This window comes from Sprattus sprattus (genome assembly GCF_963457725.1).
Source record: "Sprattus sprattus genome assembly, chromosome: 6".
In the NCBI taxonomy this organism is placed as follows: Eukaryota; Metazoa; Chordata; class Actinopteri; order Clupeiformes; family Clupeidae; genus Sprattus; species Sprattus sprattus.
In genome coordinates this window covers 2,631,709-2,703,797 of record NC_137925.1, presented here as the reverse complement: position 1 = coordinate 2,703,797, position 72,089 = coordinate 2,631,709, and the positions used below count along the sequence as shown (strand labels likewise).

Sequence of the window (72,089 nt, the reverse complement as noted above, 5' to 3'; positions counted from 1 at the left end):
AATAAGAAATCAATTCATTAGAGGGTGATGGATTAAAAGCCGATTCGCATAGGGTATAATTTGACTACGGTTGATGGAAACCTTATTTTTTTTTTTGCATACGTTTGCATTTGTTGCAATTTCCTCAGGTGCTGGCATTAAAGTTGCCCTGACAACCTTACATTTTGATCCCACAGCTGTTAATAATCCCCCCTTTTGATTAAGGGCGCAACAATTAATCACAGCAGATGGAAACGCATACAGACTTAAACCATCTTTAGATCTGCCCTCTTTAACCACGATACTATTTCATCCTGATGAAATGACAGCTTAGTTCATAATAAATCCCAAATATTCCGTGCAGACGTGTTAAACCTGCAGATCTACTCTGAAGGTCAATAGTAGGCAGTGTTATCCCCCCCTCATGATCTAAAGTAACAAGAGCTTTCTACAACTAGGCCTACATTGATCTGTGAAATATAAACGTGCTAGTCTTTCTGACTAACGTGTATGACTGTGTCCCAAATAGAAAGTGAGTCTCATGGTGTTTCTTCAGTTGTTTTACATCACCAAACTTGCCCTGGGGTGTTTGCTCATCGCTTTTATTTTGATACAGAATAAGATGATAACTTGGACAACAGGAGCCATCTCAGTTTTACAAAACTTATATTTTCAGTTGGGTGGAAAATACAATAGAGAAAAGGAGACTCATTTGAAAAATAAAAAAAAAAATCCTAATTTTGTATTCAATATGAGACTTGTACAGTACATGAATTGTGTATGAATGTTGATTCATGCTTTATGAATCATTGATATAGCTAAAAATATTCTCTTTTGTCTTATAGTCTTTTTTGTCCTTCACACAAATATATTTCAGAGCTAAAACAAACCGTATATAGTAACCTGGCAAATCGTTCTCATTAGTACCCAGTAACTTGGATGTGTTCTGGGTGCAGGGGGTAAAAATACTTTTCTCTGCCCAGCAGAGGTGCCAAACCCTCGGGCCGCGAGGAGAGAGAGGGGGGGGGGGAGCTGCGTGTAACTCAGCAGAACCACGGAAAGGCCCAGAGCAAACAATCTGTCGTGACAACTAGACAGTACCTTAATTATCAGCTGCACACACAGACACACACATATACACACACATTGACTCACACATTCATTCAGACACTCTCACACTCACACACCTTCTCACCAGCAAGACTGGTTGGCAGCTGAGGTGCCAAAACGGAATGGGCCGAGCCACCGCAATGCATCCTGGGAATGGGCACTCCTCCTGCTGGTCCTTCCTGCTGTCCCAGGTGCTGCTGATCACACAATCACACACACACACACACACACACACACACACACACACACACACACATACACATTTGAATCCACCAATCACATTTCACACATAAGGGATTCAAATTTTTACAGAGATAATATACGTACACCCACTTGAGGGTACAGAAAACATCACCTACACCTCACAGTAAAGCTTAAGGTCTTATGCAGGCCTGCCAATCGGAGGCCATTTACATTTAGTCATTTAGCAGACGCTTTTGTCCAAAGTGACGTACAAGGGAGTCAAGCTAAGAGCAATAAAACCTGGTGTAACAATAAATACTGTTTTTTTTTTTCAATAAATAGAAAACGCTATAGAAAGAAAAAGAAGTGCGGGACTGTCACTGCTTAAGTGCAAGTTAAGCTAAGGTGCCAGTTAGGAAAGGAGGTGCTCTCTGAAGAGTTGGGTCTTCAAGAGCTTCTTGAAGGTAGAGAGGGACGCCCCTGCTCTGGTAGTGCTAGGCAGTTCGTTCCACCAACTTGGAACTACAACTGAGAATAGTCTGGATTGCCGTGCTTGCCGTGCTTGCCGTGCTTGCCGTGCTTGCACAGGCGGTTATTGTCCATTTCTGAATATGCCTAACACTTCCAAATATCCGAATCCCAAACCTACATTTGGAGCTTAGCTTGTGTATATTGGCAACTGAGGGCTGGTTAGCGTGTCAGAGAAGTTTATGTCCATATAAAGGTCAAAGACGCAACCTCTCTTAGACTGTTACGATTTATTTACAATTTATACACACACAAACACACACACACACACACACACACACACAGTGTGAACTGAGTCAGCACCCCCCCAATCCCCCCCCCCCCCCCCCCCCCCACCCCCAGAAAGAAAAAGAAGCATTTTAGCCCACTGTCAGTCACAGTCTTGGCATCCCCACTCCTATTATTCACTGCAAATCCCTCTAGACAGGGTTCAGATCTGTCTGCATCTCCGGCCTAGTTTATTTACTCTTCAGCAACCATAGAAATCTCAGAAGGGAAAGAGTTTGTCTGTTATGGTTGGATAATGGTGGCGCCCTTCAGGTGTCAGCATTCCTCATTTCCTTCATTCAGTAGAGAGAGGGGGATTGAGAGAGAGAGAGAGAGAGAGAGTGAAGAGAGAGGGGGGGAGAGACAGAGAGAGAGTAAGTGATAGAGGAAGAGGGTGTTAGAGGTGAATGGACGACAGGACTGCCCTCAGGCTGTGCAGGTGTCCGTACGAGCGAGACACAGAGTGTTGGGGGAGCCCCTTACAGAAAAAAGGGAAAAGAGAAAACAAACATAATGCACTGAAAGACTGCCAGAATTAAGATGAGAGAGAGAGAGAGAGGGAGGGGGAGGGGGAGGGGGGGAGGACAGGAGGCGATAAGCCAGAGTAGACAGACACAGAGCAGCAGAAAACATTAGGAGGAATGGGGCGAAGAAAAAAGGATGGCAGGTGAGGACACCAAAATCAAGAGTGAAAACGTAGGAAAAGACGGTGAGTGGAGGTGACAGCAGGAGATAAAGAAAGGGGGGAAAGAGTCAGAGAGAGAAGGAGAGGGAGAAAGACAGAGGGAGGTAGATATATTTACAGCGGGAGAGAGAGGGAGAGAGAGAGAAAAAGAGAGGGGGAAAGATATTGAGAGAGAGAGGGAGAGAGAGACAGAAAGAGAGGGAGAGAGATAGTAAGGGAGATAGAGAGAAATATTGAGAGAGAGAGAAGGAGAGATATTGAGAGAGAGAGATAGAAAGAGAGGGATATAGATAGAAAGGGAGAGAGAGAGAAAGCGAGAAATAACAAGAGTGTTGGCAACTCTCCTCATCCACAGCCTGGCCCTTAGGTCCAAGCGTTGCTGATTTAGTGCCTTCAGTGTGAGCAGCAAATTGGAGGGGGGGGGGGGGGTGAGGCCTGCTGTGAGGTGATTGGCCGGGCCGACAGCCAGTGGTGAGACGTGTAAATCAGGAGGGATCCCCCCGGAGCAGGACTTCCTGTCTTCCAGGAGTGACTGACTAACATTGAGCCCCATTCTGCTGCTACTGCTGCTGAGCCCCAGCAACACCTCCAACCGCCAGCAGCTCAGCAGCTCAGCAAGCAGCTGCACCCTTCAACGAGAGAGAGAGGGGGGGGAGAGGGAGAGAGAGAGAGAGAGAGAGAGAGGGAGGAAGAGAGGTAGAGACAGACAGACAGAGAGAGAGAGGGAGGAAGAGAGGGAGAGAGAGAGAGAGAGAGGGGGGGGAGAGGGAGAGAGAGAGAGAGAGAGAGGGAGGGAGGAAGAGAGGGAGAGAGAGAGAGAGAGGGAGGAAGAGAGGAAGAGACAGACAGACAGAGAGAGAGAGGGAGGAAGAGAGGAAGAGACAGACAGACAGAGAGAGAGGTGTGTGGGTGGGTTGGGGCAGAAGGGGGAGTAGAAAGACAGAGTGAAGAAAGGAAGGAGGATGGAATAAGATAGATAGATAGATAGAGAGATAGATAGATAGATAGATAGAGAGATAGATAGATAGATAGATAGATAGAGAGATAGATAGAGAGATAGATAGAGAGATAGATAGATAGATAGAGAGATAGAGAGATAGATAGATAGATAGATAGATAGATAGATAGATAGATAGATAGATAGATAGATAGATAGATAGATAGATAGATAGATAGATAGATAGATAGATAGATAGAGAGATAGATAGATAGATAGATAGATAGAGGGATATCTGAAAAAGACATCCCTCAGAAACAGACAAGACCCCTTTTGGTTAACCCTGACAAGATATATGAAATTCTATAACTGTTATAAATTCCATCTGTTTTGTGCAAAACATTACCACACGTCTACTGTTGTCAGTGGGGAAGTCACATTAAGCAGATGAAATATGCCATATCACGGTCTAATGTCTATGTTGTCTGGGACATAACTTATCTTTACTGTACGGATGGTGTTAGAAGACACATGGTTATATTGAGACTAAGCTTCGTGTGTCATATGGAGTTGGCTTGTTCCTCGGTAAGGCTTTCTGTACCCGCACTGAGATGCTGACAACCTGTCATCAAGTCTCCAGTATTTTTTTACAGCACGAATCACTTTGAACTAATTAAATGCCGTAACATGCTACAAGATGAGCAAGGAACACTTTCGCAATATTTGACTACATGAACAATAAATTACCCTAAACAATACACTGATAAAAACACACACTGCTGTGACAAAGTCCCATAGTAATTATGTGTTGTCAAAACCCTGAGCATCAAACAGGGACGTACAGCCGACGGCAACAAAAATAAATACAAATAAACAATAAATTAAAAAAACACCAACACACAAACGATTATTTAAATACTCATCAGGTTGATGACAGACGGGAAAACATCTCATCTCACAACTGTGTTGTTTTTTTTTTCTCCATTGCTCAATTATGAGTCAAAGCCTGCAACGCTTGACTGAGCAACCTCACTCTCCTGTGCAAAGTACCCAATTAAGCAACTAACATCTTCACAAATGTCAAGTTTGTTAAAAATTAAAAAAAGGAAAATGGCGGCACAACAGTCAGTGCCATAAATAGCAGACCTGATCTGAGACATGCTACTCTGTGTCAGAGGGTTGAAATCCATGATGCGTTCACAACACCATGTCAGCTCTGTTCACCCTATCTGTTGACACTTTGTTTGGATTATTACCCTCAAGCACGATCAGTCTTAAGCACGGCCCGCTTTCCCATGTGCGCCAAACTAAAATAAAACTCAACAGGAGGACGCGCAACAACAACACAAAACATTTTATATTTCACCTCCTCTTCTTTAATAAAAGTGTAACAAAAGACAATGACACTCCGCTTGTATCATGATTGCCATTACACAAACAACAACAAAAAAAGACATGCACTGACATCCCCCCCCACCCCCCCCCCCCCCCCAGCCCACCCCCCCACCATTGGAAGAGTGGGACAATGATTGTGAGGGAAAAAGACTTGTCTTTGCATGCCATCTGTCCCTGATGCTGACGCTTGCTCTAATTACTGCTTCTCCCTTGGCTAATGCTCTCTCATTAGGCCTAGGGAGCATGTGCAATCGACACGAGCACCGAGAAATTTGCACCGAAAACGCTCGCTGGAGCCATAATGGGACTGGAAAATCTGTCTGGTGCGAAAGGCAATTCACACTCGCGGGCTAAACGCTCACTTTGCTCTTTCTACTTGTCTGAAATTTGTGCATCATACACCCCAGCACAACAACACTGTTCCGGTGTCAGAGTTTTGGCTCCAAGGAAGGAGAGTCACACATGGATGCCCCCCCCCCCCACACACACACACACACACACACCCCACCAGCACAACTCTTATTCTAGGTAAAAGGGGGGAAGAAAAACTACACTTAGAAATGTGAAAGAAAGAAAGAAAGAAAGAAAGACCTAGTTTTAAATCAGCATTGGCAGGCAAATTGCAAATGGAATTGTTTTAAAACAACTGTCAAATTAGGCTAATAAATCACTCTTTTGTTGCAGTCTACAGATACCAAATTTGTTATAACCAATAAAATAATACAAGACAGGAAATAAAGTAACATTTCTGGGAATCACATCATACAATGCCATGAGTGTTTCTCGGCAGTAGAGCTTTGAAGTGGTCAGTAATCTGTCATTAATTTGGTATTATGTGGTTATTTTACATACAGGGGGACTGATTACCTTCTCTCTCTCTCTCTCTCTCTCTCTCACGCACACACACACACACACACACACACACACACACACACACACACACACACAAAAACACACACACACACACACACACACACACACACACACACACACAAATCAAAAGCCATTAAACTTCACAAGGAGGCATTATGTAGGAGTACTGGAAATGATTGTCTTCAGCAAGTTGGTGCAAACATAGCCATGATTCACTGTTCAGAGACAATTAGCCACAATACACTTTGTTCTGTGCCTAAGGAAGGTACTGAGTATATGCTGGCATAACTGCCTTCTACTCTTCAGTTTATAAAAAGGTTCATATGAGGCACTGGCCATCAACCAAAACACAGAAAACTTAAAATACAGTCTGTTAGGTGACAAAGCACCTGTCTTTTGGTCGTTTGTTGCCAGGGTCAACAGTAGAACATGCAATGGCAGCGGTATTCTAAACCTCTTTGTGACATCACTAAATCATCTCTGAGAAGATGAAGCTTGACTGTCCTGCAGCCTAACTGGAATGGAGTGAGGTAGCCAGGTAGGAACAGTAAAAGATGAAATGTAACAGAGTCTCTGAGCAGGATGCAATATGTTATTGTTATTATAATGACTTTAATCGTCTGTATTTCTGAACCAATGAGAGCATGATTTTATTTGTCTTACATGTCAGATATCAAATCTGATATGAGATGAAGTATCAGTGATACATAAGATCATGTCACTGTAACGAATGTTGAATAGCTTGTATTAAAAAGTATGTTGCCTTCTGGCAGGGTTCAGTCAGCAAACTCATTGGGCTACAGAACCACCTTAGCATGCATGAGAAATGGCAATGAATTTAGCTAATCATTTGTGAGGACAAACCTAGCCTGATATTACTATTAAAACTCATAGTGAAATGCTACGTCATGATGTCTATGCCATCACATTGCAGGCGAGGTCTTACTTCAGTCCCCCACAGCATGTCAGCTACAGATGGAGGTGCGTGGCCTGCCTCCCACCTGACCGTCACCGTCCTGCAGGCGCGTCGCCTTCGGCCCAAGAACCGCCACGGCGGCAGCGACCCCTACGTGCAGGTGCAGCTGGGCAACCACAGCTTGACCACACAGCCTGCATGCAACACACTCTGCCCGGTATGGAACGACGCCATGATCTTCGCACTGCCCACCCCACTGGACGGTGCCGTGGCGGTGACCCTGACGGTCATGCACAGGCGTTTGCTCGCTGCTCTGCCGGATAAGTTTCTGGGTCGTGCCGAGATCCGCCTGGTCGACGTGTGCCGGGACCATCAGCCAGGCTACAGAAAGTGAGTTACTGACAGCTCTAGCTCAGAAACCATGCTAACAGCTATCATGGTTAAATATTTTGTACATAGACACGTAGATAAACATTGTATTGTGTGGCCACTCCATAACCAGCATTTCTTCAATGATGAGTGGCTGACAGCCCTATGTTCAGTTTCATCACTCTAAGGTTAAGAGTGAAAACAAAAACATATTATGCGGTCAGTCCTTAACTAGCATGCTAGCAGGTCTTCTGTAATGGAGGCAGCTCTGTTTATCTTCCTTTCCTCTCATTCCCCCTCTCACCTGTGCTGTCCTTAAGGCTGATTTAGGGTCGTTTTAGACGCAGAACCGTAAGCACGTAATTTACACAAGAGACTTGTTTTAGACAAGTTTTGATTTACGGTTCCTTAAGGCTCCCTAAGGATTGTGCGTGTTGCAAAGCAAATCGACGCCAGGATTTTGGGGCGACGCACTTAAGCACGTAAGGGGGGGGGGGTATTTTACTGCGCAAGGGGCTCTTGTGTGTCTTACGTGCTTACGCGTTGCGTCTAAAACTGAGCATATATCACCCTTTACTCATACGGGTCTGAAAGTGTTGAGGGTTTGAAGAGTTAAAGGCCTATATGTCTGTGAAGCACCTACTGCTATATAAACACTTCAAATACGTGTGTTTTTTTTCTACCAGAACTGTTGAACTGCCTTTGTAGAATTGGAAGCCGTGCTGATGCATGAAACAGTCTCACTTACCTTCACAACTGCCAAAGCTCACTTGCTCTTGTGTGTGTGTTTGGGTGTTGAGTCAAACTATCCTCATTAGCCTGTAAGCCACCACCACAACCCACACTCAGCCATGTTGCCTGTTGACTTAACTAATTATAACAGCACACAAACTCAGCCTGGCAGCTGATGGGTACCAAACTACTCCCACACATTCCAACATGAATATCAACAGCTGAAAATATACCCACAAGACAGATGTACATCTCCTCACTCTCACTCACTTTTCTCCCATGATCATGCCTCTGCTGTCTGATGTGTGTACAGGCCTGAGAGGTAGCTTCACTAATGCTTCTCTTAAATGTGGCCAAACTAGATCATCACCATGATGGATCATGTCATGAATCACACTGTCCAGACTGGCAAATGAGATGGTTCATACATTGCAGACATTTTTGGGGGGTTGACATTTAGATGTTGTCATTTTACAAGACTGACTTGTTTGTTTATTTTTTACTTGTGGTGAGGCAACGTGGGATCACCACACTTGTGGTCCTACCATTATACTATATAATATTATATAATATTATATAATATTATATAATATTATATTATATTATATTATATTATATTATATTATATTATATTATATTATATTATATTATATTATATTATATTATATTATATTATATTATATTATATTATATTATATTATATTATATTATATTATATAACTTTAACTCGCTTAAGTTGTGTCGTACATAAAAGAGGACAGTAATCTGTCATTGGAACAATTTGATTAAGGGGTAATGTAGACTATAAATTATGAAACTAAAATACATTCCACTGGCAATGCAAAATCGACTTACTCATATCTAGTGACATTAAAGTTTGTGGGCTGAGCTTTCATGCACATCCAAAGAGCTGAAAGCAACATCTCCGTAGGTGGCTGACTCTTGAATCCAAGCCCAAACAGAAAGTGAAGGACAGAGGGGAGATGGAAGTCTCATTCTGCCTGGGCAACCTCCACTCCTACACCAGAGCGCACACCCAGCTCCCCTCCATCTGTCCTGCCAGCGAGGGAGGCTGGGGGAGCTCAAGGCTCCATGGATCGTCTTCTGTTCAGGTCAGTCCCCCCTCCCCTCCCAAAAAGGAAAACTGAAAAAGAAAATGTCCCTTAGTTTTTACTTTTCAGAGATGTGTTTCTCTCTCAATTTACCAAATGTACATACTATTTAAATGCAAACTGAGTTTAAAATGTAATATAAGTAAATCATAGTGGAATTATTATATGGCACCGTTGATGTAGATTCAGCCTCTCCAGTTCCAAAAAAGAAACAGTTAGAGACAGTTGTCTCTCCTAACACAAGCCTGTGGCCAGTTGAATATCTAATCAACACAACAATTTCAACATGAAGGTGAAGCGACCTTTCAAACGAACACAGATGTAGCTAGACATTGAGCGTCATGGCCTGTTCAGCTGCCTAGTGACAGTGCTGTGCTGCTCCTTGGTTGCTCATGTGGTCTCTCTCTCTGGCCGTGCGTCTGTGTGCTGTGCAGACGGCGGAGAAATGCGAGCCAATCCAGCCATCTTGCGCTGCAGTTCCAGGACTGGAGCAGGCCCCACCATCTGTAGCGGTGCACACCCACGAGCCAGCAGCCAACCCGGAGTGCGTCAGCTGCAGCGTCTATGGTGGTACAGCATCTCAACTTCCTCTCTTCCACACTAACATTGCCTGTGAGCTGATGCACGCTGTTAGAAACGAAGCTGGTGTTTGTTTCAAGGCTCAAGATTACTTTGGGTTGATGCTTCGGGTTAACACAATCATTTTTGCTGTCCCCCTTTTTAGTTTTAGTGCTGTATTAATCATTTTGATTGATCTGAGAACCATCTTCGGTTCAGACTAGCCATTTTAGTTTTCAGTACTTACTGGGTTTACCCAGGGAATTCATTGTTAGTCTTGTCATTGTCAGTCCATGGCCAGTTACCCGCAGCCCAGCCCCGCGGCTAGCCCACACAATTAGCCTGGCAGTGTGAATATTAGCTCTGCCTTAAGGCTAAGATTTCTCTTGGATTCAGGATAATTAGCAAAGCCAGTTCATAACAAGCCTCATGTGTACTCCTGTTACAGAACACAAGCTACACTCATAGCGAAAAGGGTTCTTTTGTAGAACCTAGAACAGTGAAAGGTCTTACTCAGACAGTGCCTTTGGTCTTTTGCAACGCCATTGAATGTCTGTTAAAGGAGTCCTCTTTGAGAGATTTAGCGCATGAAAGGAAGAGCTTTTTGTGAGATGTAATATAAATATCTCCTTTTTTTTCCCCCAGAATCTCCTGAACACGCTGTGCTGGCTCTATCTGTCCACAGCAGCTTGAAGGAAACAACAGCAGCCAAGAACGAAACAACAGCAGCCAAAACCACTGATGGCCAAGCAGGAGATGGCACTCCTCCACAGCAGGTGAACGAAGATGGACACCCCGCAACCTGCTACTCCAGCTGTGGTACCCAGACTCCCCCTCCACCCTCTCCAACGAGCCCTAGCAAAAATGCTGGCAGGTCAACAGGCGATGATGCTGGCCAGTCCAACAAGCTTCAGCTCAGGCTGAGATACCTCCTAAGGCACCTGCAGTACCGGTGGGGGGGTGGGACCAACCGGGGAGAAACGCAGCCTCTGCATGTCCCTGATGCAGTCCCAGAGTCCTCAGTCAGGGCCGAGGGCACCTCTGAGTCTCCCAGAGGAACTGCACCAGGGCACACCCAACTCAAGTCAGAGAGGCTACAGGCACTGTGCCGGTGGGTGGACCAGTGCTTAGGAAGAATGTAAATTGGCATGAATGTGAATTAGGAACCTGTGAACAAATAACAATTAAGGATGTCACTGAGACTTGTTTTGAAGAGTGTAAACTTTCTTTCCACCCCACAATGAATTTGAGCAGTGTGTGGTTGTGTGTGTGTGTGTTTTGTTTGCATATTTTTGTTGTTTTTTGGCACTGTACAAAACACTTGTATTGTTCAGGTAATAAGGTAAGGCGGCATGCATTACACACTTGCACCTGCACGCACGCGCGCGCACACACACACACACACACACACACACACACACACACACACACACACACACACACACACACACACACACACACACACACACACACATACACACACACACACACACACACACACACACACACACACACACACACACACACACAGAGTGACATCTTCTCCACACCTGAGGTGACAGAGCTCTCACCTTCTGAGCAATGCCAGGTGTGAAAGCTTGAACAATAGGCTGGCTTTCTTCCACCTAAAACAGATCCATGTCTAAATGATGATCACAGCTTTCTGGAGTGAATACAGGCGACATTATTCCTTCAAGAAAGCCTCTTCTCCACGTCTATACTCAAGGAGCTATAGGATGAGTATATACAAATACATACTACAGTTTTTAAACCAAGTTCATAAAGCATATCAATGGATATGTGTATGCATATGCATGTATGCCTGTATATGTATAAGCACATGCAACAATAGTAAAATATACGTATTTTGCAATTCACCAAGCCTTAAGCATACTTTGTCTATTCAGCTTATACAGAACTTCTATCTACACCTCCAAACTACCTCTACATTCTATTTATATCAAAGTGACTATTGGTACAGAATTCCATAGCGATAAGATTAGCACCATTGCAAGTCAGTCAAGTCAAATTTATTTATAAAGCACATTTAAAAACAACTCACGCTGACCAAAGTGCTGTACATTCAATCAAGTCACAATAAATTGTCAAAACAAATAGTAAACAGAAACAAAAGAATTAGATCACAAAAAATATATACCGGTAAATAGAAAAACAGAACCAACACACTCAACTAAGCATCTATATACACAAAAAAGCAAATATACAAATTATAAACTTAAATCAGGGAGGACCCAAATGCTAAAGAATAAAAGTATATTTTGAGCCTGGACTCGGAGGAGTCAATAGAGGGGTCTGATCTTATAGAGTGGGGGATGCTGTTCCACAGTCTAGGGGCTGCAACAGCAAAAGTGCGGTCACCTCCGATTTCAGCTTAGATTGGGGGACTGCTAGGAGCCCTAAATTAGACAACCTGAGGGGCCTAGCGGTGGAATAAAGGGTTAGGGGCCTGGCGGTGGAATAAGGGGTTAGGGGTCTGGCGGTGGAGTAAGGGGTTAGGGTCTGGCGGTGGAGTAAGGGGTTAGGGGTCTGGCGGTGGAGTAAGGGGTTTGGGGCCTGGCGGTGGAATAAGGGGTTAGGGGCCTGGCCATTAAGGGCTTTAAAAACGAACAGGAGCACCTTAGAATCAACACTGAACCGCACTGGAAGCCAGTGGAGAGAGGCCGGGATAGGGCTAATATGTCAGTAGTTCATTTATAACCCACACCCCCTATTGTTCAAGTGTATTGTATGTATTGGTGGTGCAGTGGCTAGAGATGAAGCCTTAAACACAGATGACCTGCAGTTGATTCCTGGCCAAAGCAGGTTGACTTTGAATAGGTGCTTAATGCCCAAATTGTATTATGGTCAGTAACTTTAATCAATTTATGATGTCCCAAAGTTACTGACTAAACATATGGCCTACAATGACTAAGCTGCATCATGGAGGTGCGAGGGAAGGAGGCCATTGGGCCCTGTGTGGCATGAGCTAGCAACCGGAGGCGCTAGGATTCTCCACATTCAAACCATTCTTTTGGCCCTCTTCAAAAGCTACAGAATGGGAATAACTGTACTATTGGCACAAGATAACCATTCTAAACTTTTGTACACACTGTTTGGGTAATCTCTCTAGACAGGCGAATGACCATTACATTATGGTTATCCTCTGGCCGTCTGTGATGTGAATAAACCAACCCAAGGGCTCATCTGTTAGTAGGACACTGACTTCAGAGCCGTCTCTTTAAAAAGGTAACCAGGTATATACCAGGGGGAAAAAAACGTGCACCATTTGTATAGGTTATAGGTCGAAAATGTGTGTAGAGTCAACAGTACCTCTGTGCGTTTTCAGACGGTGTACTTTAAAAATGCTCTAGCACTGTGTTTTTTCTAACCCGACTTTGTTTCTCCTCCATGTATCCTGCGTCGGCATCTTTTAATGCTTTCGAACATTTCTCTTCATATCCACCACATAATGCAAATTTTTCAAGCTATGAAATAGTGTGGGATTCTAATTATTGTTTACAGACACCATACCTATTCATTTCCGGAGAATCACGCCACCGTTGGTTTTGGTAAATAAAGAGTCAACACAGGGACACATCTGTGACGGCTGTGCATGAGAAACGTCTCTTCGAGAGGGGAAATGAGCACTGCAGCACCAGTCCCCATCCCGGGAGAGTGCACCAGTTAAACGAAGGAGAGAATTAGGAGGAAAACGAGTGTGAGAAAGAGTGAGTGAGTGAGTGAAAGAGAGAGGGGGGAGGGAGAGAGAGAGAAATAAAGACAACAACAGAGAGAGAGAGAGAGAGGTAAGGATGGGAAGTGTGAGAGTGAGAGAAAGAGACACATGACTGCTCTGCTCAGGCTTCAGGGAATGTGCCTCTTCTCGCTGCAGACAGGCCCTGAAACATCCTAACAACAGCGGTGCTTCATGGGAACCGTAGGAACACAAGCTGGGACTGAGGGATGTTTACCTTTTCACACCTCCGCCGACGGAAGCGGAATCCAAATCATGCAGGGAGCGGAATAATTGATTTGGAAGGCTGCCATGTCAGGAACATCTGTTGGTCTGACGGTCACACCACCACACCTACTGATGACATAACATACAACGTGTAAATCAAGGGACAACCATGCACGCAAGCGGAGTGACACACACCACACAGACAAAACGGATAGAATGACACACACACACACACAAACACACACACACAACTGACGGCCACACCACTGCACCTTCTGATGACAAAACACGCAACGTGTAAATCAAGGGACAACCACTTTATCAAGAGGAGTGAAAATCATCACACAACATACACACGGACAATAAAACATTTAGCACGATTAAAGAACGGAAGTGTGCAAACTATGTGTAAAAAGTCAAAAACATGTTCTGAAGAGGTGCTATGTTGTCAAAATCAAATAAGATACAGTCAGCTCTCTTTAAGACAAAACAGGTAAACATGATGATTTCTCTATAAAATACATTCCATTTGACATCAAATGTACATGAAATCCATATCCCATAAATATTTTTTATTTAATGTGTTGATTCTTGATCATCTGCAGCTTGAACCTTTCCTTCAGCGTCATGCCTTTCTTTATTAAGCATAATACCAGCCTGAGCGTTAGTAACTGAACTGGCAGACGGACACCCTTCTCCCCCTCCTCCTCCTCCTCCTTCTCCTCTGCCACCATCCAGCTTCATGGCGCTCGCATTTAAAAAGTGAGAAATTATAATTATCAGAATTATGCCTTTAATGACGCGTTAATTAGACTCCTACAGTGAGATTAGCGAGTGCTTATGAATTATTAACGGCGAAGTCTTCCAGAATCTTTACAGGCAGGACCACTAAAATTTGCTTTTTTCATGGTGATTAGCGTTCTCTGAAATAACACAACAGACTGTGCTGCATATGCTTAGGATTACAACTTTTAGGTGCATTTCTTTAACTCTGTATTGGCTCTCGTGGTTTCTTTGCCAAGGTTTTTGCAATAGAAGCAATTAGAACAGATTGGCTCATGTAGTGTACATATTTGTCTCTAAATAGATTTTAAATTTTTTTATTTGAGCATTTTCACACACTTAGACCTTTCACACATTTCCGAACACTTTGGTGGAAACATTTAAAGGGTGAAGTCAGTAACTAATGATACTCCTGTTTGGAAAGTAGTTTTCTGAAACTCAGTCTTACTCATTGGGACTGAATCCTGTCCAAGTCAGTTCTTTTTAGTATTATTAGCCTGACCTCACTGCCGATAAACACTGTTGATGAAGTCATTGTCTCTGGCTTGGCAACAGGATTGGAAATTGTGTGTGTGTGTGGGATTATTTGTGTAATTAGTGGAGCTGTAATTATTCGATTTTTTTTGTGTGTGCATTTTTATACATGTCTGTGTTCCGTGTGTGTACAATCAGAGAACAAAACAAATAAACAAACAAACAAAAAACTTAATTTGGGCATCACTTCTGCAACACCAATGAAGACATGCTTCCGTTCTCATGTCATGACATGGTAAAAGAGTCTGAGTGGAAATGAATCACTGATGGTTGGTAAACCTACGAACAAGCTGGAACATATTACTCTGCCTGTCCCTTATATATCAATCACTGTTAACAACATGAAAAAAATGTCCCACTGGTGGGAAAGGGCCTCTATAGCATTAAAGGCATAGTCTAAGAATCTTAATATTTAAATTCAGCAGCCAATCAAGTTACACACCTCCCTCCCATGTTCCCAGAGCAAGGAGTTGATTGGCTGGAGTACTGTATGGCTAGGCCCAAGCCACTTTTTTTTAGTTTCCCACTTCCATAGCCAGGGGCTATCTGAGAGCACACATACTAGAACAGACAGCTAGAGGACCATGATGAGCAGATCACTGAATTTGATAAATAGTGTGGATTAGAATTATGGGCCTCGTTTCCCGATAACGACGTATCTTAACGGCCTACGTGAATTTTGGCGACATCATAGACTCATCATTGCCGTAAGTGCGGCGTCGGGAAACCGCTCTGCAATATCCCTCTTACGACCGATTTCTAGGCCTTTTTAGCGTTCGGGAAACTAGGCCATGGACTGTACCTTTAAAAGAGCACACAAAAGTGATTATGGTAATCTTCTGTCTCTCAACCCTGTGCCGTGTACCCTGGTTCCATAGACATAGCCCTATAGCAGCAAAATACCTCCTTGAGGTGGCCCCCTTATGCTCTGTCTTCTGCTGTTTGAGCTCTTGGCTGTAAATGGGCCTGCTAATTTGCAGGACGTGGGCCACTGCACCTGCTAACTCTGCTACGTGGCTGCAGACGAGAGCCCGGGGAGCTCTGTGAGAATGAGGCGTCCAAACTGGCACACAAACAACGCTAGTCGTCTCCCAGACCTATTCCTAGACAGCCATCTCATCAGCCTGGTCTAATGCATGACTTTTATGCTGAGTATCAGGATACTATAACGGGTAACGCGTAAAAGCTTGCATAGAGGGCGGTTACGTGGTGTCCTCATCGGCCATTGAAATGTTTATGGTGCACGGCGGCGCTTTGTTGACATAATACAACAAATTGTGGTGACAGCAATTTTAATTTTGCCTGTCCACAGCCTCCTTGTATACTGGGTGTTGACGACTTCACAACCGCTCTCCTAGTTGAAGCGTGGCGAATAAGGCTTCTCAATAATGTCATTTGTACTAACAAGTGCTAACAGGGGACACATGCTCAAGTGAGCATGTGATCATTTTATCTACCTGAATGAACCACCTCACGCTAACGGAAAAACAACACACTTGGAGAACAGAGGCCACCAGCAGCCCATTAAATGCTTTTATTGCATGTAGGCTGTCTTATGCTACCCGTATTTTTGCCTTGTCGGTACACAGTAACAGCAGTCACTTCTGTCCATTACCTCACTTGATATGAGGGAGTGTGGCATTAGTCGGACCTTGAATGGCTTAACTTGCACTGCTAGAATCAAAAGGACTGATCAGCCAACAAAGGTGACACGGACTGTGGCTCAGTGAAGTTAAACTCTCTCCCAGTTCTGTTCTACAGTGTAGGGCACTTACTCATTGCACTCCTGGAGTGTGCATTGGTCACACACACACACACACACACACACACACACACACACACACAAACACACACACACACACACACACACACACACACACACACACACACACACACACACACACACACACACACACACACACACACACACACACACACACACACATACACTCCTGGAGTTTGCATTGGTCTTTTCTAACAGATTTACATTTCGTTGTGTATGTTTATGCTGTTGGACTGCATGTCTTTCATGTCTCTTTGCAATCAAATGTTTTCTTTGTAAAAAAAAAAAAAAATGTCTGAAACTGACAGGAAATGAACTGAGTGAGTGCTATAAACCTACATCTTTTTCATGTCGAGAGGAATTTCTAAGAAAAACTAGATTAATAGACTTCCTCTGGTTTGTTCTATGTGTAGCTCACATGTTTCAAACTGTTTCAGTATTAAGAGCGCTATTGTACACTTAAAGATAGATCATTTAGAGGAATAATTACTGTAGGTTCCAATGATGTTTCATTTATAAGAGGATATAGAACAATTTTATCATCCTGTTCAGCTTCCTGATTGAAAAAATAATTGGCTTTTATCTGCTCAACTTTGATATCTCCTGCTGGATGGTTTGTCACCACAGAAGACACTTTAATTGTGTGAAAAAGACCTGTGGGCATACTCAAACACAAATATCTCTCTCCCTGTCGCTTTCTCATACCAACCCACCTACACAAACAAAGGGACCTCCAGCCGACCTACCTTGACACACTATGGTGCATCTCCTCTCCCTTGTGTTTTTTTTATTGTGTGTGTGTTTTTGTACAAGGTATGCAAATGAGTCCACATCAACTCCCCCTCTCCCTATAACATTAATTAACACAGTGTTACCTTATTCAATATTTGGTAACAGAGCCACATTCTGCGGATGTAAAAATTTACAGGTTTCCAATTTTAATGAGGCAGCTAAGCACAGGTGTGCTAATGAAGAATCTGCCTCATTTGAATAAAAATCGTACTGTTTAGGAGAAAATTAATTAGCGACGCTTAAGTAAACGAATGACACTATACCTCCACAGAAAGGGTGAAATGTGTGCTACAATGCAAACGTAGCACGATGGCTCAATGCCATGGCTCTCGGCGTATTGTTCTTTCGCTCAGTCTGTCATTTCTGTCCTCGTCCATCATTGATCAAGCATGAGGACATAAGTATGTTTTAAGAAGGTAAAAACACTTCATGGACTTATTACCGTGGTATTAAAATGGCAGCCTGTCAATGTCGTAAGATGTACCATTTCACAGAATTACTCCCTGCACTACATTTAAACTTCAAATGCTGCAGACTAATGGGTAATTTAGACAAGACCCGCCTTGACTACGCCAATTTAACTTCCAGGATCATGATGTTTAAACGCTCATTTTCCTCAGACGACACAAAGGTAACAGCACATCATTATAAAGCATGAGGTGGAATTTTACAAGGCAGCCGGGGTGGAGAAGATGAGAGGAGGGGAATGCCGAGGCGCTTTCTTTCCAAGCTGCGTGGAACGCAGTTTTAACCTGAGGCCCTATACCGTGAAGCAGCAATTAGTGCGCATTGTGAAACAAGTGTTAGATACTATAAAGTGTCTCACATGATATCTCTCAGATTATCACCTTGAATACCCACTTGAGGCAAATGCTTTTGCGAAAACTTTTTTTTTTTTGAACCATGCCTATCATATGTGCACTGTTGTTGCATTCACCTCAGCTCTGTGAAGATAAAAAAAAAAAAACACTACATATTTTAATCCTTTCATCCCAGACCAACACTTACCACCTATTAACAAGAAACTGATATATAGCTATCCATTCCTCAGTTTTGTATGGTGAATCCTTAGGGGAGATTAACAGTAAAGCACCTTTACAAACCTTTACTTACAATGGAACCAACTGCGGAAATGATGGCTTACTTTTGAAGTAAGACTAGAATTTTTGCCATTTACTCTCAGCCCACAGACACAAGAGTTAGTGTGTGTGTGAGAGAGACAGAGAGAGAGAGAGAGAGAGAGAGAGAGAGAGAGAGAGAGAGAGATCAATGACTTCTGACATGTATTAAAATAGCATTAGTTAACTTAATTGGGGATTGTGAGTTAGTCACGAAGTTCAGTATGCCGATCTACATTTTTTTTTTTAGAATACATCCCCAGAGGTCTGTTAGGATAAAATGCACAAACCAACCTCCAGTAACCCCGGACGGCATTTGGCCTGGCTCACTGAACGTCGAGCTAATTGCTACACAGATCGTTTAAGCACCCCTGTAGGTCACTCAAGACGAGCAGGGAACAAATTGGTTTCTCCTTTAAGAAGGCTAATGCTATAGAAAAAAACAAACACGGGGATGCGTTAATGCATTGAAGGAAACCTGCTGTCGAGTGTTGATTGTCGCCGTCTGGTAAGAGCCAGTGTGGACCCGAGTCAGCTCTACAGGCGAGCCTGGAGGAGAGGCGTTGGCAGGCATAGGAAGCCTCTCATCAATGTTTATTAATCGTCGGCGTGATATGATACTGTAATTGCGGTGGTAATTTTACACTCACCAGACATGTTCGAAGTGGCTTTTGGCTACAAGCATAGCTGACTTTAATTAGTCACAGGTCTCCGTTAGAGCGGCGCAAAAACTGTTGGTAAAACTGATGGTGGCATAAACAAAGAAGGGAGGATATCGGCCCATCAACTGTCAGTCCAAGTCGAGAGTGTGATGACTGCTCTGTTGCGTTGTAACCGCAAACCCTACTCTCCAAAATGCTGAATGGGCACATGGCTCATAACGTACCTATCCAGCTATACCTCGTGTCTACAAATATTGAGTAGCCTACGTCTTGCATGCTTGCATTTTCATATGAGGGGTACAAAACGTTGATTTCTGTGACAGGCTTGATGGTGCTGTTATAAATGGGATCATTTTTATGAAGCACATTTTCTGTAATTACTACCTACAAACACTCCTGTTCGTCTGTTTTTTAAACACCGGTGTTAGACTTCTCCATGAATGGGGCCACAATCCACACAGACAGGCGGAGTCAAACGAGATCGAAATGCCTGTCACCAAAGTCGTAAAATATCCACTCATCCCCATCCAGCCATCTCAACATTTCCATTACCAACGAAATAACCACCACCCCCTTGTATGAGCACAACCTGAGCATGCTTATGCAAATACTGAACGATTCAGACGCTTTGGTCCGTGAGCAAATTGTCACTGGCGTCAACACTCTTGATAGATATTAGATCATAGATGTTTTTATGGTGCATTAATCAGCGACCTTTTCTGATTCACTGGAACCAATCAATTACAACCCTAGACTTGACTGGCATAACCCTATAATTGAGTGGCTGCTTTCCTTTCCCCCAAGTGCCCTCCAACCAATCAGAAGACAGCAAACAGGTGTCAGCAGAGGAAACAAGCTTTTCCAGTCCATAAAACGGACTAACTAGCTCCTGAAACCTGCCAACCTGCAATTATCATATCACTTGTGTAGTAAATCACTCAGGTTTTGTCATGGTATCATCAGACTTGCAGGAATGTCATGCCACATATCCACCTTCAACATTCAACACCCTTAGAATGCAAAAAAGGACTGATGTAAAGTTTGTGGGGGAGAACATTTGTTTTGCAGAGTGTGGATATGAAGTGTATATTTTTTAACCCCCATGAAAACACAAAGCATGGTGGACCACACGGTGACCACATAACATTGTTGTTTGTGCCGAGTGACAAGTCTACATGTTTAACTGCCATTCTGGTTTGGATAAGAAGTGAAATTCTAAATAAATTAGATTTTATGTGGAGATGTAGTCCCATGTACAAAGCAGTCATCTCGCCACGTCAGAACCAGCTAGTCTGGACTTTCCCTCCCTGCAGTCCTCACACCCCCCAATTCCAGCTTTCCCTCCCACATACTCTCCTGTCAACAGCTTCCCTGGATTCTGCCATCAGCAATGTTATGCTTTCATTTAGAATGGAAAGTGTTTACTTACTCAGATACACTCAGTCCAGAGAGGTGACAGACTAGAAATAAATCTCTTGCTGCATTATGGTTGGTGAAATAAGAATTGAAAGTCTATTTGTTTGTTTGTTTGTTTGTTTGTTTGTTTGCAGGTTATATTTTCAGCTTTTGGTTCATGTCAAAAACATGTGATCTTAATTTGAAGGTGATTAACCAGGGCAATTATGTCAAATAAAATATGCAGTTACCATGTAAATGGCACACAAGTAGAGGATAATTACACGTTTTGAATGATTGCAAACTGTACAGACAGATAATTTATGGTGTTATTGGATGCCGGGCTAATGCAGGTTTGGAGCTGCTTCCTGGAACAGTTTTTTATTATTATTATTATTATTGTGTGTGTGTGTGTGTGTTTGGTGGGGGGGGCCTGAGTGTGCACAGTGTGTGGAGTGCGGTGGCAAAACTTTGTCTGTGTCCAAACTAATAGAAGCCGTGATTGAAATGGATCGCATCTGGACCAACATCGAGCCGGGTTTGCCCCAGATTCAGCTGTCTGGGTGGCTTGACATTTCTGAGCTCTGGGAGTCTGTAATCAGCCAAGCAGGCACAACTACAAGTAGCAGCAAGTATTGCCCTGTCTGATTGGGTGCAATTATTTAGCAAATTACATCAGTAATTATTTGGCAATGATTAGCACTTCAGTCATTCCTCATCACACTCATCCGCAGGAGTTAGTATGGTTTGATTTTTGTTGTATAAGCAACACTAATGAATCCTTAAATGGAGACAAAGACATGAATGGTAGCATAATTCATTCTTTTCCTTCTCACCAAACAATGGGATGACACAAGCCACAAGTGCCTCAAAATGTTTTGCAATGTTTTGACAATTAAATGTCTGACCATCAAAGGCTGTTTGGTACTCTGCAGAACACCTGTCAACATCAGCACAATCCCACAGAGGAAAAGATAAGGAGACAAAGTAATTGCTTGGCAGATTATGTCTATTTGGTCGTGGCAGTGTTGTAAACATGAATGTAAACGTCACTCGCCTGTCGACATATTTTTTTTGGGAAGCAAAACAAAGCAAGTAGCAAAACTTGGCGCACGCAGTTTTAAAAAGACGAGAAGCCGGGAATGCGTGGCACGAAGTAACACTACTGAGACCACCGCTTTAATTGAGATATGATAGATACAAAGCAAAACGTCACTGACACCTCCATGCGTCCAACCATCTGCTCTTTTGTTTACACCTCTATGTTTCCATGGCAACGTATGGGAAGCAGGTAGTGAGCAGGGTTTTGTTTGGGTGTGTGTGTGTGTGTGTGCGTGTGTGTGTGTGTGTTGGGGGTGGATGCATGTGTGTGTGTTATCACTGTTATAGAAATACAGCGCTGGTCACTCAGTTGTGACGTATGAAAAGGATCAATGACTTGGCAACACATGCAGATCCTGTCAAAAACAAACCTAACGTGTTAAACAGGTGATCTTATGAAATTGCCCACAAAATGTATAGATGTATGTATATATGAGACACCACAATCACAATATAGAAACCTGTGATCCATTTTGAAATGATCACTTGGCTTCATGTTTGAAGGGGGATCTGAACCTTCAGTGGTATTTGTCATTTGGTATCCTTTCTCTACTATAGCACCCCTGGTGGTCAGTGTCTGATCCCACAGCTCCAATGCCGCAACAAGAGGAGTTCACTTTTCAAATATTACATTACTGAACAAGATCATGAGGGTCTTGTTCTTTTTTTTTTTTTTTTATCATTGGCGTTACTTTATGTGTCTGGAAACCATGGAACTGTTTCTAGTCAATGGAGGACACTAGTTTACATTTGAGTTCTCTTGGGTTTTTCTTTGTATTGCTGCTTGTTGCTATATTATGTTATGTTTGAGCTCATATATTCCTAATGTGCATTGATACTGAATAAGTAGTGGTAACAATACATGTTATTTCACAGTTTATATGCATATGGGTTAATAATGAGGCTGACTATTGAGGTAAAGGTGTAGGAAAGGATGCATGTTTAACACGCCTCTGCAGCTCAAGGCTCAAATAATTAACAGGTGCAAATCACAAAGCATGAAAGTGGCATGTATTAATTTACCAGTCGTATAATCACAGCCACGGTCCCTGCACTCGCTCCCAGAAGTGGTGTTTTATTAATCTAAAGCACACAAATACATCCAGAGGTGACAACGGCTTCGCACGAGGTGATAATCACAACAGTAGGGTAGAGAGTTCACTGGCACGACCATTCTGTCTTAGAGCATCAGAGATTTTGCTTATTGATGGGATGGATGGGATTTCAGGCATGGTAATCTTTCAGAAATAACACACATCTCTAGAGGAATCAACTCTATGTAAAAAGGAATGTGAGTCTCTCTCTCTCTCTGTGTGTGTGTGTGTGTTTGCGCAAGTTGATTAGTAGTTGTTATTTCAGTGTTAATTTGCTTGTGAGTTAGAAACATGTTTTTTTTCATTAAGTATTAATATTACAATTGATAATATTGTATAATAAAAATGAGTCCATGTCCATTGTCCATGAGACAATTTTCCTTCAGAATCTGAATCTCCAAATCGATGATTTGAGTTTTTAAAATAGTGGATTGATTGAAGCATACATTGAATGAGCAAAAGTTAAATGTTATGAAAATAATAATACTATTGATCATCTAACGTGATCTTATCCTGTAATTGAATGTTATTTTTTATTTATTGTCTGTTTGGAACAATGAAGCAATATGCTCACAGAAGGGTGTGTATTTAACTGACTACTTTTGCTTTAGAAAACATTGACATTGGGAGAGACTTTTCAGAGAAGAACTGAATGCTATTTTAAATGTATCTGTATATTAGTGTAATTTGGCTGTGACATTTACAAGTTATGAAATCTAGTTGCAGAGTTGACTCGAAAAAGTCCATTCAGCAAGATTTATGTTATTCCTTTGAACTCATTTTAAAATTGACTAAGGATATTGCAAAAAGTAATATGAAATCTTGTCTGTAATATAATGTAGTTATTTAAAGTTTCGTATTGTACATGGAATTAAGATGGATGCATGGCTTCCCTCAGACTCTGGTTATCTTGCATTACCTTGGGTTATGATTCACCCATCCAATCATGTGGAGTTATGTTAAGGAATTTATTATTCGAATCTATCTGACACAAAGTGTTTAAACAACTAGGTAATACGACTATAAAACGTTTCGCCATGGGATAAAATGTTTTCCCCTTTCAACTTTTTTGTCTGTGTATTGTTTAAAATAACCTAATCAAAAACAGGTCCTTAGCGCGTGCTCTTAAACGTCACACAAGAGGCTTCGGAGTGACATTTATAAAACGTGATTGCAACTAAGTGTGGTATGCAAATATAGCAACCCTTGATTATTAACACAATTAGTGAGACCTAAGAGCATAAGTGCAATAATTAAGACACAGAAGCAAATGTCAAAAGCAGAGAGCTGTCAACAGCGTAGATCAGCTCCGTGACTCATATCCCTTTGGCATGCACACACATGAGCTGCTGAGAAATGGCCCAGCCGTCAGCTAGTTTGTGTGAAACATTTCAGTGAACACACAACAGAGGTTTTCTTTTGGGTGTCGCGCTGATCGTAATGTGATCGACTGATTCAGACTCACTGATTGTTTTGTTATATTTTCAGGACAATTTGGTAATTTTCTCCAAGATATTTTGGAAAATCAAACACTGGGGATAAACATCATAGTATGCAGTATGTTTGACAAGTACTCAAGTATCACATTTGATCACCAAATGAATTGGTTTCATGTATATGTGTGCATGTGCATGTGCGTGTGTGTTTTTGTGCAAGTGTGTACAAGTGTTTGTACAATACGTCCTTTGTAGTATTTTGTATTATTTCAGGACATTTCTGCAGATCAAAAATGTCCCCCAAATTCAAAACACCAAACCTGAATATACATAACTGTGTTGTTAACCATTCGAAAATGTAATCCCATATTTTTCATAACTAACTCAGAAATCATTGGATATTTAAAATAATTTAAAATCATGTTAACACTTTAATAATCTAGTATTCTGAACAGAGGGGTAAAAAAAAACAATACAAAATAAGAGAGTCTAGGCATTTGTTAAACTGCGAAGTAGGAATAGTACATTCCAACATTACAGACAGAATCTTGCTATGAAGTGCTACGAAATGATTGATGAGTTAGAGTGGTGGTTCTCCCCATCCATGGGCTTGTGGTCTCAGTGTTGTGCCTGCGTACGGATCCAGACACATAGGTTTCACTGTGTGATAATCACATGTCAATCATCATGAATGTCCTTTAAATAAATGGCAATCTCATCCAGATAGCAGGCGATTGAAGAAGGACATGTGAAGAACATTGAATACACAAATGCATAGAAGTTGTTTTTGTTGTTGCGCTTGTTGTTCATTTTGCTTAAAAAGGCAAAACTGCAAAACACCAGAACTATCTACTGGGCAAAGACTGTATTTTTTTTTACTGCCAAAACTGGTTGTGTGGAAAAAAAGGGTTTCCTGCCTTTTGTGTATTGAATGAAAATGGCACAGCACACACAGAGTTATAAAAATATAAACACAGCAATGCAGTATATCTCACCAGAACCACAATAACTTCCAACGGAAAACAAGTGTCTGTCACTGAACCATGAACTGAGCTCATTTTACACTTGAGCAAGTGGATACAATTATACAAACAAACAAACAAACCATGATAATGATAATGATTCGATAGTTGCGCTATCTTTAGTGAAGATTAAACTAACACACAACGGTGAGGTGAGACAAACATCCAAAGACTGTTAAGGTGATTTCAAAAATAAAAAATAAACTGGAACAGTAAATTATGACTGTATACCACGGTGTGAGACGCACCATGGTCACTGCTGCCCAGCAACAGCAGCCTGGGGGCATTTCAGTCAAGAGAGGTTCTCCCGCACACAGCCTGTGTGCTGTCGCTACAACTGCATAGCTAGCGTTCCGCTCCTCGGATCTGTTCCGTGTTCCGGGAGCGCGAGGTGCGTTTCCAGCTTCGCCGACACCGTCGCGCCACCACTGTTATTTTCAACATGTTTTTAAAAAAAAACTGAACGCAAACCAAACAAACAAACAAACAAACAAACAAAAACAGAACATTGTACTCTCTGTCTCTGATAGTGTCTTGGAGAGGTTTAAGTCTGGTTTAAGTCTGATCTCAGTCCTCAGAGAGGACGTCGATGTCGTCCGAGCCGGGCTGCTGTGTGGCTACTCGCCAGCGGCTCACGTGCTGACTGCCTTTTCTCTTCTGCAGCGACTCAGGAGACTCCTCTTCCAGCTTCTGACGTTTGTGCTTGGTCCTCCTGTTCTGGAACCACACCTTGACCTGAGGACGGACAGAGAGAGAGAGATAGAGAGAGAGAGAGAGAGAGAGAGAGGGAGTTAGACATGTTCCATGACCTTCAAGAGTCACTTGCTTTTGACTTTGCTTAGAAGATTGAGTATGATCAAGTATTAGCCAATATATATATATATATGAACAGTTTCAAGATGTAAATCGAATTATGCTTTCACCGCAGCCTCTGTCTGCTGTTTCCCTCTCCATAAGCCAAATTATGATCCATACGAATCACAGCCTTTAATCAAATTCTATTTCTAAGTGTTACACACTGAATACAGCAACACACGCATGTATATGTATCGGTTTTAACACTGCCATTTTTTCCCCCGCGATACTGTCACATTTGTGAATCACTCAAGGTAGATGTGTGTAGTGTGTGTTTTTCTGGAAGACAGCACGCTAAGCACTGGTGCACACTGCATTCCTCTGTCTTTAGTCCAACACATCCGGTAGCGGCAAAGCCACAAAGCAGCAGAGAAACTCTTCCGGTTAGGGTGATGAAACTGTGTTTCGCTCCCAGGGGTGGTGTGGGAGATAGATGACTCAAGCCGAGCCGACAGACATGCTACGGGCTCGTCTCAGAGCAGAGGAATGTAGGCTTGCCGCACCCCTGCATCCCTCTATCTCTCTCTCTCTCTCTCTCCCTCTCTTTATCTATCTCTCTCTCTCTCTGTAGGTCTAAAAAATAGTTGGATTAGCCACTTCACTCTCTCTCCCTCTCTCTCTCTCTGCTGTACAATGTCTTGGGGTGTCGGGTGGGGGTACCTCACCTGTGTCTCGGTCAGACAGAGGCCGTTGGCCAGCTGCTTGCGCTCGGCGCCGACCACGTAGTGGTTCTTCTCAAAGGCCCGCTCCAATCGCAGCAGCTGCGAGGGCGAGAAGGCCGTGCGGATGCGCTTGGGCTTGCGCGAGAACGGCCCGTGCAGAAGCAGGTTCTCGGGACTGTTGTCCTCACCTACGAGAAGAAAGATGGAGGGGGGAGGTTGGTGAGCTTGAGTTGATCTACAGATATCAAGTTGTCATTAATATAAATTATGTACCAGGTTCATATCATATCATAGTTGATTTTTTTTGTATATTTAAATGCAAAAACTGTATTTTGTTTAATAAATCACACTTTCATTTAATCATTGTCATTTTTGTTACAGTATCATGCAAATATAAGGTGTGTTTGTTTTCATTTTTTTTATTTTAGCATTTTATTAAAGTCGTACATCTGCAGAGGGTGTATCAGTGAGCAGTCACCGTCACATAACCACAGTGAGCGAATTTAAGATAAATATCGTCTCCACTGATTTACGTTCATATGTCATCACCCTGACAAACACTGTTCATCTAGACAGTGTGATACTGCCTATAGCAAAAATAATGATGACCACAGAAATGTGTTTTATAAATCAAAATAATATGAACCAATTAATTTTATCAATATATTATGCATTTGTTGAAATCATATATTTAAAATAAGTATTTGTTGAGACTAGATTCTAAAAACATTGTGAGACTGTCTGGGAAATGTTCCAGTGAAATTTGATGTAAATCAGTACACCAGTGAAAACCAATTTAGACTAATTAATTTAAGTATTATTAATTTCACTTAAAATAAATACAAGTATAAAACATCCACTAACATGCACACTCTTCAATCAGAATCATTAGAATTGTAAGCTCTATATTAGAGCCTCTAGTCTGAACATAGTCTATCTTTCTGTTGGATGCTGGCATTGGGCTCATTTGTATACAAATGCAAGGCCTTTAAGTTGTAGCAATTCAGTTTAAAGTCCTAGGTAAATATCTTAGTCTGGGTGAATGCAAAAACATCTATGATGGCTAAATTGCCTGATGACTATAATGGCGATATGGCAGTTAAGCAAATCGAAATCCAATGGATTTTGTCCGATTTCATTCAGGGCGGCAGTGAAATGTCGTTAATTTTGGGTTTAGTTGGGTGCGGGACTTTGTGTCCCACCGCAGACACCATCTGGCTCCCTATGGACCATTATCCATTTATTAAAATCACTTATAAGAAAACGAAAACATTTTACATAAACAAATGATATTTTCTACCTGACCACCATTTGAGTTTGGTGTGCATATCTTTAAAAAAAAAGAAACGTTGAAAACAACCTCCATCACGAATAGGCAAAAGGGACCAATCAGGGCAGAGGACACGCAAAGGGGCAACAACTGATGTGCAAACCCCAAATGTCAACGTTCACCTCAGGTGCCCTACACGAGACGCGTACGTCAATACTATGCAAACAAGTGAAACCTGCACTTCACATCTTCTTGATGCACAAATATATTTCCCCTTCATTTGACTATGGACTATGTTGTGTACAGATCGTATCCTTGACACGATTGTGAGTTGGGACGAGATGTAGGAACGCTGTACGCCACTGTAACTCAGACGACTGTTTTGATAGGAGACTGGAATCGTTAGCCAAATAGAGCTTATCAAGGTGCTCACCTTTCACCAATTATACTAATGGCCTTGTTGTTTCCGACTTAATAGGTACAAAAGAAAAAAAATTGCACTGCAAGAAACATTCATGTTCTGCACTTGGCCCTAACACTTCATGGAGCTTTCTAGTCTGCATCAAACTGACACTCTTCAAGTGCTCTGGGACAAACTTAATTGAATTTGCTAATTAAAATGGATTTTTCTGCACAAAGGTCCCTTGAGCATGTCAACCCTTCTTGAAACCCTAACTAAATATAAAGATGTACTGATTGTGAGCACAAAAGGCATTAATGGCATCAGTTCTATACGAAGGGGGATTAGCTGTAGGCCTTGCAGACTTAATGTGTCTTTCAGAGCATGGAAACCGACCTTTTATCTCCAGACAATGGCTTTGAACTAAGTCCTTTCAGTGGAACTTCCACCTAAAAGCTTGTTCAGATGAGCAACATCAGCTCAATCTGTTTTAGAAACAAGCATTTTTATCACATTATTAATATATGTCGTGTATAGTCTGAGGGTTGCTCAGGAAATTCTTTAGTGAAGTGAGGAGGACAAAACATGGTGTACAGGCATTTCCTATGTGAATACAGATTAAAGCCTGTGCTGCTATTTGTAAACATACCTGTCGGAACAACCTACTTCTGTCAAAGGCAGAAAAACATCTTCATAATGTATTCTAAGAGCCTCTAAAAGTTTAGCACTCCTTCTTCCTAATAAGGCATGTGTGTTACTGGGGCTGCGGAAAGAGTGCATATTTTCTGTCACAGGACTGTCATTGACAAGCATTTTCAGCTGGCGTGCTGAAACTCCTTTGAACATCAGAGACTGAAAAGAAAAAAAAGGGAGAAAAAAGGAAACGATAACAATAGAGACATCTCAGCACAAAAATGTGTTGAGTGTTTCTGAGACTGGGTATGTGTGTGTGTGAGTGTGTGTGCGTGTGTGTGTGTGTGTGTGTGTGTGTGTGGGGGGGGGGGGGTTAAGAATGTCAATAATGAGCTACCTCAGCTCTGCGGGTGTTGAAAAGTAATCCTTATAGGTTCCTCAAGGAGCAGTGAGCACCAACAGGCCAAGAAGACCCGGGTGACATTAGGCTGTCCGTCACAAACGTTTGCTCCCCCATGCAAACACATCTCTTAATCTTACCGCTGACAAATTGACCCCGTAATCTCTCTCCTCAGTCACATCAGGGACGATTCAATTGAAAAATGGTCTTCACGACTCATCACACGAGTCGACCGACAGGCACAAGCTCTGCATGCACTGGCAGTGTGTGTGTGTGTGTGTGAGCATGTGTGTGTGTGCGTGCGTGTGTGTGTGTGTGTGTGAGAGTGTGTTTATGCATTAATATGTGCGAATGTGTGTGCACAGATTTGTGTGTGTGCATGTACATGTATGTATGTGTGTGTGTGCACGTACGTGTGTTTGAGCGTGTGTGTGTCCGCGTGTGTGTGCGTGTGTGTGTATCTGACACTGTCACGGCTTCACCATCCCCATAGGTCCCCCTGAGAGAGGTAGAGGCGCAGAAACCCCAAGCCAAGCTCCACCAGGGACGTGCGCTTGGGCTGTTCCCCAGAAACGGGGGACTCCCCCTGGGGAAGATGGGCTCAAACAGACCCCGGCCAATCCGCACAGAGAAAGTGGCCCCAAACTTGACTGAAAGGGAACCAGATGGCATCTAGTTCAGGGCTGCTACTGTTCCCCTGGCACAAACAAGCTTGGTCTTGTCAGCACTGGCCTCATTATCTTTTGAGGAGGATGGGGGGGGGGGGGGGGGGGGGGATTCAACAGGGAAATGAAGGACCTGAATCTTTCACCCCACCACCACCACCACCACCACCATTTGCTTCCACTCACTGTAACCTGTCTACTTCTCTCCATTTCTCTTACTGTAGGGTGTCTACTACTTCACTCTGGCCAAACGCTCCGTAATATGGCATTTAACGTGTCTCCAAAAGCAAAAGCATTTAAAAAAAAAAACATATATCATGCACACTCATCCTTTTCCCAACGTGTCATTAACGAGATCAACGCAAACTAAAATCTGGGATGCCGAAATCTCTGTGTGACCTGTGCCAGAGTCGTAACAGTGCCGTGTGCAGACATCTCTGTGTGACCTGTGCCAGAGTCGTAACAGTGCCGTGTGCAGACATCTCTGTGTGGCCTGTGCCCGAGTCACAACAGTGCCATGTGCTGCAGAGTGCGTCCTGTGACGAGACCATATGCACACGCTTGCCTACGATTGTGACATCCTGTTTACTCTGTGCTGCATGACGGAGCCCACAGGTCTTCCCCGATCAGCCCAGGATCGGAAGTGAGCTCCTCAAAGTCCATTAACACCATTGAGCGATAAGCAACACAAAACAGGGCGAGACACGGAGAGGAGGGGAAATAAATGACATGGGGGCAGGTAATCCAGACACTCTGGGCTGTGTTTAGCCTTGTCCGAACAGTAGTGTTCTAGGTGACTGGACACCAGCACCGTGTTGATGTGTTCTGGGGCATAAACAGAAGATAATCTATCTCAGTCCCGGATCTGAGCAATGGTCACAACAACCTCTGACTTCCCCCAATTACCTGTGGTGGGATAGCCTGAGGGTGTGTGTGTGTGAGTGTGTGTGAGTGAGTAAGTGAGTGACTGAGGCCCGCGCTGAGCACACCTGACGCGGCTTGAGTCTGATAGGGGCAGACTTCCTCTCACTCTACAGGACTGGTCTGGGCAGCAAAGCGTTATTGATCCGCCTGGTTTAACAAATTGCTTGGTTAATGGGGCCACCCAGTATAAGTTACTTGTCAGGATGTTTTGGCCCAAAAGACCCAAACAAGGTAGAATGTTTTATGGAAGATTAGGGAGAGTCTGCTTTCAGTGAATTGCTGATCACAATTCAAAGTAATTATTTTTGTTTCTTCCATGTTCATTTACTGTTTAGTAATACTGTTAGTCCTATAAATGTCTATGAATGAATAATGTCCTCTGATATTTGAGCCTGTTTAAATACATTTTCAGGGATTTTAAGGGACTGTGATGCAATTAAACAAAAACTCTGGAATTAATTAATAAAAGGCCAGTAAATAAAATTATTGGATTGGATTCCTAAGAATAAATATTAAAAACTAAATATCCTAACAAGAGTCTGTAAATATTATGACCACATTGCTTCCCAACGAGGATTGTTTTCGACCAGTTAAAAGAAACAAGATCGGCCACAACAATAAAATGCAATGCTGCATATTATGTTTAGTTAAAACCAGGATTAAATTCATGCTCGAGTTGGCGGCTACGGTGTAATTTATTTTCTCCAAAACCTAACAAGAGAACACACAGTCCGCAAAATTAAATTAAAATAATGAATTTTCTTTTTTTTCCCCAGACTGACGATTATGATAACAAGCAGCACCCTTGTTTTTATTTAACAAATTTTACCGAAATATAACTGTATTACTTATAGCCTTAAGTGGGGGAGGGGGGGATACAGGTTTTACTGAAGGCTATTTTACTTCCGTAAAATAGATTTTTATGACATTTATGAATAAAAACCAATCATTTTTCAATGTTCATGTTTCAATGTTAATACTTCCACGTTTGTTTATTGCGTCTGCGCTAAATGTTTCATGTTGTGTGTGAAACATTTGTGTGTGAAAATAATGCTTTTCAATCGGTCGAAGCAATCTCCAAAAAGCACATGCGGGTATCTTATTTTAAGACCTAATTATTCACCAGTTTGCATTGTTTTTTTCCTCAAAACAAACATTTTTTATTATTATTTGTTAATGCAGGAAATATTAAGCAGTCCGAATACTGGCACTGGAACTAATTGTCATGCAGCCTATCAAAATAACTGTGTAATATTTAAACTTCTTTTGAAATGTAATTTAACTCCGAGTGTAAGATGAGGTTAAACAAATAGTTACTCATGTTTAAAAACTATGAAAAAATGGTCACCTGGAGGGTTTGTGTTGGGTTCTTGTAGCTTGCTCCTCACGTGCTAATTGGCTGAATCATCCGAATCCGTTTAATAGGATCTGACACAAATTATGTTATTTTGTTGATAATCAACCCCTTTTCTGTTCCACTGAAGGTCTCCAAACAACTGTGGATTTGTCAGCTGTAAAAACCCTGTGCACGCAGACTGCTGCAATTACTGGGCCTAATCGCTGTTTCATTACTTCGCCACCGACAGGACTAGGCTACTATATCCTCAAGACATGCGCTCGATGCTTTGACAAGAAAATTGCAACATTACAATTTGCAACATGCAAATGTATACATAGCATATAACATAGTACTATATGTTACAACGTTGCAGTTATTTAATGTAACTTCATGGAGAATGTGCAAACTCTCTGTGATGGGTCCTGCTACTGAAGTCGTGCAGAATTCTCCGGGATCATCTTAGGCCAACTAGGATGACCATCAAGTCTGATACAACACCTGCACATGAGGCTAGCCATCTTTTACTTTCACCAGTGACACTTATCCTACACTTAAACCTGAATGTAAGCAATTTAACTAGGCTACTTAAAGATCATAAGGGTTGTGAACTAACCTTGGAACCTGTGTCCAAGATATCGGTTTCGCAGGACCCACGGATAGAAGTTCAATGCATCTCTCTGATGAGGGTTGAAGAAATGCTGCGAGGGGAGTTGCATGTGATGGAGAGACAGTGCGGGGTTGGTATGAGAGCCCGGATCAGGGAACATCATTTCCGGGCCACTGTACAAGGTCCTGCCGGAATTCTGGAAGCATGTCCCAAAGGGCGCGGGATGAACCGACTCCGTCAATCTCAGCGCCGTGGGTCTGATAGGTTCGTCCCCAGATGTCGAGGAATTGGCATCTTTGCCAACGAGCGATTCGATGGTAAAGCACTTTTTGCTGTGTTGAAACATCACGCCAAAGTTGCATAAAATCAAATAGCCTACCTTATGACAAATAAAAACACTGTCAAACCTGAGAGCAACGATGGGACTTCAGATCGTGTCCGACAGTTCAGAAACAGTCAGTAAAAATCCTTCAAATGCAAGTTAACGTAATTTGTACGTTCCTATGGGATCCATAACGTGCATAAGATGAATGTCAGGGTTTCGATATCTCCAAAAAAAGTCTCTACGTAGAGATTGTTTGCGCTGAATCCGTGTGTCCGTCTTCCGAAAACTATTCGCACATGAAGAAATTATTTCAAGAAATCAGCCGGAGTATACAACGACTCACATTAGAACGGACAACAAGTAGGCAATGTTTGTTAACCTCGATGTCAAATGGTTTGTGACAGCGCTACTTGTGTCCTCTTCTCCCGGGCAACATTTCTAAACGCTGTTATGACCGAAGATCAGACAGGCTTTTGAGAAAGGGCTTGTCATTCGCCAACATCAATACCTGCCATCGACTCTGTGACAGAGGTGTGGAGAGCATGCGCAGATGAGGCCACGAGGCGCAAATTACAGCCATTTTGTAGGATGTTAAACGGTGTAACATGCACCCTGACAGAAACTAACCATTTAGCTTTACCTTTCTCCCATGCATGTGTGTACACAAACAGCATCCCTTCATTGCGTCATGGCAATATGATATATTTTGCAATGCTAATAATTTCAATTTCAATCACAGATTAATTAGAAACGGTCGCTATGGGGGTTTCAATTACAGCAACTGAACACATTGTATCAGCAATTTACGCTTGAAGATGAAGTGTGAGAATACATTCTAGTGTCATTATATTATAAACTATTCTGTTCAAAATGTTGTAGCCTTCAATAATGTTTTCGACAATATGTGAGCGAAAAGACATTGCTTCGATATTAGCCTACTTCAAACAGCCTATCATATAACCTAGTAAGTAATTCGTACTTGCATCATTTTAAAAGTATTCTCAAAGGTTCTTTCTACAGCATGGGCAATTTATAACAGGATAATAATTCTGTCCATTAAGGATCTACAAGAGTCACACCGTTTGTGTGCGCACCTCTTTGTATTTGAAGATGCGGTAATCAATGCTCTATTGCATGGATTGTGTCGAGTCAGCTGTTAATGTAAACTATAAAGAAGTATGGAGACAGATCATTATTAATTAATTTCATGTGGATTATAACAATAAATAATGTATAGACACATGTGATAAATGTCATATTGCTCCCAGACATTCTTTTAGATTACTGCTTTTTTAAATTTAAATCACAGTGGTAAATCTGGTTTTGTAAAGGTATGGCTTACCGACATACACCGGAAAGTAATGTGGAAATATACAGTGTTAGCATGAACATCTATACAATTATTATTATCTTTTATATTGAGCAAACGATGTAAACTAACTACATGCTCTGCTAACACCACAGATATGGCTAATTTACCAGACATGCTCAGTGCTGATCAAAATGGCCTTTTTATAATGCATAATGCATAATCTTAAAAAAATGACTCAATTAAGGGGTACAACTGGAGCAACATATTCCTGCCCTTGATTTTGAAATGCGTCTGTGCATCGGATGTCCCTTGGAAACACTCATAGCACTGATTATGTGGGAGCACGCAGATGCCACTTGACCTTTGGACGGCGCGACCTTGTGTGGCGTAGAGAGCACGGAGGACTGAAGGAGTGTCATGTATACTATTATGGGAGGCGTCCCCCGGTGGGACTGGGGGGGAAGGTGCCATCTTGTGTGGAATCCTAATGCTTACTGCTGAACAATTCAAGGTCAATTTCTCCGTATGGAGGTTCATCAAGTGGTCTAGGAGTCTGTGTGATTTTGTATTTACTTTACACCGGCCCGATCAATAACAAAGCGAGCAATAGATTGACAAGGAGTATGTTTGTGTTAGAGTTCTTTGCAGGAGTAATCGCAGTAAGCCAGTGAGATGTTTGTCTGTGTGTTGTCCGTATAGATGGGCGCCTGTCTGCACGCAGATATAGACAGATCATAGCACTGGGAAATCTTAAAGCTCCCTCACCCGTTACACCCCCCCCCCCCCCCCCCCCTCTGCTCTTCCTCCTTCCCTCCCCTTCCTTCGCTTTTGTGTGTTTAAAAAAAGAGAGAGAGAGAGACAGACAGAGAGAGAAAAAGAGAAAGAGAGAGAGACAGATCTTGGAAGTTGTTGAGTGAGCGGCACACCTAATGGGCTTGAGCAGTCTCCCCCAACCCCCGGACAGATGTCGCCCTTTTCAGACGAAACAATCCCGCCCGCCCGGACCCAGCCAAAGCCCCCCTGCCTGCCTTCTTCATAAGGTGCTCTGCGGAAGTCCGTGTGAAACTTGCAGGCCATGGACCCTTCAGAGCCTCAAAGCTACCCAGCCCGCCCTCTCTTCTTCCTTCCCCATACACTCACACTCACACACACACACACACACACACACACACACACACACACACACACACACACACACACACACACACACACACACACACACACACACACACACACACACACACACACACACACACACACACACACACACACACACACACACACACACTCACACACACACACACACACACACACACACACACACACACACACACACACACACACACACACACACACACACCCCTCCAGTGCCTGCCTACCCGCTCCCTCTGCATATAATTAATAGCTTTCACTGGCAGATTTTGCCCCCTCCCCTCTCCTTGCCTTTCGGATCCAAATGGCCATTAGTGTCTATTAATTTTGCCTCAGGCCATTGATTATTAAGGAGGCATTAACAGTTGGAGTTTTTGTGAATGCTCCGGGTGTGAAGTCGAGTTAAAATGTGATTATTGTTCCCCTGCCTGGAACAAGCTAACTGATGTTAAACCCTCTTTTATCTATCTGGGGCTAGAGGAAGGGTGTGAAGCAAGTGTCTGCTATTTTACTAGTGATAAAGAGACAGAGATTAGAAGATTAAAGGGAAGAGAGTGCCGTTTCTATAAAAACTCTATACCTAATGTAAAATGAAACATTAAAAGGACTTTTCCATGCAATTATGTCATGCTTTTTGCATGTGTTTTAAGTTCTATGCACTTTTTATGAATACCGTTCTCATACTGGCACAAAAGGTGGACAATAATATAGTCAAATATAGAATTGGTCAAATATCTATGATGGATACCTTTATCTAACAGTCTGTGTTTCATCACACTTTACCTTCTCATTCAGAGATAAATAATAAGAGCTCAATGATCACTACAAACATAGATAAAGTTTAAATGTAATATATGTAGCTTTAGATCAGAATATTCAAAGTAAACCAATCAAGGCTGTACCCACAAATCAAGTCAGTATAATGATTTTCAAAGGGCAAGTCTGACTATGGTCATTATGGCATCATGGATTGATTTGAGCCCTAAGTTCTAATCAGTTACTTATCTTATGCACTTATCTTGTTATTATAGGATTAACCAAATGTAGCAAATTATTCTTTCCATCATATCATTAATCTTGTGAGTTAACCACTGATTGATTCTTACACTTATAACGTTGTGTCCACTCTTTAATGCCATCTAGTGATCATGTAAAGGGTGACCTTAACTGTTTATTCCTTAAGTGCATTTCTACAGATGTTATTACCAAAGAGGACATAGCAGTCAGTGTATTTTAATTACATTACAAAAACGACTTATAATATATAATTATTATTATTATTAATGTAATCATTTGTATTATTGTTTAGAATTTTCAGTCACTGAGTAGGCCTACTTGAACAGATGTGCACGATAAAGTTAATCTGCAAACAATAACAAACATTGTAAGGCTATCGCCAATTCTATATTCTGAAAATCTAAAAAAAATTCCCATTGGACATGTATGACAGAAACTGCCAGAAAAAGGCAATTGAAAGGATCTCGACTCGATGATTATTTTTCCTCTGGAAGACGTATGTTAAACTAATAATTTGTATCTATGTGTTATTCTAATTCCATTTGCACTTTTAAGCCACCTTGATCCCTAGGTGCCGATAGGCCGATTTTACGTATGGTGCTCATATTAACACTTTGAAACATGTGTGACACAACGATTATTACATGATTTGCTACGCTAATGAATAACATTGAGGTTCAGTCCACAAATGTTGATTGAATATTTAATTTAAATTTAAACGACTAGGCTATATTTTGAGTCGATTCGTTTGAGAGAGTGTAGGCTACGTCATTATACATAGGCTAATAATAGTAGAGTATTAACCCGCATACATTATTATATAATAATAACAACAACAATATTAATATAACGATAATATTAACTTGCATTTCAATTAAAAGTAGCCAAGCTATTTAAATACACCTTTGTGGGGTTAACATAGCTAATATCTGGTAAGATACGAGGGATATTTCATTTTCTTTTAACATATTGACGCCACTTGAAACAGAGAAATGGTAGAGTATGTTTTATTTGAGAGGCATGGTGAACCACACAGTAGTGCCATCTTCCAAACGTATCTTGTTTGACAAGAAATACCTAAGGCCAAATATTATTTGGTAACAGAAATTAAAATGAATGGAAAGCCGTTGCAGGGTCTTTACTGCAACTTTTAAAGTTCCTTGAGACTACAGGGAGTCGTCACTGTCCACAGATATAAACTCTTCCTCCTCAGAACAAACGGAACTTTGGGCTTGGTCTTCTTGGCTTTTTCTCCATTTCGTTCTCCTGTTCTGGAACCATACTTTTATTTGGGTCTCGGTAAGGCGTAGCGCTGAGGCGAGCAGCACCTTCTCAGTCCCGGTCATATAACGCTGCTTGCTGAACACTTCCTCTAATTTCCTTAGTTGTTCTGTAGTGAAGATTGTGCGGATCCGTCTGCAGGTTTTCTGCCCGAAAGCTCCACGACTTGTCATGTGATTTGGATAACCGATGCTACCTTAACAAGATAAAACAAGATTTTGTCAGCGGATTGCACAATTGTATTGTATAACCTATAGCTAATCGTATTATAATATACAATATAGGCCTATAACTATATATAATAGTATTCATCTTACCATCATATAACTCTGTTTCGTAGGTGTGGTGAGGTTGCAAGCGATGGCACGGCTCGATGTGGCGCTGGTGGAGTTGTTGCTGGTACAGAGCCCTGGCAGGTATGTAGCCATAAGGCGATTGCAGCGGGGCATGCGAGGGCTTCGAAGCGAGTATTTGTTGGGAGTAAGCGCTCCGCTTCGCTGCCTCCCGGTGGTCTGTCGACAGGATGGCATCAATGCTGAAGCAGTATTTAGGCTGTGCCCACGTTCCCGGGATTTTGTAAGTATCGAAATACCCCTCCGAAAAGGAGAGATGTCCCTCTGTGCGCCGGTCGAGCTTCTCAGAGTGCGACCAGTTCCTCGTCATGCTTGCAGTAATGACTGCCTTGGAGACTGCCAGGCATTTATAGCCCTAGTGGTCTAATGGGTGTTGTTCCGGCGGTTAGCGACGCCTTTGAGGGAATTAAACCTAAATCCCGATTGATGAGGGCAGAGATTTGGGTGATCGGTGTTAATAGGCATATTACGACCTAACGAAGTCCTGACTTGCTCTCTGTTCCCATGACGGCCAACCAAAGTAATTTATTACAGCCTCCTGACAATGTTTTTTGTTGTTGTTAGTGAAGCGCATGTGCATATTAAAATAAGCAACCTGCCGCAAAACAAAGACATGAAAGGTCACAGCCTCACAGGCCTATTATCGTTGCAAGGACAGAATGTAATTGTTCAGGAACATTATAGGGCTAATTCTGACAATTCAATTTGTTTCAACAAGGCATGGGTTGAAAAACAAATGTGATAAACCAGGTCTGGTAGCCTATTTAGCAGAAAATATTATCCAATGCGACTTAATTCATGTCACCGAATTAGTTAGGCTACTAAATAATTTAGTAGCAGGTGTAGAATGTCTAAATATGGAAATGAGTCTATGCCGTCTAAAAAGTTGCCTACAGTCTAAGAATATTTCAGTGAGACATATTTTTTTCACTTGGATAACCCTGGTCGTAAATAAGCATATACATAGGCTATTGTAATTATTGAAATTAGGCCTAGGCTATATAAGACTATAATGAACGATAAATGGACATATAGGTCTTTCCACATAAATTGTCCTTGCAGGTGTGCCACGTCAGAATCGACAAAACCTTCGATATAGGCCTGACACCTGAATGATTCGTCGACAGCAAACATTTTTTTTTAATCGTATAATTATTCTCAATAAAATATAGTCTTGCCAATTTAGGCCGCTTCAACTAGGCTAGTTAGATAGGCTCAGCAGAGCTCTCAGACAATTATATTCCGCAGTAGGAGACAAGTCTGGGGTCTGGACCAATCATAACCTTCGTTCGTGCAAGCTCTAAGAGTATTTTAAATAGGTCAGCGATTGACAAGTTATCTTACATCGAGACATGTAGGTTAAGAACAATGTTGCATCTTACAAATGCAGGGATTCATTTTATTGGATTCATTTTTTGCATGAATGACCTATGAAGAAAAAATCTAATATCTTGAGTCATTAGGCCCATTAAGCGAGGATATGCCATGGCCTTGTCAACTGGCTGTATATGGGCAGACAGCAAAGGACTAACTCATACCTGCCCTTTTACTCGTTACCAACTCTTTAAAGGGAGAATGCAATTTAAAATAGGGCTAACCTTTGGGCTATAATTTGCTATCGGATAATCTCCACTCTACAGGTTATTATGCTATCGGTGGAGACGTTAAACTTGAATTATTAAATTACCAGTCTGTGCATTTATTGATCGGGATACCAGAAACTTTAAATCTAGTGTAGGCTATACTTAGGGATATTTAAACATTAGGCTAGTCCTTTTCCCCATTCTTTAGGTCAAACATTTTACTAGGGACGAAAACAATCGAAATTGGTCCAGTAGCCTATTTGTTATCAACCTAATAACCGGCAACTGCAAAACAACTATAGCCTACAATGTAATAACATGGAGCAAGCATCTGTGTCTGACAGGTTCTCGTCATGTTATGACAAGGGTCTGACAGCATGGGAAGGAACCCTACAGAGACCGACCTGCGTCTGTTTACCTCAATAACTGTAATTATCTAGTCTCTTTAGTTAAGGTATAGAGACATGTGTCTATCTCTGTAGGGATCCGTCGATGAAGTCAGACCCTTATAATTTCATTATGAGCGGGAAGAAGCGAGAAAAAGCGGTTAAGCCTACTTCCACGGGGATGCGTGCCCCATACATTGTAGGCTATAGCAGTTTTGCGGTCGATCGTTATAGCGTCCGAGGTCAATAGCCTACTAAACAGATTTTGTCCCTAGTAAAAATCCGGCTGCAAAAAGATGGGAAAAAAGGGCAAATGTTAAAAGAAGTTCCCTTTCAGCGTAATATTCTACGTTCGGTTTGAGGGTAATGTGGCATTTTGGAGACAAGGTTACAGCTATTTTTAATTTAATTAAAATGCTATTGTTCTCCTCCCTTAATACCATGTCATATCAGTCAAACTGCATATTACAGGCAGAGCACTGCTTATTAACACTGATCAACTGTGAAACATTAATCAAACACATTAATGGCTTAGCTCATCAAAATGTGTTTCACTGTTTTAACTTTATTATTGCATGCCGACAGGAGTCATACATTGTTTCCTCCTATTTAGCAATGCTTATATTTCGAATTTACGTTGGGGTAGTACATCGACAGGTATTGGAAGTTACAGTTAATATTTTTTTGTGAGATTCATTCCCATCGAGAACAGGTAAAAAACAATCAAACTCATTCTGCCAGCACCATAAAATGACAACCGTAAATAAAATTCCCATTTTACCAGACTAAAGGTCTGGCAAACATTGACAAGGAGTCGTGATTCTTGTTTCTTGAACTGTTGATGTGGCTGCAGAGGTCTGAGACCCACCAGGACTGTGGATAAATTACGTGATCTTGAATACGTCTCTTGGAGTAATACATTACTACAAAGTAGATCTGATTGGTGGCCTACTTTGGAAACAGCAGAACCATGCAAACTTCACACACATAACTCTTACAAGAAGTTGGATTGAAATAATTTTATGAATTTTATAAGAATAAAACAATGTGCAAATAATTTCCAGACACTTAATGTTATATAAATAGGTGCAAATGCACGTCAGAGTACCCTAAAACCATCTGTCATGTCTAGGCGTATGAGGATTTTGTCCTCCCAGTGATATCCTAGTATCCAGCTTCAAGAGGGTTGAGTTGTTCCCAATCACCGTAGCAACAGATGTGAACAACTGCATGAGGATACCATTGGATCCCTGTGAAATAAAGGCCACTGCTGCATCCTATGGTGTAACTTCACTCCACAAAACAAAAACAAACCCATACAAAATGCTGGGATTGGAATGGACCAAACTCCTGTGCAGTTCATGAAATCTAGTCACAAGATTCAGCCAGCTTGTTCAGGGAGAGGAAATCAGGCAGCTATAGAGCACTTTAGCATTTGCATAAAATGAAAATATTTTCAATGAAAGTGACAGCATTCACTCCCATGATGTCAATGTTTTAGCGAGAAGAGGGTCGGAGACTAGCTGAACTGACACCAAGGTGTGTCATCCAGGTCACACTCCAGTTTGGTACTGATGACAGTGCAGGGAGCCCCACTGATGGTCAACTCCTGCCTGGACTCCACTGTGTACCGCATGTTAGTCAGCCCACCCGTAGGGTCCACCTTAAACTGCTCCTGAAGGATGGAGGGGGGGAGAGAGAGAGAGAGAGAGAGAGAGAGAGAGAGAGAGAGAGAGAGAGAGAGAGAGAGGGGAGAAGGAGAGAGAGAGAGAGAGAGAGAGAGAGAGAGAGAGAGAGAGAGAGAGAGAGAGAGAGAGAGAGAGAGAGAGAGAGAGAGAGAGAGAGAGAGAGAGAGAGAGAGGAAAGAGAGAGGAGGAGAGAGAATAACGTAAATATGAATCTTCAGCATTAACACCTGTATAACTCATTACTATCACCAAAGAGGATTGATGTAGATTGAGAAAGTGAGCTTGAACTGGGGAAAAGAGAGACAAGAGAGGAGAGAGAAAGAAAGAAAGATATGCAGAAAAGAGCCTTACAAATAAGACTTTTAATTTACATTTAACGGATTTTCACTGGCACCTTTACAAGTGTTTCACAAGCCATTAACATGACTCACACTTCGATTAGATTGTGTGGTAATGAAACAAACATGATCCTGCACTGAGGGCAGTTTCTATTGTGTGAACAATACAAGAAAAACAAGTACAATTAATAAAACTGCACTTTACCAAGAAAGCAATGCTGGAACGTAATCATATTCAAATGAGGATGGTTGGAACAGGTTACAACATGTCCAACTTAATCAGCATATGAAATCAAACCAATCTAACTGGGTTATCACCGAGAGGGAAATATAAAACAAGAAGAGAGAAGTCTGGAAATGGCGGCCACTAAGAACGCCCAACTGTGACATCCAAACGACGATAAAGACACCAACGATAACTACTTATTTGTTACATTATATTCCACTATGAAGGCGGGTTGTGTGTGTGTGTGTGTGTGTGTGTGTGTTGATATATTTTGAGTTAATTTATTTTAAAATGACATCAGCGAGGGCCCAGTGTGTTTCGGTGACTAGGACAATGACATGTCAGGGTTAGTTCCCTGACGGGACCTTCTTCTGTACCTGTTTCTGAGATGCTATCCTCCTCTGGTCTCTCTTCCTCCATGCAGGGTCGTGGATGTGGCGGAAGGTCTTGTAACCCGTTTTGATCCCATTTGGCCTGAAAAGCTGGAGGCACAGTGACAGCTGATCAGTTCATGCTAATCATGCTAACCAATCCTTGCAAGTCGCTTTGGATAAAAGCGTCTGCTAATTGACGAAATCTATGATGAGGGAAACTGGATATAGCATCAGCATCAATATTACTTTTTAATTGCCATCCCTCACCCCCCCAATTTTTTTTTAGAAAATCATTTCTCTTCTGGTGAGAACTTTGAAGATGTCCTACGTGTAACGCTCTTATTTTCTCTGCAAGGATAATCACTGCATTTTTCTGGGTTGGCAAAAAAACACCCAGTAATGCTAGCCAACAAACACTACACTCCAGGACAACAGCGCAGGAAGTTGTAGAAGTCCCTAGCAATGACAAGAGAATATCCACCAACCACCAGATGGCGCAAGCGAACCAGAGGATTACCTGCAGTCCAGCTGTCTTGAGTCTCCTAAAGAACTCATCATCCTCTCTTCCCCAGCCCCAAAACCGATTGGACATGCCATTGCACTGTGGAAGACAGAAACACATCAGGTCAGACAGACGCTCACGTTTGCACAGAGCAAGATGGCTAGTTTATGGACAATCAGCTCCATTTCTTGGAGCCATGAATACATGCGTAGCTTAATTTGATGTAGTGCCAACACATTGGTGTCCATCTGGCATAGTCCAACAAAGTAAAACAAGACCAAATACCTCTCTAGGCTATGAAAACCAACACCTTCATTAAAACGCTCCAACTGACAGAATGGCAAGCAAGGCAAAGCAAGCAAGTTTATTTATCTAAACACAATTTATACACATATGTAATTCAAAGTGCTGTACAAATGAGCAGATACAAAACATAGAAACAGAAGAGATTAAAATTAGGTAAATCGCCCAATTTTTAGGTGCTTTCACATGTTTGTGTGCAAGTTACCATTTGGTAATGTTGTTTGGTGAGGAGCAGGATGCCGCCTACGTAGGTTTTGTAATGGTAGATGGGGTGCAGCTCTGGAGAGGCCACATGGAAGGGCCCCTCCGTTGGAAAGCTGTAGTCCAGAGCCTCGTTCATGGGAAGCAGGTCTACGTCGTGCATGGCTACGTAGTCCGTCTCATTTCCACTCTCCAGATAGCCCACGTTAATGAGGGAGGCTCTGTTGAAACTTTGAGAGATGGGAGAACATAAGATTTTTTTTTATACATATATATATATATTTACACATTTATGTGATGAAAATGCACTGGTTAGTCACATAACTGAACATCCCAAGGCTGTGTGAGTGTTTGGCATGATGTTTTGGATGCTTGGGGGTACAGTGTTTTGATTCTGTTAGACACTGAACATAATCAACAGCCAACAGCACTAATATTAAACAAAGGACGAGATGGAAGCATTTTTTTTTTTAAGCAGTCAAGTAGTCTGCTCACCAGTGCTATTAGGATTTGTATGAAACGTCTGCCCTATATCTTTTGTCACACACATTCAAATACACAGTACCCACTGAGAGAGAGAGACACACACACACACACACGCACACGCCACACGCACACGCACACGCACACAAACACACGCACCTCCACTTACCGAAAGTGGTCCACCTGGTTGACCACAACGATCTTGTGTCGTATCCTTTTCTTGTTGAGGAACGTGTGCATGAAGGGCACAAAGACCAGCAGCTCTTCAAAGCGCTCCCTGAAGGGGATAATCAGGGCCAGTTTGTGGGGGCCCCAGCCCGGGTTGTCCTGGCTGAGCGGAAGCCTCTCGTGGGGGCAGGGCAGGGCTTGGGGCAGGGCTTGGGGCTCGCCCTTCAGCGTGACGTGGCCCAGGTCTCCAGAGCAGCTCAGCTGCAGCCACAGTAGAGAGCCCATCACCAGGAGCAAGCACAGGCCAAACAGCTTGAACACTGTGCACTTCCTTGATAAAAACCTGCCAAACACATGCGCTAAAATGAATGTGGTCGCCATACATCAAACGGGTGTTAATGAAATTCACTAACATTTTCACAAAGTCTTTAGGGTGATTTCTTACAAGGATATTTTTTAAAAAGACAAAATAATCAACTTTGTCCTCTTTAAGCATTCCCCTCCCTCCCCCCACCAAAACCCACTCAAGTAGCCCACATGACCCTTGTGTGAGCAGTTATGCTATGCAACTCAACCAGTTATGTTTCATGCCTGTCTAGTATGCACACCACATCCAGTCACACAACCACAGCAGTCATGCACAGTTAAAGTTAAAGCCGGCTCAAAGAGCACTGTTATGATACAATTTGGCACTCATCTGTTAGCTTGACATCTACACACCTGAGGGATGGAGACGGCCGACTGAGGCTTATAAACGCACAACTAATATGAAAGAACGACGCTTTTTAACAAAACAAAAAGATGCCATGGTAAAACTTAAAAATAAAATAATAATTTATAGAAGACTATCCAAAATTGCCAAGGGTTGCAATGGGTCCCCATATGAGCTGGATTCTGCTTAAAGTTTTATCCAGTTAAAAGTGAGTATTTCTTCTCAGTGCCTTCTCTAGGGGGTTCAGGCTCTGTAAAGCACCTGGATTGCAGAAATTTGTTTTTAGGCAACTAAATAAACCTCAGGTCTCCCCTGTAATCCTAAATCTGTGATCACTTAAATGAGGTCTGCCAATTATGATGTACCGTGTACAGCTGATATCATAGAAAGTCACTAAATGTGGCATTAGATAGACACACAATAATGCGGATGTTTGAGGACCAACCTGCTCCCACAACAGTGTCTAGGATGAGGTGAAAACTTATGGTGACTGCTCTTTCATAGTTTCCAGATTTCTCTTGACTGCATTTGTCTCGCATTTGTCTCACATTTGGATGATGTAACTAACACATCCAGTCACGGATGTCCTGCTCGTTTCACATGTGACGCAAGAGGAGGGCTTTGGATAGTGACAATGAACCCCTATGTTGGGTAGGAATAAGGCCCTGCTAGCCCGTTGGGTTGGTAGCCTAGCCTGTAGCGGAACAGGACCTCTGCTCTATCTGCATCATATAGTAGGACACAAAAACAAAAGCTTTAAAGACAACATGCAGTGCATCAACCACTGTAGCACACCAGTACACTTATAGGTGTAAGTAGGCTATGCATAGGCCACAAGAAGATGCAGCTTCAGCCCTCTTAGGCCAACTCACGGATTAGTGTCTTGACTGTTCGTCTTGGAGTTTGAGCTTTTGAGCGAGAACACCACATCATCAGAATTGAAACAGCTTGAACTTGGCATTTCATTGGCATACACAGAAAGGCAGCTAATAGGTGAAACAAATCCCCGAAGAACCAAACCTTACTAGGCTATGTAGTCCTACATAGGATATGTGGGTTTCATTGAGCAGAGATAGGCTATTACCTATATTAAGGAGAACTAATGGTAATTATATAATTATATTACAATATACTGGTGTGCAATCTTACCTTTTGTCTTCTTTGAAATAAAGCACTGGTTTCCTACGCGAAGAATACATCATCTTGAGGCTTGGTGTCAAATTAACCTCGTTAGTGAGCTGATGTAAGGCAGACTGCCAAGGAGCTAGAAGTCGGGTATTTTGGCAGATTGAATGTCTCTGAAAAGTAAGTGTAGCAGCTGGTGTATCCAACTAACGGTACAGTTCCTCCAAATGTAAGAGTGTAAAAATGTTCTTCCTTTTACGGACACTCTGTTCCATTTTGCTCCTTCTCCTTAATGTTAAGTAGTCAGAGTTAAACTACAACTCTGATTTATTCATACCACAACCCGTGTAATTTCATTGCAGCGAGCTAGCAGCTATCTATCATTAAAGTTAAATATTTAGAATTGCTGAACGTTGTCGTTAACAAGTATCATTGTATAAATGTCCCTAGCCAAACTCATATCCTTAAGCTGTCGTCTAGCTAGGAGTTTAATTACCCATTTAGCAAGCTAGCCAAAGATACATTTCGCTGCGTTTACGATAGCTTGTCAGCTATCGCTAAATTATATCTAGCCTAAGTTAGCTATAACATCAGCGCTTAAGTTTATCATCTCAATGCGATCCTGTGTATTTGGATCACAAACTTATATGAACTGCAAAGGCTTCATTTCACTGTCGCAAATCCTCTTCCGTTGATAAGACCCGTCACCGGTACTTCTCGGCATCTTCGGGGAAAAAAAATCCTACACGCTGGCTATTTTCGACTTTTTTTAAGTGTGTGTGTAACCGCAAATGTTACCACTGCAACTGTTGTCTTGAGTAAAGGTTCCGTTACTTCCTTAACGATATACCAGATGCAAACCAACTTTATGTTACATTAGCGCCGCCTTCCGTGTTGGCGTTTAAATGAGCTGTTAACTGGACAGCACGATCAGGTAGCTTAAATCTGGAACCCAAAGGTGAGAATCATAAAAAGTGGACCTAGCAATCTAGGGGTGTCTCTTGCAGATCGACAATTGCAGGTTCAGGTTTTTCGGTTTGTTATGCAAAATAACTTGATCTAAAGCCACGGGGGTACGATGCTGTCCATGTCTCTCAAAATGGTTTAGCCCTTACATCAGTTGCATCATATTATTGTTTAAACATGCAAAACAACGATCTTTCATGTAATATAATGGACATGTTATGAAAACTATTTTATGATCATATTTTCCTCTAAAAGAAATGATAAAACAAGGGGACATTAAGTTAAAAGGGGGGGGGGGGGGCTCTGATGAGTCTGCCAGCCAATAGCAATCACTTCTCAGATATTACCTGTTGACTGAAATTGTGGCACGATTGACATAATCTTTGAACACACCTGTACATAATAGTAGCTTCCAATATCCCACAGACCATGTAATACACTCTGGTCTGCGCTCTTTGAACTATCCCACGATCAGATGAAGGATATCTACAAACTCTAACTTCTCTACTGACATCTGGTGACTGAAAGTGGTATTACGTACAGTTCCTTTGATCCGTAATACACTACAGGTCCATAAGACTGGGCTCAACATACAAAAACAAAAGGAGACAAATCTTTTATTTCCATTTTTTTGAGTGCAATTACAAAGATGTTTCGCTGCAAATATCATTACCTCTCGCCCACGGTATTTAGAAAATAAAAAGCCTCAGCCCAATGACTCAAACTGTCTTTGAAAAGACTACTAAAATGTGATACAAACAACCAGATGTTTTAAAAAAAAAAAAAAAAAAAAAAAAAAAGGATGGAATCAGTGAGCATCAGCCACCCATTAGCATTTTCAGTGCCACTTTAACAGTAGTTTGAAGGATAGGACCATGTAGCTGGAAAAAGGTGTTTGACCAAATTAATGAAAATTGCACTACACGGACATGCTTTTTCTCACATTGTTGTTGGGATGTTGCGTCCTTCCATGGCAAACACTAGGACCAAAGTCCCCATTCCCTGAACACTGTTGTGTTCAACTGAACAGTCCGTACAAAAATGACTACCTGAGCGTTTGCACAAGGAAAGTTTAGCGATCTGTTAGAAAAATACATTCCTGAAACTCAGCTCATGATTGTTATACTGTTTCATTAACACATGTAGCATACACAACTACGATTTTGTTTGTCTCGGTTTCGTTCCATAAGTAAACAAAAAAAGGCCCGTTATGACAAACATCAAGGATGTCATGGAAGAGGGTTACCTTAAAATTTTGATTTACAACATTATGCAACACAAAGAGTTGGAGGGGGGGGTATCATACATGAGAAGTACAAAATATATTTGTACTTCAGACACCTTACTGTACAAAGTGTTTTTATAGCACTGAAATTCCAAACACGAGCTGGTTGCCACTTTTAGATAGACGCTAAATATATCTAATTTCTCCAAAAAGGATATAGATAGCTTGTGTCCATTTGCAGAATGTGCAACAAAAAGAAATTTGAAACCAAAACCATATCCAAAAACATACATTCAATTCTACACAAACAAAATCTTAAATATCATCTACAGTAACAAACCATTGCAAGCAAACTACCAAACACACAACATACTTGGGTGAAAGGTGTGTGTGTGTGTGTGTAAGCTAGTTTACCATCCAGTTTCAGAGCTGTTAGTCCACATGGCAAACGTCTAGTATGCAAAAAAAAAAAAAGCTTTTCAATTTGAGGAACTGAAACGGATGTAACTACTTTACCTCTGAAGTTGAAAAATGATGAAACTAACTGAGAATGGTTAATGGAAGGGCAGTGGTTTTAACCCTTTCATGCCACTGAAAGACCAGGTTTGAACAGATCCTCAATGACTCAAATGAGGTCAACATTGGATTGGCGTCAAATCAAATGTAAATTCAGACAACCAAGCATTTAAAATGCATCTCAAGCATGGTCAAGATTCATGTTGAGAGGGAGGGTGATAAAATGAAGTTGGAAAAAAAAATAAAAAATCTCAAAGCAATTCAAAAGGAACACGTGGGTCAGGGGATTTTTGTTGAAACCAAATACATCCACCAGATTGTGCTCTGGTATTTTAGGAAATATCACAAAACCATTGTCTGCATACTGCATTCACTGTACAATGTACAAGCATATTCTTTCAAGGACATACAAGGACAAAAAAAAATCTGCACACACACACACACACTACACTAATTTTTTTGCCTCGAAGAAACTTTTGAGATGCCTCATCTGCCAGAAGCCAATAGCCACCAGGATCAACGTCTGGACGATGGACCACCACAGCACTCTCTGATTGGTGCTCTCGCTGGTCTGCCGGAAGCGCTCCTCACGATACTGTGGGGGAACCACAGGTCAACACAAATCACTCAGACATCCCTTGAGAAATTGAATAGGCTACCTCCAAATAGATTCATTAGTATATTTTCCAGCTTCTGACTTGATTTAAAAGTGGGGTTTTGAAACCCCATTGACTGTAGTAATATAATTGCAGCTGCAGTTTAAATGAAAGCACTTCTCTGTCATCATTAACTATTCACTACACCTCACTGATTGGTGAGTATAAGGATGTGACATAAATCTATTGCGCAATTGTCAGTATGGAAAGGAAGATATGGAATCAGATATGAAATCAATCACAAGCAACATAAATAACCAATTTATATAAAGTACACTACTGTGGACACTGTTACGAATGATTTAATCTATTTTATGAGTGTATCTAGTTACCAATGATCAACTTTCATATGTGTGGCAGTACACTGCATCTTCAAGGTATCTAGCGTGTCAGGAAGTTATATGTCAGGAGTCCATGGAATTGAGTGCATGCACTTGACATGACGGAGGACTTGCCCGCTGATAGTTCTGCTCCTTCTGAACCTGATCCACCTGCTCCACCAGCTGACGGACCCTCAGCTGGAGCTCAGTCAGCTTGTCTTTGGCTGCGATTTCTGCATAGTTGTTGGTGTGCTCTCCAACCTGAATGTCCAGGTGAACTCTCTGGAGTGGAGGAAAGAGGCACATATAAGCAAAGACAGAACCAAACGAAAGGGCAGTGCTGTGGGTGAGGGGAGGTAAATACATAACCCACAGTCTCCAGCTGTGTAGTTGTTGAGGGAAGTGATGGTGTGATCCAGTTACCTCGGAAGTCGGAACTGGGAATCATGTCACAACCAAGTGGGCCGCGTTCCAGTAACAAAATGCAATACCAATTGTTAGCAATAATGCTTTTGTGCATACAAACACCGTAGCAACATATCCATGGATAGAAGCTGGACAGTACTGTGTGTGCCCGACTAATTTAATGAGACACAAACAAGACAGAAGTGCTAACAATGTAGATGTTCGGGGGCTGCCACCTTGGATTCTGACGTCGGGTTAATGAAGTGTGCCAGACTTTCAGAGTTGGAATGCCAACTGAAGGGACTGGCATTTGAGATTGATAGTTAATAAGTATATGCCATAGTCAATAATTCAATGTATCGTATACCTAGTTATAATTGTGATTTTTATTTGGGAGTTAAGTTAGAATGTAATCTTTTCTGTTTAGAGAAGAGTTTATCCAGAGGGAGTGTATTGAAAGAGTCAGCAAATGGCTCAGATACTTGTGTCTCCAAGACCTCATGAATAATGAGAGTGACGCCCTTGGTTCGCAGAGAGCATGTACAAGCCAGCCTTCAATGGACAAATCGGATAAGCTTAGGTGAAGCGTTGTGAGTGACTGTGGAACTTCAAGTCTCTGTCTCAACAATGTGTGGCCGCCATCATTCAAGATTAAACCTGAATCATTGACTGACTAAAAGCCAAGACTGGGTCTCCAATATGTGGTATAAAATGAAATACCATCACAACTTGAGGGGGCGCTCCTTTTGAAATGTCCAACTGGGAAAATTGAGTCTTTCGAGGACAACTGTAATGCACCACAAGCCTCTTAATGATGAGCTGTGAGTCATATACTACTGCAAAGCACTATGAGGCCACATATGCAGTCTCAGACACCAAAACCATAGAGGTGCAGGGTATGGCAGGGTTAGACTCTTTATATGTACATATACTTACTAGCATCCCACCAGCAAAGAGGGAGAACTTGGAGGAATTAGAATGAAGGCAGATCTGGTGTTCACCAGGGGTGTGAGAGGTAAATGTGAACCTGCCCTCGGACCCGTACTGACGAGACAGGATCACCTACAGAAACACACACACGACAACACATTAACATACACCTTATTTCATTTCATGTTGGGATATACACAACAGACATGCCATTTCAATGTCGATTTTACAACCAGTTTACCTTCTCGTCTGGGTCTTTCACTTCAACGAACATGCCAAGTCCTTGAGTGGCAGGCATGTACTCCTCCTTCATTTTGTCATACAGCTGTACACGATAGTTTCCTGGAAGGGCGAGCAATAACAATATAAGTGACGCTAAATGGCAATCCATGCAGCATGTAATGTTCAGAAAAATGACAGTCCAGAAATATCAGGAAAAATGACAAATCCGTAGCCTACTTGCTATTCCCTAGTTGCAAAACACTCGACTGTGTCGTTTACAAAGCCGACAATAACCAAGTCAAGTCGCCTTCAAAAATACTTTTTAATGCGGACTGATGAAACATATTACACAAGGCGGCTAGCAAACAGCAACGCTAGCTACTTGACCAGGAAGACAAGCAACGTCAATCATCTAGGAAACAGTCTAGGCATCTTGGTTTAGTGACAGGAATTAGCTTGCTAGATTGCTGGCTAACTGACATGAACTTTTCGTGTTTAAAGTTAACAGTGAACGTGTCGCCTGTTCACTTAGACAATGTCACTAACGTTACCCTTACCTGTGGGACATAGCAATTCACTCAAAGAAACTATGACTTTAATGATCTTTCTACTCTGAAATGCAGTCCAACTAATGATGGTTAGCCAACATGATCGCTAGCAGGCTAGGTGACGAATACTAACGTCTACTTATCGTGCAGTCAGTTCTAGAAAGTGGCTAACCGCTAACTCCCCGTCATTCAGCGACTGGCTAGCAAGCTAGCAAGTAAAACTCAGCGAGAAACAATGAAACATAATACACACCAATAATCATAGTTTCGTCTGGAATTTCCTCTATGAAACATTTTTTCTCCGTTTCCCCGATGTGAAAGTATAAAGCGGAGACGAAACTGTTGAAAAAGTTCAGAAGCAAAACCGTGCACAAAGTGAGCTGCATCCTGGCTGCCACCATCTTGCCACTAACACTACCGGTAGGCCTACATAGATACTGCGCAAGTTTCCCCAGTGCCACGTAACCTTTCAGCTTAACATCGTCCAATCAAAAGACGAATGGCATAGTCATGGGAAATACACTATTTATAATGCCATTTGTTTTTTTATCTGAGTATACACACCTATCCTATGGGTACTTGTCTTTACAATACACATACAACTAAGTTTGTGTTTTCGAATAAAATGTTGAATCTGAAGCGTATGCAAACCTATTGTGATACAGTCCAACCCATTAAGTCACCCTGGAACTTCTAGTATAGGTGTCAGTGACTGTAGGCTACTATTATGTTTTTGCTGTGTTCCAGTTTTTCTAAGAATATTAATTAATCTTTATATTTATAATGAATGGTGACACGCTTAATACCCCTCTCTATAGTCTTTGGTCAGCACCATCTTAATGATAACCATGATGGATTGTTTGATAGATGTAGAATTATAAACAGATGTATGCATAGTATTGTTTCTTATTTCTACATGTAACACAAACAATCCATTTTTGCTTCATTTTTGCACACAAAGACCTGTAAACTCCACCGTCAATCATCAACAGCAAAGATCAGAGTTTTACTTTTTTTAGCTAATTGACAAATCAGGTGATATACTTACCTTCCCAACGTAAGTATTTCTTGCTTTTTGCTTTTGCTTTGTTTATATAACTCATTGTCAGTCTTGTAAGTCTATTTTAGTATAAAGTAAAAAATAAAATAATTTAACTCTGTAAAATGATTTTAAATGCTGCAAATGCTGATGGCTGTGATAACATTGTTCATCACCATTATAACCTGTAATTACATATATTAATATAAGGTAACCTGCTGGAAAAAGAAAAAGAAACTTAAACATTAACATATCATTTTAAGACAGTCTTCCAGCTAAAAAAAATGCACATACCTTCTGAGTCAGATGCAAGATATATAAAAAAGTAATCTCATAGAAGCATGTTTTATTTTTAAGTTTAATGTATGTGAAATTTTGAAAGTTTACTACAACCTTCCTCCCCCAAAAAAACACCACCTCAGCCCCCTAGATGGCGGAATTGCCCAAACTAGATCCAAAATGTACAAACAACAAAACACAAATAATTATTTAATTAAGAAAAGAAAATGTTCTGAATGGTGCTGAATGTGCTGAATGGCTGCTATTGTACTGTATAAATCAGAATACTAGATTGAGGTTAATCTTCTGCAAAAGGACATCTAGTGGTGATTTTGATATAAGGTACTTATGAGGGGCTTAATGTATTATAATTCTGAAATAGGCAAGGAGGAAAGTGAACCCCAGCAAAGGTAGAAGTAGGCAGAAAAGGGGGCACCAGGCATGTGCAACCAGTACTGGCAAAGGGGGCAAAACGCAGGATTGGAGATTGCTGGCTGATGTCAAAAAGCAAAGTAGTAAATAAACGATATCTTTTGATGATGCAAATGAGGAAGCCTTTGAAAGGAAAAAGCTGAAGTATGCAGACCTATAGCAGAAGCAAGGAAACAGGGTTGGCAAGGACACACAAGACCGGTGGCTTCTGTTGGATTTTAGTTTTCAAGGACAGTCAATCAAAGCACCGCCCTAATCCGGGTTCGTAATCCCGGGGGGCCCACTTGACAACACCCGTGAAATGTTCATTAGAGTATCTTTACTGTTGTTGTTAAATATGGTTAAGTATTGGCATGATGGTTGTAGGAGCCCTGTTGTTATAACACTTAGACTAGATCCTAGGCAGTGTTTGAAAGATGTGAACTACATAAAATAAAACTAGTTGATTAACTTCCTTTCGTAGTTCAGCCATAAGAGGTTGAATTATTTATTTTTGCCATTTTCCTGTAGTTAGCTACTGAAACTACAAACTATTTTGGTCCTAAAAGGAAAGGAATATTCTTTATTATTTTTTTACCAAGTAATTATTTAACCATTGCTTCTGTACTGTTATTGGACCTCCTTTGACACTCTGTTTTTCTTTTATCCTGATACTAAAACATTTCACATCACTACTAATTAAACTAAAGATAGTGAATATGCTCAAGAGGTTTACTGTAAAAGATGCTTTACTAAGACTCTGAAGCACTGTCAGCAATGCAACATAATCTTAGCCATTATTGCTCAGAGGTTTACCGTCAGCCGCCCAGTGCCTCTGTTTTGACTTATCTACAACTGGATCGAATGGGTTGAATGAGTTATCGTTCACTCATGGGAAAACAGCTGCCATGACAAGTTAACAACTGCAGCACGACCCTGTTACATCTTTGGGCTTTGAATGGCATGATGGCTGTTGACAACATCTGCCCTGTGACATGCTCTTGTGACTATGTTGTTACTATGTAATTATTATATATAAATATATATAGATAGATAGATCGATAGATCAAAAACACAGTGTTTCAGTCATGAGGCACCTAAATGCACATTTCCATATTTAAACCAAATGTCAAGCTGTTGTTGTATGTCAGCATGTGTGAGCTGTCTTAACATGAAGACATGAAGGTGTGCAGAAAGACAGATAGATAGATAGATAGATAGACAGACACAGTCGTGAGTAAGTCAGTATATCAGCCAAGGCTCCAGCGCACCACCGCTGTTCAGCAAGGGCTCGCATTGTTCTTTTTTAAACCCACCCCAGAACAGCGTGTGTGAGAAGGAGAACCACACCGTCTATTGCAGGAACAGAAAATGTGGTCACAAGTATCAAGCCTAGTCACAGAGGAAATGCTACCGGGTGGGTGGTTAAAGCAGCAGTACGGAGTTCTTTTCCAAAACTAGTACGCTAACTACCTAAAAGGCATGAAAACAACCTTGCAAACACTGATGACACTGATGGCAGCCTGCCAACACACTAACTGGTGTCCTTTGGTAGTATAGCTGGCCATGTCATGCGTGTGAAAGCTTTTCTTCCATTTTTGCAGGGTGTTCCAGCCCGTTACACAGAACTATATAGGGCATATCTTGGATGGCTAGTGGGGAACACAGAGGTGTTTATCTTTCCTTCACATGACCATATGCTATCTAAATTAATTTGAGGATGGTACCAAAACTAGTTGCCTATAAAACATACCCCAAAAAGTGTCAAATTGTTACTTTAAAGGCCCTGTTAAGGAAACAACTTTTTGTAACTATAGGGACAAGCATATACTGTAGAATTACACCATGTTATTTTCACCCAGTTAATAGAATGTTAGTAGTATAAATATCTCTATAAATATCTTTTTACTATTTTTACTGCTAGTCTCCCATTTACCTTTCAGAGATAGCATCCTATTCAGAAATTAAACACTATAGTCTTTTCCCAATTTAATGAATGTATTCAACATTGATACATAATCATCATAAGATACATGTGTTGTTTAATTAATATGCATACAAGAAAAGTTTTAAAAACATGTGTGTTTGTCAGTCAGTGCACCAAGCTCACATCCCTTAGGCTTGAGGTCCTTTACCCATAATTCCAAACTCAACTGGGTCATCAATCATCCTGCCCTCGCCTGTATGTGAGAAGCACAGATGCGTATAAAATACACAATACCCCTACATTGCCTAATCCACTGAACCATCATTTCATCTAAAGTATTAACATATAATCTAATTAACATGTAAATTGCACTTGTAGGATTTATTGCGTGACAGCTTGTGTCTGGTATTCACACATTCATATTTTTGGTTGGTGAAAATGAGAAATCATGGCCAATCATTACACAACATTCATCAAGGTGCTTTCAAATAACATGATAACAAACTGTTACACTGAATTTGTAGAATAGAAACAAAAACTACTTAAGAACAATTGAATACAGTGGCTCTGGTTTCTTTTTCTTTCATTTCTTCGAGGCTGTGGCATAAGATCTTGAGGCTGCTTCATCAGGTGCTCCGTCTGAAAGTCCACAAAACAAACAAGTTTGCACACATGGGTGAAGGGGTTTGCAAATTAGGATTAAATAATTAATAATGAATGACAATAATCAATAGTCCAATGAATCTCATATTAATTTGTATTTTGCCTCTTAATAAGACTTAAGTTGGAATGTAAGGGTCTGTGGTTAAGTTCCCTGTCATCTGGAATACTGTGCCCTAGGGATAGCAGGAGGTGTGATGGCATAGGTGTTTTTCAGCTCTTATCTCAGTTCATATCGGAGTGTCATTTTATTCCTTTTACCCCCATCCCCATGATACAGGCCTCTAAAACATTTTCCCACAGGTATTTAAACTTGGACTGTTTTAGTGTCTAACCACAGGCCCAGGTTAATCTTCTGAGCAAAACCTTCAACTCTCCCTTGATGCGCATCATTGCAAGAATAAAGTCTGTTTCTTGATTAATCATTCTCCGTCTGACTCTCAACCTATCTGTGGTATTAGAAAAACTACCAACAAGGGCAAGTGTGTTAGAAGTTATCTATCATGCAAACATGTCAAACAAGTATTGGCCTATTTCTGGCCCTGCCTGAGTCTATTAATGTCAGAAGATGTAGAGACTATCAGAGAGGTGAATGAAGAGGTCTGTGTGTGGTTACATGCACTGACTGCACACCCAAACGAGCCCCTGGGCTGCGGGGTTGTGTGCATACAGGTGTAGTTATTTACATTTCTAAACCTGATTGTTCAAATCCTTGATTGTGATTGGCTAAAAGCCGTTGTAAAATCCAGCATTACCTTACAATTTGACCTGATTACATTCCATATTACTGCGCAGCGAATGGCAAGGTATTCATAGCGCATTTAATACCCAGTGTTCCATCTGGCTGTTGCGTTGCTTCAAGGGTTGCGTGGCAACGATTTATTTAGGAACTATAATTTTTAGTGGCGGAAGAATGACGGTTTATCATTAAACTATTGTTTCTTAAATTGAATTGTCTTTATTTATGAAACCATATCAAATATGTGTAGTAACAGGTTTAGAAAAGCAATAAGCCCCGCGAGTCCGCTACGCGTCGTGCCTAACAACTCCCTTACCTGTTCTAAAATCAGCGCAAAGCACGGCCTCTTGGGGCTTATTGCTTAAAGCTATAGCTTTCGGGTCACACTATATTTGGATGGTGCCCTTCAGACTATGAACAGATGCTCAGATTATAAACACACACTGTGAACTGTCTGAAACTCTGTTAACTACAAGTTATGGCTAAGGTTAGGGTAACAGTGAGGGTTTGGTCAAGGTTATGTTTAATAAACAATTAGAACGTTTAATTTCAACAAACCATCTGTAAAGTCTCTGCGATAGATAAATAGACAAACAGACAGACAGACAGACAGACAGACAGACAGACAGACAGACAGACAGACAGACAGACAGACAGACAGACAGACAGATATACCAAAAACACAATGTTTCAGTCATGAGGCACCTGAATGCATAGTTCCATAATCAAACCAAATGTCAAACTGTTATTTAGGTCAGTTGTTAGATGTAAGGATTTATGAAAGGAAACTTCAAAGCCAACTTCTGCCTTTCGGTAGCGACCGCATGTGATCAAACAGCATTATCTGGGACCGTGATAGGTAGGGATGCCTCTTTTAAAACATCCCATGCTGGGATTGAAGGATCTTAGTGTTTTATTTCCTGAGATTGCTTACACTATTTTATGTTACGAAAAATATGTCCACCAGTTAGACTAAATATACTTGAATGACCATAGAAAACCTGATCCATCTGAACGTATGAGTGATAGAATGATAGAGGTGTGATTTTCTGCCTAAGTAAAACAGAAAGATTGAATTTACAATTTAGAATTTCGGATTACCTCGTCTTGCATATATCCTGGTATTAGCCAATTTCTGTATAATTTTACTGTTACTTTATCTGCTCCAGTTTGCCTTGCCATAGTTTGCGAGGGAATAGCCAAGGCCTGACCCTATTCATTCCTTTAACACTGGAACACTCCAAGCAGACTGTTTAATGCAGAAGATTGACATTACCATGTCATAAACATGTCATGGTAGATGACATACTCTCTTGAAATCTTTATGATGGCTCTCATTATATGTGAAGCTTTGCATGTAACTGGATTATATAAAATGCAATTTGGATTTATTGACAATAATATAGTAATAATCATCTTCTACTTGGAAACACCAACTATTTTCTTTTATTAGGTAGAGACTGTCCCTTGAAAATGAGGAGTCATACGTGTGGGGGGGCCATGCTACCTCCTGTCTATCCATCCACCAATCCTAACATGTTGCGAATGAGTGAATTGCCTGCAATATTTCTCTGTAAATCGACCCACATTGGCAGTGATTTCACTTCATTTTCACAGTTTGCAAGTGGACAGTTTGCGCCCTTTTCATTCTTGTGGAACGTCAACAAATTGCAGCAAGTGAGTGATATCTCTTGCGACCATTAAGGACAATGCAATTGATATTTAGGCTTCTTAATTTTTCAAGTTGTCTAGTCTTTCACCCATCTTGTACCCCTCTTTCCTGGTGGACTCACCCTGATAGGTATCGTTGACAGAGTCGTCATAATCATCGGCAGAATTATCACTCCAGTCATTGGGGCCCCTGAAGAAAAAAGCAAACATGGTGAAGACAACAAGTATGTTGACTTCATTCATACAATCAAACAGAAATCCAGGTTACAACATGACAAAGAAATCAAAGAGAAAGTAAATGAAAAGGAAGAAAACACTTTACATGTCCTCTCCTTGATCGAGATTTTGTTGTGTGTCGCACATCCCTACAGGATGACAAACATATGGGAATGAGAAAACAGAGGAGTTTGAGATGCTAACTGGCAATGTCAGAAATGGAAATAGAAATAGAAATGTAAATAGAAATGTGACCAGCGTACCCGTATCACTCCTGTCCACAGCAGGCTCTTCACTAGTTTCCTCAAGTAATCTGGAACATATTAACAATATGTAACCATGACAACCATACACAAAGACCAGTTACCACACAAACAACAAAGAATCATGTGTTGCAGAGAAAGACTTAAGTGAGTCAATGATCGCGATGACTCAAATGAGGTCAACATTGGATTGGCGTGAAATCAAATGTTACTTCAGACTACCAAGCATTTAAAATGCATCTCAAGCATGGTCAAGATTCATGTTGAGAGGGAGGGTGATAAAATTAAGTTGAAATAAACAAAAAACGAATCTCAAAGCAATTCAAACGGAACACGTGGGGTAGGGGTATTTGTGTTGAAACCAAATACATCCACCAGATTGTGCTCTGGCATTTTAGGAAATATCACCAAAATCATTGTCTGCATACTGCATTCACTGTACAATGTACAAGCATATTCCTTCAAGGTCATTCAAAAAACTGCACACACACGTATTTTTTTGCCTCGAAGAAACTTTTGAGTTGCCTCATCTGCCAGAAGCCAATAGCCACCAGGATCAACGTCTGGACATTGAAACACCACAGCATTCTCTGATTGATGCTTTCGCTGGTCTGCCGGAAGCGCTCCTCACGATACTGTGGGGGAACCACAGGTCAACACAAATCACTCAGACATCCCTTGAGAAATTAAATAGGCTACCTCCAAGTAGATACATTAGTATTTTTTTCATCTTCTGACTTATTTTAAAATGGGGTTTTGAAACCCCATTGACGGTAGTAATATAATTGCAGCTGCAGTTTAAATGAAAGCACATCTTCTCTGTCATCATTATCTATTCACTACACCTCACTGATTGGCGAGTATAAGGATGTGACATAAATCTATTGCGCAATTGTCAGTATGGAAAGGAAGGTCAGATATGAAATAAATCACAAGCAAAACAAATAACCAATTCATATAAAGTACACTACTGTGGACACTGTTACGTATGATTCAATCTTGTTTATGAGTTAATCTAGTTACCAATGATCAACTTTCATATGTGTGGCAGTACACTGCATCTTCAAGGTATCTAACATGTCGGGAAGTTTTATGTCAGGAGTCCATGGAATTGAGTGCATGCACTTGGCATGACGGAGGACTTGCCCGCTGATAGTTCTTCTCCTTCTGAACCTGATCCACCTGCTCTGCCAGCTGACGGACCCTTAGCTGGAGATCAGTCAGCTTGTATCTGGCTTCGATTTCTGCATAGTTGTTGGTGTGCTCGCCAACCTGAATGTCCAGGTGAACTCTCTGGAGTGGAGGAAAGAGGCACATATAAGCAAAGACAGAACCAAATGAAAGGGCAGTGCTGTGGGTGAGGGGAGGTAAATACATAACCCAAAGTCTCCAGCTGTGTAGCTGTTGAGGGAAGTGATGGTGTGTTCCAGTTATCTCGGAAGTTGGAACTGGGAATAATGTCACAACCAAGTAAGCCGCGTTCCAGTAACAAAATGCAATACCAATTGTTAGCAATAATGCTTTTGTGCATACAAACACCGTAGCAACATATCTATAGATAGAAGCTGGACAGTACTGTGTGTGCCCGACTAATTTAATGAGACACAAACAAGACAGAAGTGCTAACAATGTAGATGTTCGGGGGCTGCCACCTTGGATTCTGACGTTGGATTAATGAAGTGTGTCAGACTTTCAGAGTTGGAATGCCAACTGAAGGGACTGGCATATGTGATTGATAGTTAATAAGTATATGCCATAGTCAATAATTCAATGTACCTTATACCTAGTTATAATTGTGATTTTTATTTGGGACTTAAGTTAGAATGTAATCTCTTCTGTTTAGAGAAGAGTTTATCCTGAGGGAGTGTATTGAAAGAGTCAGCAAATGGCTCAGATATATGCGTCTCCAAGACCTCATGAATAATGAGAGTGACGCCCTTGGTTCACAGAGAGCATTTAACAAGCCAGCCTTCAATGGATAAATCGGATAAGCTTAGGTGAAGCGTTGTGAGTGACTGTGGAACTTCAAGTCTCTGTCTCAACAATGTGTGGCCGCCATCATTCAAGATTAAACCTGAATCATTGACTGACTAAAAGCCAAGACTGGGTCTCCAATATGTGGTATAAAATGAAATACCATCACAACTTGAGGGGGCGCTCCTTTTGAAATGTCCAACTGGGAAAATTGAGACTTTCGAGGGGAACTGGAATGCACCACAAGCCTCTTAATGATGAGCTGTGAGTCATATACTACTGCAAAGCACTATGAGGCCACATATGCAGTTTCAGAAAACCAAAACCATAGAGGTGCAGCATATGGCAGGGTTAGACTCTTTATATGTACATATACTTACTAGCATCCCACCAGCAAAGAGGGAGAACTTGGAGGAATTAGAATGAAGGCAGATCTGGTGTTCACCAGGGGTGTGAGAGGTAAATGTGAACCTGCCCTCTGACCCGTACTGACGAGACATGATCACCTACAGAAACACACACACATGACAACACATTAACACCTTATTTCGTTTTAAATATGTTTATTGGGAAACACATCATACAGCAGTGAAATTGGCAGATGACAGCAACAACCTTTTTCATTCACAAACAAAAACAACAGAGAAGACAAATTTAAACAAACATCACACATCAGAAAATGAAATAATAATAATAATAATAATAAAAAAAAAGCATAACGCGCCCATCCCTCCCTAGGAGTGCATTTTACTTGGGTGTCAATTGGATTCTCTATCAAGATGAGAGATCAAAGGTTGCCAAATTTTCTGAAAGTCTGAAAGAGTATCTGTCAAGTCAGTCAGCCAGTGTTTAAAGGAGGGAACCTCTTTCTTTTTCCAGAGAAGTAAGATCAGCTTTTTAGAAGCTATTAGACCATATGCCAGAAGACTCTGTTGTGCTACATTTAATTTCCTTAGCTCTTCAGATATACCCAAAATTATTAAAATAGGGTCTGGCTCTATCTGAACCTTCAAGATCACAGAAAGAAACCGAAATATTTTACCCCAATAATCTTGAAGTTCGGGGCAAAGAGCATAACTATGTGATAAGGTCTCATATGGACTCACATTTATCACACAAAGGTGAGACTTCTGGAAAGATTTTATGTAATTTTGTCTTTGAAAAGTGTAGCCTGTGCAGGATTTTAAATTGTATTAAACAGTGTCTGGCATTAATGGAACAGTCGTGGACGTATTCCAAACTCTCCTCCCACACATTAGGATCTATAGCGGCCCCAATCTCTTTTTCCCACTCCTCTTTTTTTTCCCATTTTGGGAAGGCACATGCTTTGAAGTGTGTCATACAGTTGTGAAATTATGAAACGAGCGTTAGCAAACAGTTTAATAAAACTCTCTAACTTCTGCCACTGCCTTCTCAAAGTTAGGAAGATGTGTTCTGACATAGTCTCTGATCTGAAGGTATCTGAAAAACTGATTCTTTGGCAAGTTATATTTCTCTTGGAGTTGTTGGAAAGAAGCAAAAGTCCCTTTTATGTACAGGTTGCCAACATTACAAATTCCTATTTGCTTCCAGGTATTAAAAGGTAACATACACCTTATTTCATTTCATGTAGGGATATACACAACAGACATGCCATTTCAATGTCGATTTTACAACCAGTTTACCTTCTCGTCTGGGTCTTTCACTTCAACGAACATGCCAAGTACTTGAGTGGCAGGCATGTACTCCTCCTTCATTTTGTCATACAGCTGTACACGATAGTTTCCTGGAAGGGCGAGCAATAATATAAGTGACGCCAGATGGAAACTCCATGCAGCATGTAATGTTCAGAAAAATGACAGTCCAGAAATATCAGGAAAAATGACAAATCAGTAGCCTACTTGCTATTACCTAGTTGCAAAACACTCGACTGTGTCGTTTACAAAGCCGACAATAACCAAGTCAAGTCGCCTTCAAAAATACTTTTTAATGCGGACTGATGAAACATATTACACAAGGCGGCTAGCAGCAACGCTATCTACTTGACCAACGTCTGGGAAACAGTCTAGGCATCTGCGTCAAGTGATTTATTAGAATTAGCTGACATGAACTTTTCGTGTTTAAAGTAAACAGTGAACTTGTCGCATGTTCACTTAGACAATGTCACTAACGTTACCCTTACCTGTGGGACATAGCAATTCACTCAAAGAAACTATGACTTTAAAATCCTTCTACTCTGAAATGCAGTTCAACTAATGATAGTTAGCCAACATGATCGCTAGCAGGCTAGGTGACGTATTCTAACGTCTAGTTATCGTGCAGTCAGTTCAAGAAAGTGGCTAACCGCTAACTACCCGTGTTTCAACGACTGGCTAGCATGCAAACAAGGAAAACTCAGCGATAAACGATGATACAGAATACACACCAATAATCATAGTTTCGTCAGGAGTGTCCTCTATGAAACATTTTTTCTCCGTTTCCCCGATGTGAAAGTATAAAGCGGAGACGAAACTGTTGAAAAAGTTCAGAAGCAAAACCGTGCACAAAGTGAGCTGCATCCTGGCTGCCACTAGCCTGACGATGTCATACTCATAATTTTAGGCAGAATATGAGTCTGATACTGCTCCATTGAGATGTGATTATGGGGCGTGTTTCAACAAAAAAATGCCTCTTCGCTCGATTGGATACCTAGAAACCAATCAGAGCAACGTAGTATGACCATCTGATATATTAAACTTTTACCCATAGGAAGGACGGAAAAAACATCTTTTCGATGGACAAATGCCTTGATCGCGTTTCTCTGTTACTCTTTCAAAATGAATGCGCTGTCAATATATTCTAAAACAGACTTGAATCCCCACATTTCAGCTCTCCAGCAGCAGCCATGTTTGTTGAAAACTAGTGCTTTTTGTCGCATTTATGTCGTAGTTAACTCAAAATGAATCGCGATTAAAGGCACCCAGTGCAACTTTATGTAAACATTCAATGAAAAATAAACATTCAATTTCCAGTCTTTTTTACACGTAGTACGTTTCAATAACTCCATACCATTACATATCGTCATTCAAGGAGCAAAGATGAGACGTCGTTGTGTGGTGAGAACTGATAGAAAATCGTAAACAACAACAATCGCCGGTGGGGAGTGGCCATTTTTCCATTGACTGGAATCCTGCTGTATTTATTGTAGGTTACAAAAAATAAAGAAAATGGCGGCGATTGTTGTTGCTATCGATTTTCTATCAGTTCTCACCACACGACGACGTCTCCTCTTTGCTCCTTGAATGTCGATATGTAATGGTATGGAGTTATTGAAACTTACTACGTGTAAAAAAGACTAGAAATTGAATGTTTATTTTTAGGCCTTGAAAGTTGCACTGGGTGCCTTTAATCGCAATTTTTTCCCCATCATTTTTTATTTCATACCAAAGCTCTTATCAACATGGAAAAGTGGATTGGCTTGCTTTATGCAAATGTTTTATTTTATTGAAAAACAACATTGCCAAACAGGGCGGTACAAAATCAAATTATAAAGTGCACAGTTCAGGTAAACAAGGACTCAGCCTTTAATGCAGTTAAACCATGGCTTAATATTTATAAAAGTTTGCTGGGAACATAGCAGTCAGGCCTCTTATTTAAGAAACAATGAACCGTAACAGTTAGGTTACCAATAAAAGGTTAGCCTACTACTTCTTTGCTTTAAGCCAGCTGCCTGTTGACATGTGAAGCTTGCTTCTTTTGCACAACACAACTTTTAAAAGTAAAATTACATTCAAAGTTTTTTATCATCCATTTTGCCGTATCATGCTCGCCATTCACTCAAACCGTAACGTTTGCCTACTACACAGTTTCACACGTTAATCTAAAAAATAATAATAATAATAATTAAAATAGCGCTAATCTCGCGTTAAACTGACGGAACTATTGAAAACTGATTCAACTCAAGCGTTGGTGACGTAATTTATTACGTTACGGTTGAGCATCTGTCCATCATCGTATAAAGCCCGCCCTGACACTTTGATTGGCTGTAGTGTTTTTGGTCGGCAATAATTTCTCCCCAACTAGTTGTTGGTGGTAGTGCTAGGCAGGTCGTTCCGCCAACTGAGAATAGTCTGGATTGCCGTGCTTGCACAGGCGGCAGTGCCAGACGACGCTCACTGGATGAGCGCAGCGTCCTGGGTGTAACATTTGCCCTTACAAAAGCATTTAGGTAGGTGGGAGCAGAACTAGTAAGCACTCTGTAGGCAAGCATAAGTGACTTGAACTTAATGCGAGAAGCTACCGGCAGCCAGTGGAGCTCAATGAGTAGCGGGGTGACATGTGCCCTCTTTGGTTGGTTGAACCCCAGACATGCTGCCGCGTTCTGGATCATCTGTAGTGGTTTCACCACGCAAGCCGGCAGGTCTGTTAGGAGGGCGTTGCAGTAGTCGAGGCGGGAACTCACCAAGGTTTGCACCAGCAGCTGGGTGACATACTGGGTTAGATTCAGCCTGATTTTGCGGATGTAGTATAACGCAAAGCGGCATGACCTGGCGACAGAGGCAAAGTGGGCTGTGAAGGTTAGTTGGTCATCAATAATGACCCAGAAGTTTCTTGCTGTTTTGGATGGAGCAAGAGATAAAGAGTCAGTATTGATATTGATGTTGTGGTGGATGAACTGTTTGGCTGGGAAGACCATCAGTTCTGTTTTGGCCAGGTTCAGCGGAAGGTGGTGGTTTTTGATCCATGTGGATATATCAGCAAGACAGTCCGAGATCCGTGCCGAAACAGTGTTGTCCTCAGGAGGGAAAGACAGCACCAGTTGAGTATCATCGGCATAACAGTGGTAGGGAAAACCATGCGAGCGGATGATAGGGCCCAGCGAGGTGGTGTAAATGGCAAAAAGAAGTGGTCTCATTACCAACCCTTGGGGTTGAGTGGTGAGGCGGTGAGGTACAGACAGATGACCTTGCCATGACACCTTGAATGAGCGCCCAGTGAGGTACGGTTCAAACCAGGAGTGCGCCTTGCCAGAGATGCCCATACTTGACAGTATGGACAAAAGGATGAGGTGGTTGATTGTAACAAACGCAGCTGATAAGTCCAGCAGGACGAGAGCTAAGGATTGAGCTGCTGCTCTAGCTGTTTTTAAGGCCTCCGTCACAGATAGCAGGGCTGTTTCGGTGGAGTGACCGCTTTTGAATCCAGACTGGTTTGGATCGAGGAGATTGTTCGTTGACAGGAACTCTGTGACCTGTTTGGAAGCTGCCTTCTCAATTGTTTAGATAGGAGGGTGAGAAGTGAGACCGGTCGATAGTTTTCGACCTGAGTGGGAGCGGCGGTGGCAAAAAATAATGTGTTGCGCCTTTTTCCTAGGGCAAAGCAACTGCCCTTCAAAATTCCTGTACACGTCCCTGCCACTGTCAATCATCAACAGCAAAGATCAGAGGGGCAAGGCTTTGCATAGTTTTTCAGCTAATTGACAACACTTTAGTAAAAAGAACACAATAGTATAAAATAATTATACCCCCCCCCCCCAACAATCATTGTATACACAAATAAATAATTTTGAATAATATAGTAATATGAAATAAAAGCCCGACAACACAAGCGGTGCTAATTATAAGAGTAAAACAATGTGTTTTTTAAGTGTTGAAAAATCATGATCAACCTATTCCTCAAAGTGTTTTGGTTCACATGCTATTTCCAATGGGCGGGGCTTCTGTCAGCTCCCTGTTTCAGTCAATCAGCCAAGTTGCCTACATCATTTCTTTTGTGGTTGATGCAGCAATCTGTCTTTATTCCAGTAAAGTGTGCAATCTTTTTTCCAGTAAAGTGCGCAATATTTATTCCAGTAAAGTGCAGTAACGAAGCATGTGGAACATACCCCGGATTCAGTGGTGCAGATCTGAACAACAAGCATCTCCAATATTAAAACACCTCCTAGGCTTTTTAATGTAAATGAGCTAGGCTTCAAATGCAAACAGGTCCGGCAACCTTTTGCTGTTCTGTATTATAATCAGGTAACTGAGATGGTTCCCATACCCCCATTCCCATACTATGAGTAACAGTCACTCAGTCACGCCTCAGTTAGCTTCCTGACCCCAGGTGTCTGAGCAAATCCAGTGTGTGGGATCTTTTCCTTTGTTATGATACGATTGCAATTTTGGAGATTATGCTGGCCAGCAACCATTGATGTATACTACTGGCAGAGAAACATCCCTCTCCTACAGTCAGCGATTATTTTTGGCCCGTCAGATTTTCCAATCGTAGCCGAGTTTTTCTTTTTTCTGTCGACAGGCTCACAAATTAGGCAAGCTGATGCTAAGCAGAAATGAGATAGAACACCAGGGCATCACTAAATGCATGCTGAGAAATTCAGTAAACTGAAGAAAAAAAGACTTGTGGTTTCACACCACCTCAGCCCCCTAGATGGCGGCATTGCCCAAACTAAAGTTAGATCCAAAATGAACAAACAACAAAACACATATAATTAATTTAATTAAGAAAAAGAAAATGTTCTCAAATATCTCAAATGCAGGTTCGACAAAGTTGATTTAGTTACTTGAATAAATATGAATGTGCTATGCTATTATTGCAGGAATAGGTTTCTTTTGATTGTAATCTTTACACTTCAAGGGTAAAAAAATCAATTTTAGAGTAAAATAATACAAAACATATTCAATAACCAGTCTGCACAGGCAGTAGCATGTAGCACCTATTTGACTTTAAGGTTTCCTGGGTAATCAAATAATATTTAATCTAATTAAAATTTAAATAATGAGACAGTGTTTATCAATGGTATATATTTCTGAGATCCCTGTGTTTGAGAGATGAAGGTGGAGCTCACAATTATAATCCAATACAGTTTTAACAGGGAAATACTCAAACAAACAAGGTGCACTAATCCACTACATAAAGTAACAAAAATGCTGCACAACCAAAGACTTTCTTTTCAAAAGGTCTTGTATTTGATTTGATGATTTGGAGGCCCTACCGTTCAGCTTGGTCTTGTCTCAGTTCAGTTATTTTTTGCAGTGTTGTTTGCATTTAAACTTATATTCAGTGTCCACCCTGCTATGCGGTTTGCTGCTGAGACCTCAGTGTGGGAGGTTGACAGTGTAGTGCTGTGGTGTATGATGCAAGATACGCTATACCTCGATACTATATCTACAAATGTACTTCTGTAAAAAAAAAACGGCACTGGCCTACAGGAAGCAGGCCTGAAAGACCTGCCATCCATCATCGACAGAGCTTAAATGGAGGACATCTACTCCAAAAAGACAGAGAGCTCTCCAGTCTGTGTTGTGTTGATGTGAAAGAGGGCAATGTCTTAAAGGGCAAAATTGCTTTTGAAAGTTGCAATTCCGTTTTCGTGGGGAAGCTCGCCAAGAGCGCCAAATGTGCTAGGGCCGCCCCTGCTCACGGGTGCAATTGATTGATTCATGTCAATATGAACTCAATGAATGATATCACCATGACTCACAAGTGGTGGAAAATGAATATGAAAGTATTTGTTCCGTGAATTAGCGCGTTCTCTCCAAACAATCGCGGGTGAGAATGGGATATGGGATTTGTAAAGGATTCATGTCTTCGGACCTCTTCTGTTATGTTTGTTCATAATCCATCCATAGTTCACAAGAAAAGGCTTGTGAGACGGTCTGCAGGCTATTCATGATTGAAAAAAATTCTGGGTCTAAAAAAGACTGTAGTATGCTATGAAACCGGAAACGTGAGACTCATGAAAGGCTGTGGTTAGCAGGCCAATCACAGTCTTTGCAAGCTGGGTGGGGCCGGCATGTCTTTGTCGGATAGTCAGACATTTTGGGGGACGCACTTAAGCACGTAAGGGGGGTTATGCAACTGCGCAAGGGGCTCTTGTGTATCATACGTGCTTACGCGTTGCGTTTAAAACTGAGTATAATCCGGCCTTAAGTCGATATATCAGCCCACGCTCCAGTGCACCACCGCTGTTCAGCAAGGGCTCGCATATCTTCTTTTTTAAACCCACCCCAGAACAGCGTGTGTGAGAGCAAGAACCACACCGTCTTTTGAAGGAACAGAAAATGTGGTCACAAGTATCGAGACTAGTCACAGATGCAGAATGCTACCGGGTGGGTGGTTAAAGGCCCTATTGAGAAAACTACTTTTTGTATCTACAGGGACAAGTGGCATATACTGAAGAATTACACCATGTTATTTTCACCCAGTTACAGTAATAGAATGTAAGTAGTATAAATCTCTCTTTTTACTACTTTTACTGCTAGTTAAGGGACTTTTTACCGAGATAATACGATGTTAAAAGATTCTTCTTTTGATCTCCCATTTACCTATCATCATCTTCAGAAATTATTGTTTTCCCAATTTAATGAATTTATTCAACATCAGAGCATAATCATCATAAGATACATGTGTTGTTTAATTAATATGCATACAAGGAAAGTTTTACAAACATGTGTGTTTGTCAGTCAGTGCACCAAGCTCACATCCCTTAGGCTTGAGGTCCTTTACCCATAATTCCAAACTCAACTGGGTCATCAATCATCCTGCCCTCGCCTGTATGTGAGAAGCACAGATGTGTATAAAATACACATTACCTCTGCCTAATCACTGAATCATCATTTCATCTAAAGTATTAACATATAATCTAATTAACATGTACAATCTAATTAACATTAACATTGCGTGACAGCTGGTATTCAAACATTCATATTTTTGGGTGGTGAAAATGAGAAATCATGGCAAATCATTACAAAACAAAGTTGGCATTCATCAAGGAGCTTTCAAATAACATGATTACAAACTGTTACACTGCATTTGTAGAATAGAAACAAATACTACTCAAGAACAATTGAATACAGTGGCTCTGGTTTCTTTTTCTTTCTTTTCTTCGAGACTGTGGCATAAGATCTTGAGGCTGCTTCATCAGGTGCATCGTCTGAAAGTCCACAAAACAAAGACGTTTGCACACAGGGTGAAGGAGTTTGCAAATTAGGATTAAAGAATTAATAATGAATGACAATAATCAATAGTCCAACGAATCTCATATTAATTTGTATTTTTCCTCTTTATAAGACTTTAGTTGGAATGTAAGGGTCTGTGGTTAAGTGTCCTGCCATCTGGAATACTGTGTCCTAGGGATAGCAGGAGGTGTGATGGCATAGGTGTCTTTCACCTCTTATCTCAGTTCATATCGGAGTGTCATTTTATTCCTTTTACCCCCATCCCCATGACACTCTAAAACATTTTCCCACAGGTATTTAAACTTGGACTGTTTTAGTGTCTAACCACAGGCCCAGGTTAATCTTCTGAGCAAAACCTTCAACTCTCCCTTGATGTTCATCATTGCAAGAACCAAAACTGTTTCCTGATTGATCAATCTCCATCTGAGTCTCAACCTATCTGTGGTATTAGAAAAACGAGCATGCACGCATGTCAAACAAGTATTGGTCTATTTCTGGCCCTGCCTGAGTATATTAATGTCAGAAGATGTAGAGACTATCAGAGAGGTGAATGAAGAGGTCTGTGTGTGGTTACATGCACTGACTGCACACCCAAACGAGCCCCTGGGCTGCAGGGTTGTGTGCATACAGGTGTAGTTATTTACATAGCTATAGCTTTCGGGTCACACTATATTTGGATGGTGCCCTTCAGACTATGAACAGATGCTCAGATTATAAACACACACTGTGAACTGTCTGAAACTCTGTTAACTACAAGTTATGGCTAAGGTTAAGGTTACAGCTTGGGTTTGGTCAAGGTTATGTTCAATAAACAATAAGAACGACTGAAATTGAATTTCAACAAACCATCTGTAAAGTCTTTGCGATAGATAGATAGATAGATAGATAGATAGATAGATAGATAGATAGATAGATAGATGGATGGATACAGAGATAGATAGATAGATAGATAGATAGATGGATAGATAGATAGATAGATAGATGGATACAGAGATAGATAGATAGATAAGTCAGTTTTAAGATGTAATGCCATGGCACAGAAGGATTTATTAAAGGGAAGGGAAACTTGCCAACTGCCAACTTCTGCCTTTCAGTAGCGACCGCATATGATCAAACAGTATTGTCTGGGCCCGTGATAGGTAGGGATGCCTCTTTTAAACCATCCCATGCTGGGATTGAAGGATCTTAGTGTTTTATTTCCGGACATTGCTTACACTATTTTACATTATGAAAAAAATAAAATGTCCACCAATTAGACCAAATAAACCTGATCCATCTGAACGTATGAGTGATAGAATGATAGAGAAGAAGGGGAAGAGAGGATGCTCAAGCTCGAAGATAGTAGACGCAGAAAAGACCAAACACTCCTCAAGACCCATTGCTATGCATCAAGCCAATACATAACAGATAACATTCTCTCCCCAACAACCCCTTCAAAGGTCATTCACAAGTGGTCAGAGACAGATATTTTAACATTGACCTTCCATCAATAATGATATTATATATCTTTTTGACAGCTTTTATTGTGATTTAATAAAGTAAACAAATATTTTTAATAAAACACCATTTACACTGCTGCGTGCGCAAGGACAGCG

At 41.3% G+C, this 72,089-nt stretch overlaps 5 protein-coding genes across 8 annotated transcripts; all 5 read right to left on the bottom strand.

Moving 5' to 3' along the window:
• Positions 1 to 25,892: 25,892 nt before the first annotated feature.
• emx3 (empty spiracles homeobox 3) lies at positions 25,893 to 33,426 on the bottom strand (the record flags this gene model as incomplete). Its single annotated transcript, XM_080841444.1, has 3 exons — positions 25,893 to 26,060; positions 26,846 to 27,030; positions 33,087 to 33,426. 3 exons carry the CDS (start codon positions 33,424 to 33,426, stop codon positions 25,893 to 25,895), a joined length of 693 nt encoding a protein of 230 aa, XP_080697570.1.
• Positions 33,427 to 38,052: 4,626 nt separating this feature from the next.
• On the bottom strand, positions 38,053 to 38,830 carry LOC308367268 (homeobox protein notochord-like; the record flags this gene model as incomplete). Its single annotated transcript, XM_080841138.1, has 2 exons — positions 38,053 to 38,363; positions 38,485 to 38,830. 2 exons carry the CDS (start codon positions 38,828 to 38,830, stop codon positions 38,053 to 38,055), a joined length of 657 nt encoding a protein of 218 aa, XP_080697264.1.
• A 2,663-nt stretch (positions 38,831 to 41,493) lies between these two features.
• Positions 41,494 to 47,285, bottom strand: b4galt7 (xylosylprotein beta 1,4-galactosyltransferase, polypeptide 7 (galactosyltransferase I)). Its single transcript, XM_080841254.1, has 7 exons — positions 46,634 to 47,285; positions 46,357 to 46,392; positions 44,774 to 45,115; positions 44,126 to 44,351; positions 43,633 to 43,716; positions 43,119 to 43,223; positions 41,494 to 42,164 (listed from the first exon to the last, which is right to left on the bottom strand). The coding sequence occupies exons 1-7, from the start codon at positions 46,684 to 46,686 to the stop codon at positions 42,009 to 42,011; spliced, it is 1,002 nt and encodes a 333-aa protein (XP_080697380.1). The 5' UTR covers positions 46,687 to 47,285; the 3' UTR covers positions 41,494 to 42,008.
• Positions 47,286 to 48,751: 1,466 nt separating this feature from the next.
• On the bottom strand, positions 48,752 to 52,800 carry LOC308366827 (transmembrane emp24 domain-containing protein 9-like). Its single transcript, XM_080840584.1, has 5 exons — positions 52,651 to 52,800; positions 51,869 to 51,969; positions 51,634 to 51,759; positions 50,428 to 50,574; positions 48,752 to 49,911 (listed from the first exon to the last, which is right to left on the bottom strand). Exons 1-5 carry the CDS (start codon positions 52,796 to 52,798, stop codon positions 49,762 to 49,764), a joined length of 672 nt encoding a protein of 223 aa, XP_080696710.1. The 5' UTR covers positions 52,799 to 52,800; the 3' UTR covers positions 48,752 to 49,761.
• Positions 52,801 to 56,174: 3,374 nt separating this feature from the next.
• Positions 56,175 to 64,115, bottom strand: LOC308366424 (transmembrane emp24 domain-containing protein 9-like). 4 transcript variants are annotated; one of them, XM_080840116.1, is made up of 9 exons: positions 63,981 to 64,115; positions 63,241 to 63,341; positions 61,957 to 62,082; positions 60,749 to 60,895; positions 60,092 to 60,237; positions 59,603 to 59,652; positions 59,446 to 59,488; positions 59,246 to 59,313; positions 56,175 to 56,692 (listed from the first exon to the last, which is right to left on the bottom strand). In XM_080840116.1, the coding sequence occupies exons 1-9, from the start codon at positions 64,111 to 64,113 to the stop codon at positions 56,637 to 56,639; spliced, it is 870 nt and encodes a 289-aa protein (XP_080696242.1). In that variant the 5' UTR covers positions 64,114 to 64,115; the 3' UTR covers positions 56,175 to 56,636. The 4 variants fall into 4 exon arrangements, 2 of the variants coding, with proteins under 2 accessions (XP_080696242.1, XP_080696243.1); XM_080840117.1 differs by lacking the exon at positions 63,981 to 64,115 and adding an exon at positions 63,738 to 63,758; XR_013968683.1 differs by lacking the exon at positions 56,175 to 56,692 and having other exon boundaries at positions 59,271 to 59,313; positions 60,094 to 60,237.
• Between the last annotated feature and the right edge of the window lie 7,974 nt (positions 64,116 to 72,089).

Excerpts from the sequence above, each read along its gene's own strand:
- b4galt7 (XM_080841254.1), bottom strand. The coding sequence starts at position 46,686 with ATGATGTATTCTTCGCGTAGGAAACCAGTGCTTTATTTCAAAGAAGAC. Across the intron at positions 43,717-44,125 it reads CCAAACAACATTACCAAATG|TGCAATGGCATGTCCAATCG; the intron begins GTAACTTGCACA and ends TGTCTTCCACAG. Across the intron at positions 42,165-43,118 it reads GGATAGCATCTCAGAAACAG|GAGCAGTTTAAGGTGGACCC; the intron begins GTACAGAAGAAG and ends TCCATCCTTCAG.
- LOC308366827 (XM_080840584.1), bottom strand. The coding sequence starts at position 52,798 with ATGGTGGCAGCCAGGATGCAGCTCACTTTGTGCACGGTTTTGCTTCTG. Across the intron at positions 51,970-52,650 it reads AGACGAAACTATGATTATTG|GAAACTATCGTGTACAGCTG; the intron begins GTGTGTATTATG and ends TCGCCCTTCCAG. Across the intron at positions 49,912-50,427 it reads AGGAGCAGAACTATCAGCGG|TATCGTGAGGAGCGCTTCCG; the intron begins GCAAGTCCTCCG and ends GTTCCCCCACAG.
- LOC308366424 (XM_080840116.1), bottom strand. The coding sequence starts at position 64,113 with ATGCAGCTCACTTTGTGCACGGTTTTGCTTCTGAACTTTTTCAACAGT. Across the intron at positions 63,342-63,980 it reads TGACGAAACTATGATTATTG|GAAACTATCGTGTACAGCTG; the intron begins GTGTGTATTCTG and ends TCGCCCTTCCAG. Across the intron at positions 62,083-63,240 it reads TGAAAGACCCAGACGAGAAG|GTGATCATGTCTCGTCAGTA; the intron begins GTAAACTGGTTG and ends GTGTTTCTGTAG.